At 40.1% G+C, this 72,089-nt stretch overlaps 1 protein-coding gene across 2 annotated transcripts; it reads left to right on the forward strand.

Moving 5' to 3' along the window:
• Window positions 1-13,507: 13,507 nt before the first annotated feature.
• Window positions 13,508-48,355, forward strand: YTHDC2 (YTH N6-methyladenosine RNA binding protein C2). 2 transcript variants are annotated; one of them, XM_036403030.2, is made up of 30 exons: window positions 13,508-13,718; window positions 13,986-14,076; window positions 15,543-15,739; window positions 17,497-17,693; window positions 18,338-18,504; window positions 21,258-21,360; window positions 22,533-22,689; window positions 24,520-24,627; window positions 25,746-25,894; window positions 26,267-26,402; window positions 26,782-26,908; window positions 27,169-27,234; window positions 28,174-28,352; window positions 28,526-28,622; window positions 28,702-28,789; window positions 28,875-28,955; window positions 29,921-30,003; window positions 31,045-31,150; window positions 31,285-31,404; window positions 31,758-32,030; window positions 32,469-32,595; window positions 33,529-33,734; window positions 34,154-34,349; window positions 35,414-35,523; window positions 36,847-37,136; window positions 37,546-37,723; window positions 38,638-38,841; window positions 40,989-41,171; window positions 42,356-42,459; window positions 42,610-48,355. In XM_036403030.2, the coding sequence occupies exons 1-29, from the start codon at window positions 13,538-13,540 to the stop codon at window positions 42,416-42,418; spliced, it is 4,263 nt and encodes a 1,420-aa protein (XP_036258923.1). In that variant the 5' UTR covers window positions 13,508-13,537; the 3' UTR covers window positions 42,419-42,459; window positions 42,610-48,355. The 2 variants fall into 2 exon arrangements, with proteins under 2 accessions (XP_036258923.1, XP_036258924.1); XM_036403031.2 differs by having other exon boundaries at window positions 35,417-35,523.
• The last annotated feature ends 23,734 nt before the right edge of the window (window positions 48,356-72,089 follow it).

The following is a 72,089-nucleotide window of genomic DNA, read 5'->3' on the forward strand; positions in this document are numbered from 1 at the left end:
GTTGTATGGATGACCCTCTCTGTGCTCAGTGAGATGCTCCTGAACAGAGATGTGCCAATTGCCAGTTCCCTTGCTCTGCAGCTGGTTGAGGCCCTCCGGCCACTCGTTGACAATGTAAAGCTCTATGCCCCCCACCACAGGTGCTGGGTGCTGCCTGGAAACTGTTCCCTTGTTGATTTTCAGTTCCATGCCCAGGTGGGCCTGGAGCAGTCAGTTCTGAGGTTCCTGATGTCTTTCTTTTCACTAGGATATGAGCCGTGTGCAGCTGCTCTCCATTCGCCTCTTTCAAGCAGTGATGAAGTTGGTAGAGGAAGAGGGAAAAAAGCCCCTAGAGAGAATTGTACGCCAGAGCCTGTTCCCACTATTCTGCCACTTGCATGACAAGAACCAATTTGTGGCAGAGGTTAGAACTTCTTAAATGCTGGTGTTCAATTTGGCTGTGACTTGGCTGCCTCCTGTGCTGATTGCTGATGCCTGGTGGAGCCAATGGCCACTGCATCCTCCTCCACTTAGCTACAGAGCAGCAGTTCTGGCATACTTCTTTTCTCCTGTCCTGGCACTACTAGGTGCCTGGGGTGGGGGCTGACCCATCACTCTGCCCAGACTCATGAATTTGGTTTCCCAGCTGCTGCATCCTCCCACTAAGGGAAAGACCCTGAGCCTTGCCCACGTGCAGGGATACAGGTTCTGTAGTCTCAGCAGTGGTTAAATCTCCAGGTATCTACTGCTCTATAGGCCTCCTGGGAAACTCTGCTTCAAGTTAACACATTCCTGCAAGAAAGGAAGTTTGAAGACCTATTGGAAATGAAATGGAGGGGTGAAAAGTGCCTGGTAAGGATTGACTCAAAGGCCCAGACAACTGTGTCAATGATTTTAAGTCCAGTGCGGTGTATTGCAAAGGAAAACACTTCTTGAGGTAAGCTGGGGAAATGGCTCTCTCTAGTGGCACTCCAGTTCCCTGTCATGTCTCCTCCAGGTGCCGACCATTGTGAGGGACATTTACCAAAGGCTCGCATTCATCACGGATGTGTCGGCTGAGCACAGACTAGATAAGACCCTGCAGGAGATGACCCTTGCACAGCCACATGATGTGGTGGTGACCCTCCTGCGGTGTGCCCCATCATGTGACAGGTATGAGGCCCACTGGCATGAAGGGATCAGGATTCATCAGCTTGAGAGCTCGTAAACATGTAGACACACCGCCCCACATATGGTGGCAGAAAGAGGAAGATTTTCAGGCCCCTCTCATGCCATTGTTTCCCAGTCATGGCATGTCGGCCCGAGACCCTGCTGCCGTGCTCCTTCCCTGTCCTTCAAGGCACCATCACTTGGCTGTGTGCTACTCACAGTAGCAGCGTGGCCTGGTGCTGCTGGAGAGGGGCATAGGGTAGAGGCAGAGCTGCTGACCAGCTGAGGACCCTGCAGCTGGCCAGGCCACAGTGTTGTGGCCAAAACCCCACTGACACAGAGTTCTGGGCTTGCAGAGTTGCTGTGGCCATGTGGAGGGCAATAATCTCCTCACGTAGAACTGCAGAGAAGGTGCTGCCAGAGCTCCTCTGTGTGCTGGAGGACTGGCCACTGCACAGCACATCCACCTCTGATAAGGACAACTCAGATGTCTTTCCTCTGGCTGTGAGTTTCTGGGCTAGGCCCAAGCACATCCTCAAGGGCTGCCTCTCTGGCATCTCTCCATTCTTTGTCCCCCATCCATCACTGCATCCCGTGTCTCATATGGTGTTCTAGAAGTCTGTTCATGGCAGGTGCAGAGGCAGCCAGAGCACATGCTGCTCCCCCTGGCACGGAGCAATACCTGACCTTCATCCTCCCGTGGCTGGACCCTGCCACACAGATGACTCCGTGCTGAGTGTGGTCTGTGACTGTTTTGGTTTTTGCAGGCAACCAGAGCACTGTGGGAGATCATTCACCTGCCCCAGGGCCCAGAGATGTTGATTCTGTATTTTCCCCACCTCTTTGTGGCCCTGCTCTTCCAAGTTTTCTCCAGCACAGAGCAGATGCCAGTGGAAGTCAATGCATTCTGGAAGCGATGTCAGCACAAGCACTTCCTGCCCAAGAACCCCAACAGGTGCTCCATTCTGGTCATCCCATCTCCACAGTGCCCTTGGAGCTGGGGCCAGGATTCCTGGCATGACCTGGGCTTTTCTCTGCACACAGATTTGCATTGATGACCATGAAAGCATTGCTCTGTCACCTTGAGTATGAGGATGTGGTGTCTGAAGTGGAACGTGAGTGTGGCTGGGACACACTCCTCAACACTGACACCCACCACCATACAGTGGGTCTTCTGGCCAGGTGAGAGCCTCATTCTCCTCACTCCAGCTGTTATTTCTCCACAGTGTCTGCATAATCCTGTGATCATGGGTGAGAGGGACTTGTCACTGAGGGATGGTACAGCAGAGGGACGGTACAGCAGAGGGACAATTTTTGAAGGGCTGGGTGCACTGGGGAAGCCACAACCCAAAGTGCCAGCATCTCTTCCCATGAGGAGTGCCAGAGTCTCTGTGGTGATGGCACAGAGCAGGAGCTCTGTCTGCAGGCAGCCTCACTGGGGACAGCCTACTGGGAACAGGGAGGTTGCTTTGAGGGCCACTGACAGCTTGGGGGACAGAACTGCCCTGTGGGCAGAAAGGGTGGTTTTCAGCCTCTTCCTTCCTGAAATGAGCCTGCTGGTGTTTGGCTCCACCCTCCTCCTTGCAAGAAGTAGTGGTGAAAGAAGAGGCCTCTGTGAGTCAGTCCCAGGTGAGGTTTGCCCGCCCTGCTCAGAGTCAACAATGTCTTTTTCCCCCTGCCAGAGCAATGCTCAGGATCTCACAGTCTTTGTGTTACCGGATTGCACGATACCTGTTCAGGCTGCTTCGCAGAGAGGAGGCACGCTGGGAGGTGGCTGCCATGGCCTTCCTTGTTGAGGTGAGCCTGATGGTGAGCACTGCCTTGTGGAGCTGTGTCCCAGCACCCTGCCCTCTTGGAGATGCAGCTGCAGGGGAGTCCAGTCAGTGAAGTAGGGGCTGAGGTGGGCTCTGCTCTGTGCCCTTTGTCCCTTGCTGCTGGGGTGATATGACACTCTCACTGCTGTGTTTCAGGTCCTTCCTTACCTCAAGTTAGACAACTGGGACGGACGCATCCTACAACTCGTCCAAATCTACCTATTCAAGGAGAGCAGAGTGATGCGTCTCTTGGTGCTGAGATGCCTGATAGTACTTTGCAAGAGACCATCTATGGTGAGAAGCAGGCTGCCAAACTGAAGCTGGGCAGGCAGCGTGGGGCTGAGTAACACAGTGGCTTGCACTTGGATGGACTTCAGAAGATAGGCTCCTTATTCCACCTCTCCTGACTCCCTATTTGTCTGACCAAAGCCTTTGGCTTCTGGGTTCTAGGGCATTAGCATGGAATTAAACTCCTGGAGTGCTTTGGGCAATGCAGCCTTTCATGGCATCACATTGCATTGTGTTCCACACAGGCTGAAAGTATGCAAAACCTGAGTGAAGGGCTCACAGAGGTGCTGAAGGATGAAGACAGGGAGGTTGTATGGATGACCCTCTCTGTGCTCAGTGAGCTGCTCCTGAACAGAGATGTGCCAATTGCCAGTTCCCTTGCTCTGCAGCTGGCTAAGGCACTCTGGCCACTCTTTGACAATGTAAGGCTCTGTGCCCACCTCTTTTCCTCTGCCCCCCTCACCTCCACCCCTCCCCCCTATATGCTGCCAGGAAACTGTTCCCTTGTGGATTTTCAGTTCCATGCCCAGGTCAGCTTGGAGCAGGCAGTGCTGAGTTTCTTGCTCTTTTCACTAGGATGACAGCCATGTGCAGCTGCTCTCCATTCACCTCTTTCAAGCAGTGATGGAGTTGGGGGGTGAAGGAGGAGAATGGGCCCTGCAGGACTGCGTGCGCCAGAGCCTGGTCCCACTCTTCTATCACATGTATGATGAAAACCAGTTTGTGGCAGAGGTGAGGACACTGAGCTACTTGTATCCCCTGTGAGTGGGCTCAGCTACCTTCTGCTCTAATGCCGCAAAGACTGAAGCACTCTGGCCTCCTTCTGGCCTTTGGCTGGGCCTATGCCCTGGGATGCTGTGCCATCTCCCAGTCTCTGCTGCTCTGCAGGCCTCCTGGGAAACCCTAATTCAAGCAATGATATTCCTGAAAAAATGGAATCTTATGCGGCTCCTGGAATCAGAAGAGCTGTGGAGGTTTGGCGAGTGCCTGGTAAGAGTGGCCTCAAAGCCCCAGACTGTCTGAACAAGCCCTCTGCCTCAATACCCACTGTGAGGGGCTGGCAGCTGTGGCCCCTGCCTACTGCTGCAGTCATCTCCAACAGCCTGCTCCCCACACACTACTCCCCTCTGGCATGTGGCCCAGCAGGTTCCTCTCCAGACTCCTGTGCTTCCCTGAGCCAGGCTGCCAAGAGAGCCCAAGCCCAGCTGTGCTTTGGCATCAGGACAGCATTGAGGGTCCCTGTGGACTAACCAACTCTATGCTCCCTCCAACCCAACTGTTGGCTGCCCATCAGGAGTGTCCATGCAGGGATGCCAGTCCTGGATGCAGAGGCTGCGCGTTCAAGGGGAAGAGACAATGCCAACCCTTCCCTCTGTCCCCTTGTGCTCTCTTCAGCTGGAAGAGGACAGAGACAGAGCAGATGGGTACCTGCGCCAGTCCGTGATGTACCTGCAGAGCCCACAGAAGTCCATACGAGAGGCAGCCATCAGGCTCACTGGTGAGCCAAAACCCTCAGGGTACCTCGCTGCCCTACTGTAGCTTGGCCCCAACCCCAGCAGCAGGACTCAGCCCAGTGGCTGTGGTACTCTGACTATGCCTTAGGACTCCCTGCCACCCTCTGCCACCCTTGCCCTTGACATTTATACATGGCTCAGCCCTGCCAAGGGGAGAAGGACATGTGGACAGGCTGGCAGCACTGGTGTTGTGGAGCTGTGCCACTAGGGTGATGACAAGCTTGGTGTCCCTAGTACTCAGCAGCTGCCACTTGAGTAGGCAGCAGGAATTGCTTCAGGTCACCTGTGAGGATCAATGGGAGCAGTGGTATATCAGAAGGGACAGGTGTGAATGCATGAAAGATCCTGGGCAGGGCTCTGCTCCGTCTACAAGGGAGTAGTGTGAGAAGAGTAGAGATTTAATGGACACATGAGGTATTCATGGCAACACCTTACTTGGGCTTATCCTCTTACTCCCAGTTGCCTTCTGGGCATGGGAAGATCTGGGATTGGGTGAGGTGGGACAGAATGGGGCTGCCATGACTAGAGAGATTCCTGGGATCCCCAAAGGTCTTGGCTCTGACTTTGTGACCTTGGTGAACGGTGCTGCATCCAGCTGGCAGCCAGTCACCAGTGATGTCCCTCAGGGGTCTGTGCTGGAGCCAGTTCTGTTCAGTATCTTTATCAATGACATGGATGAGGGTATTGAGTAAATTTGCGGATGACACTGAGCTGGGATTGTGTGTTGATATGTTGGAAGGTAGGAGGGCTCTGCAGAGAGACTTGGAATGGTTGAATGGATGGGCAAAGTTCAAATGGATGAAGTTTAATAAATCCAAGTGTTAAGTCCTGCATTTTGGCCACAAAAACCCCCTGTAGCACTACAGGCTGAGGATGGTGTGGCTGGACAATGCCCAGGCAGAAAGGGACCTGGGGGTGCTGGTGACAGCTGGCTGAACATGAGCCAGCAGTGTGCCCTGGGGGCCAAGAAGGCCAAGGGCATCCTGGCCTGTATCAGAAACAGTGCGGCCAGCAGGAACAGGGAGGTCATTCTCCTCTGTACTCAGCACTGGTGAGGCCACACCCTGAGTGCTGTGTCCAGTTCTGGGCCCCTCAGTTTGGGAAGGACATTGAGTCACTTGAGCGTGTCCAGAGGAGAGCAACAAGGCTGGTGAGGGGCTTGGAACACAAGCCCTGTGAGGAACGGCTGAGGGAGCTGGGGTTGTTTAGCCTGGAAAAAAGGAGACTCAGGGGTGACCTTATCACTCTCTACAACTTCTGAAAGGTGGCTGTAGTCAGGTAGAGGTTGGTCTCAGGCAGCAACTACAGAACCAGAGGACACAGTCTCAAGCTGTGTCAAGGGAAATATAGGTTGGATATTAGGAAAAAGTTTTTCACAGAAAGAGTGATAAAGTACTGGAATGGTCTGCCCAGGGAGGTGGTGGAGTCACCATCCCTGGATGTGTTTAAAAAAAGATTGGATATGGCACTCGATGCCATGGTTTAGTTGAGGTGTTAGGGCACAGATTGGACTTGATGATCTTGAAGGTCTCTTCCAACCTAGTCATTCTGTGAATTGTCTCTGTTCCTCTCTGTTCCAGCCCGTCAACGCATGACAAATAACTTTAGCCCCTCTATCTGTAACCTCATAACTCAAACTCGGCACTTTCTAAGAACGGGAGAGAGAAATCCTCACTCCAGTGTTAGGCTGCTGCAAAACCAGCTCCGAGAGGCATGGAGGAAGCGAGCTTCTGTCTTGGAAAATGGCTGGTCTTCTCTCTGGTACAATGTTGGGTCACAAAGCAGGAGGTTCCCCCACTACTGATCCCAAGAACTCTCAGGGCTGTCTGAATAGAAATATTCAGTGGCTTCTGGCCTCTTCCAACCCCCAGGACAGCTTTTCTCTTAGGGAAACTTTTAGGATCACTTTTCTTCACCCCTTTTAAGGAAACTATTAAAATGCAAAATAAAAAGGCACTAGTTCACAATCTCTTTCCTTGGGTTACTGCCAGTCAGAGCCCAGTCTGCAGCTGGCACTGCAGCTGCACACGGAGCTATCTGCATTGACTAGATATCTTAACACTTACCTTAACACACATGTATTCATTAAGCATACCTGCTAATATACTGAGAGGGAAACAAAACCATTTCAATGCATTTTACCATTGCTTTTACATACAGCATTATAACAAGTAACAAAGTTAACAGTATGAAGGCCAACAAGAATGTCATAGGACAAAAATGTTTATTGATATGAAACCACAAAGGATCCTCAAAAGTCAGTTACTGATCAAGAGACTGATCCTTCTCTACTTGTTAACATACTAAGTCAAGCATTCATCACCATCTAACAGGCCTTAACTGGGACATAAGTTCACACAGAAAATATTCTGAGGGACCTACAATGATCATTGAGGCCAACTCTTTAAATAAATGATTCATATGGGGATTGTGTGAGAATACATGAATGTGTATGTGACCTTGGTGTTGTTAGCAAGCTGATTGATTGTATTTGATAAGGACAGTAGAACAGAACAGTATAGCCTTGGAAAAATAAAAATAGGATGTAACTTAATCAAACAGAAGTCCTGGAAGACAAGTAGGATGCCAGCTAAGCTCTGCAAGGCTGACAAAACAGGAGTTATAAAGAATATTGTGCTTACTCAAAAGTGGGGGTCAAGGAGCAGCTACCTAAAAAGGACACCAGATGCTGAAGACCATGGAAAAAGACCCCCAAAGAACCATATAAGGACTTCTGATAAGGGGTGTGAGAATGTAAAATAAAGTAAAACATACACATCAAGTAAGTGGGGATAGCTAACGATTATGTAAATCAGTGGGTATGGTAAAACCTCTGTTTATGCAACACTCAGGGCAATTAATTAGAGAAAGGGTCCTCCAAGTGATCAGCATGCTTCAATAAAGAATGCCTGTTTTCTAATACTCAGAACTCTTTTAGAAAGTTTCTATCTGGAAAATTTTGGTATCATATTTGCTATAAAATGAGCACTGATTTCTTTAAGAAGGCTTCTATTATTCCTCCTGAATAAGTCTTTTTTGTTGGAAAAAAAGGCTTCTGCCCAGCCTTACAGCTGGTTGACTACCACCCAGCCACAGGTGGTATGTCTGCAGGGTCTCTTTGCATTCCCTGAGAATGGAAATCAGTCCATGGTCATTCTCCTAACTGTGAACTCAGTCTGCTGCCTGAAAACTCATGTCAAGTCGGGCAGCCATTTGTGATTCTCTTTTGTGGTGGCATAAATTCCTGGAGCTAAATTCCTGTGGTGGCTATTGCTGGCCATATTTTTTGTACTTGGATAAATATTGCCTGTGTCCCTCGATAGGATTTATCATGACACCATCTAGCCAGAGTGACTAAATATTCTTTGTCAGAATTGATATTCTGCTTTACTTGGAATGTGTATCATTTGTTCACACTGGTGATGTTTTTCTCCATCATTAGGTTCTGCTATTAGATTTTGAATTAAAGGTGTTAAGATGTGATATCTATGTGTCTGTTGTGGTGTTAGAATTCTGGGTTCCTCCTGCTGCTGCCACGGAGTTAATACAAGCTGGTGCTCCTGCTGCAACTGAATTAGTTGCAATTGATCTCTTGTGAGGTCCTAATTTCTGCATTACCTCTCCACTAGCTATTCTTGAAGTTGTCAGTTGTCTCAATCAAAGACTTAGTCAATTGCCCTAACCTAGGAATCTGCGGATGTCAGATGCCACAGCTCTGAGAAAACCTCAAGCCTACTTTTTGTGATCAGACGTGGGAGTTTAATTATGACCCCTCTTTGTTATCTTTTATTGCCCCTTCCCCAAAATACAGTCTAAATACTTAAATTTCCTTTTGACACAGCTGAAACATGGATGGAGATGCAGTCTGTTCCCTTTCTGCTAGGGCAACACAATCTAGTATTACAACCATTCGTTCTTATCACAATTTTCTTAGGAAAAGTTTTTTTCATGAACTGTACAACAAGAGCTGATTCCAGTAATTTTGTATCTTAATTGCAGCCAAGCCACAAGCATTACTCAAAGACCCAGGACCTTATCTACTATGCACAACACCCAACCTAGTGAACGAGGAATGTCCCAGTACACCTTTGAATTCCCCTAGTCTACAGGATTTGCCCACCTCCTAGGTAATATTCCTGACCAACAGCTTTCAAGCACTCCCAAGCCAGAGGACATGGTTATCTATTGATCGCGCTTCTCATGAGAACCGAGCTACGGTTACTCAACAAGATACTCAACGTCATATATACTTTAGGTTATTGCCCTGCAAGCGCATACCTCTCCTATACTTGCTCTTTCAGGACTATAACTTGCCCCATTCCCTCCTCCTTGCTCTTCACAGATACAAGTGGTCGGTTGAATACTCCTCCCTTAGTTCATTACCTTGGCATACCGACCTCCTACACTTGTTTTCTTTTAGCATCTCTTCAATAAGCCCTTCAAGTGCACAGCAGGTGTTATCTTCCTCTTGACATGTCCATCACGTGACCGTCGAGCATATGAATCCCCTAACACCCAGAATGTCATGGTCTGACGGATAAGGTCGTCCCAAACTTAGCACTGATGCACTTTGACCCCATTCATGGAGGGCGCGGTACCTACCTCTACACAACAGATAGTGTAATGCTTGCTGGACATATTAATTATTTTATCATTTACTAGGAATTAACATTTAAATTCCATTTTACGCATCCATTTTTTTTATCTTGACATTTTTATTTTTTTTGTCAAATAACTAAACCATTTATCCCTACATTGTCCAAACCACTTGCCATCAATATACTTTCAATTAATCTTCCTCTGTATTTCCTACTGTCAAAAATGACAACCAGCCACCATCATCACTCCCCAACCACCCCCAAACAAACATAGAATTAACCCCAAAACTGGCCCCTCTCCAAAAACCAAACAAAAATACAAACCATGATGACAAACCATCAACCAACTACCCACTAAATTTTACGTCCTTGTAGCTTATAGAAAGCATGACACGGAAGATGTCAAGATGGCTGCCACACACACCCAAGGACAAAATACTTAATCCTAACCTTACTGTTAGTTTTTGCTAGGTATATACATGCAAGTATCTGTGCTCCAGTGTAGATGCCCTGGACACCTTAATTAGGTAGACAGGAGCGGGTATCAGGCTCACCACAACCGTAGCCCAAAACGCCTTGCAGTTGCCACACCCCCATGGGTACTCAGCAGTAGTTAATATTAAGCAATGAGTGTAAACTTGATTAGCCATAGCAAATCTAGGGTTGGTAAATCCTGTGCCAGCCACCGCGGTCATACAGGAGACCCAAACTAACTTTATAACGACGTAAAGAGTGGTCACATGCTATCCAAGTAGCTAAGATTAAAAAGCAACTAAGCTGTCACAAGCCCAAGATGCCAATAAGGCCTCCCCATCAAAGAAGATCTTAGAACAACGATTAATTGAACTCCACGAAAGCCAGGGCCCAAACTGGGATTAGATAACCTGCCTGGCTCTAAATCTTGAAGCTTACACCCACTAAAGCATCCGCCTGAGAATGATGAGCACCAACGCTTAAAACTCTAAGGACTTGGTGGTGCCCCAAACCCACCTAGAGGAGCCTGTTCTGTAATCGATGATCCACGATATACCTGATCATTCCTTGCCAAAACAGCCTACATAACGCCGTCGCCAGCCCACCTCCCCTGAAAGCCCAACAATGAGTGCAATAGCCCCACCACGCTAAAAAGACAGGTCAAGGTATAGCCTATGGAATAGCAGCAATGGGCTACATTTTCTAAGTTAGAACATAATGGCAAAGGGGTATGAAATAACCCCTGAAAGGCGGATTTAGCAGTAAAGTGGGACAATCAAGAGGGACAGCCCTCTTTAAGCCAGCCCTGGGGCATGTACATACCGCCCAGCACCCTCCTCGCAGCCCCCCCCCCCAATAAACTAATAAGTTATCCAGCCAAAGATGAGGTAAGTCGTAACAAGATAAGGGTACCGGAGGGTGCACTTAGGCTACCAAGATGTAGCTTAAGCCATAGCATTCAGCTTACACCTGAAAAATGTCTGCTAATACCAGATTGTCTTGATGCCAAACTCTAGCCCAATCGACATGACCTGGAATAACAAAGCTATTGCCCCACACCCAACTAAAGCATTTACTAGTCCCAGTATAGGCGATAGAAAAGACACCATTGGCGCGATAGAGACCACGTACTGTAAGTGAAAGATGAAATAATAATGAAAACTAAGCTATAAGCAGCAAAGATCAACCTTGTACCTTTTGCATCAAGGTCTAGCAGTAAGTGCTGAAGTCTCTGCAGATTCAAGGGGCCTAACATACCTCCTAAAGGTAAAAACACTTTCTCATTCAACTTTTTTTTTTTTTAAACAGCAGCTTTTCCTTTTGTTTTTTATCAAAGCGGCAATGCAAAACACCAGGCAACAGAGACAGTTTCTTGCTCAGGCAGTACTCTTGGCATATTATCCTCCTGTAAGAAAATGAAACAGAGTTCTCCAAGTTAATAGATATAACATTATTTTGAATACTAAAAAGATTTCCTGCTCCTGTAACTGCACTGGTAAACCAGGAGACTGAGAATGCCCTTTGTTTATGAATAGCAAATCTTACCAGACAACTGCAACAGTTCTCCATATTCTAGAGGAAGTCTTGAAATATTATTTGCATGTTTACCATCCTCACACTTGAAATAAATGTACGTGTAGAAAAATTTGTGTTTGTAACTACTGTTTTGACATATACGCAGAATTACCACCATATTACAATTACTAGTTGTGCAAGTACAAAAAATAAAGCAGCACTTCAGCATAACTTCTGAAGAACCTCCTCTTGGCATAGTATTTCAAATTTACACCACAACAATCAAATAGTCACAAACATGGTTTGAAGATTAGTGTACCTCTACGTCAGATCTTTTTGGGTCCCCCTCTTTGAAGAGATGGTGTGCACATAGCAATCTAGAATGAGCAACTCCTTCAGTGTGAGTGCTTTCCAGAGATGTGGTCAATTGCCTATTTGTTAGTTGCAAAATAAACTCTTGAAATGTGTTCAAGGAATCACCATACACTAAAGCACTGCCGCTTTCACATGATATAGCACAGGTTTTTAAATAGTTTCCTACTTCATCTTTTAAAATGCTTAAACAACTCTCCTACCTATCTTCTCTTGCTATACCAAGTTTAGTTAATCCCTCAAATCATCCATCAATGTTCACAGAGCAATGCTAGGATATGGGCAGTTCACCTTGGAGACCTGCTGTGGATATGGGTACAGTGTGACATGGACTTCCCCTTCCCCTGGATGGCCACAGGCTGTTGAGAACTCACTGGGCACTGTCAGAACTCTCCCTAGAGCTCCTGATGGCTTCTCTGGGATGGGTTACATCAGCACACTGGGTGCCTTGTGACACCCATCTGTGCCACTCAGGATTTGGGCATCTGAGTTCATCTCCCCACTCCAGTTGGTGAAGAGCAGCAGAGATCACAAACCTGTTCTGAAGAGCTTTTGCCTGTTGTTTAGGACTGACTGATCCCAGTTCAACAGCTGACCTTCAACCTCAACCCCCCTGCAGGCCTTCCGAGGGACCCCTGCCCCTGCATGCCTTACTAGGGACTCCAAACCTCTGGCATGATTTACAGGGGACCACAGCTCCCACATGCCTTAGGAGAGATTTCAATCTCCCCTGCACACCTTACAGGTGACCTCAGTCCCCTGTGCAACTTGGGAGAGACCCTAAAAACCCCTTTAAGTGTACCTTTTCCTTATCAGACCCATGCTCTATGCACTAACCTAATTTCACCAACTATGTACATAATGCTGCAGGAAGGAAAAGTCTGAAATAATTAGAGAAATTTATTAAAAATAATTGGAGAGCCTTGTAGTTTATGTTGAATATACTTGGGGAATTTTAGTGTTTATCTTTTGTATCCTCCCTGCTTCAAAGATCTCAGGTGAACTCAGGTAGTTCCCCATGAACTCCACAGCAGCTGGATGTTTGAATAAGGGAGGCTGTGAAGGTGGTGACCTGGGACCCCATTTGGATTGTCAAACTGTTGAGAAAACTTCCCTGTCTGACGTATAATGACCCATTTGGTTGGGGATGTGATGTTCGCTGTAAATTCTTTGTTCCCTTGAACAAAGACACCAGTCCACATGTCAGGGACTTTGATCCTTTTACTATACAGTCACCTAAAATCCAGCAACTAGCCCTTCCAGTACTTCTATATAACTGCAGAAGTGTTGGCTAACAAGCTCTCAGCTTCTACCATTAACAACCTGCCAGTCCTCACCACTGACTTTGGCACAAACCAAGGAGTAGAATATGTTAGCCGTACTTTGCCAAGACATAACAAGAAAGAAGAGAAATAAAGACGGAAAAGAGAGAAAAGGAGAAGGAAAATCTTGATGACTCCGTAAAACATTCAAAACAAACACGGCTGAGGACTGCAATGTTACCACCTACTCTGAACGTCATTCAATGAAATCGCATGATACCTGACAGGTATCAGCGCCGCTTCTTCAGTCACGGCCACTGTGGCACTATTGCGCAACACCGGCCCCACGACACGCTCCGTAAGGCTCTGCCGGGCACAAACCCCGCCGGCGCTTCCTTCCGTCTGCAGGGCGGCTCCGCCTCCCGCCGCCGCCGCGCCGCTGCGCTCTCCGCCCGCCGCCGCCCGGCGCTGGGCACACGTCACGGCGCCGCGCCCGCCCGGCCCTGCTGCTGCGTCGGGGGCAGCGCCCGCGGTCCCGGAGTGCGGGGGAGCCCCCGCTCTGTGCCGGAGCCATGTCGCGGCCCAGGAATGTCCCGCCGCGGCAGCACGGCGCGGGCACAGCGGGCTCGGGCGCTCCCGCCGCGCCGGGCCGCGGCCGAGGCGGCAAAGGTCTGAAGGATATCCGTGTGGACGAGGAGGTGGAGATCGCGGTGAACCTCGCTCTGGAGCGGTTCCGCTATGGCGAGGACACGGGTGCGTGGGGGAGCCGGGCGGAGCGGGGCGGGCGGGCAGCCGGGCCCGCGGGCTCTCCCGGCAGGAGCATCTCGGGCGGCCGCGCTGCCCCGGGACGGCCGAGTCCTGCTTGGCTGCCCGGGGACAGCGCTGCCACCGGTCCCGCTGTGCACGGGAAGCCTGGTGGGTCTGGCGACTGATAAACTCGCGGCGCCGAGGTCTTACGTCAGAGATTTTGCCTGTTGAGTTTTTGTGCTCGGGTTTTTATTTTTTTAATTCTCTTTCCAGAAATGGAGTTTCCGTCTTCTTTCACTAGAACCGAAAGAGCATTTGTTCACCGACTCTGTCATTCTCTTGGACTGATATCGAAGAGTAAAGGGTAAGTTTCACTCTTATTTTTATGTCTTATTTTCTTTTTCTGGTGCAAATTTATGGGATTTCGTTATCAGTGTTAAAACGATCTTTGTTTTTAACTTGTCCTGCAGTGTCACGGGGAATGGTACTAGAGAAGAGACTTTAATAAGTAAATATAAAAATAATTGTCTCTGTGCTTTGCTTGATGTCTGAATAAAAAAACGCATGACGTACTAGGTTGTAATGCAGTTTTGAGGACTTCATGTGCATAAGAAAGACTTCTCATAAAGATCTTTCCTGTGGTTTTTCCCTGCACTAATGTATTTTCAAAGGTTTTGCATAGAATCTCCTGCGTTGACAGGTGCAACTTAAAATAGCATGTTCAAAAGAGTGCTTCTGTTGGGAAGCATAGTAGAGGGTTCAAGTGTTGCTAGCAGGCAGAGGGAGGTCATAGTTCACTTCTACTCAGCACTGATTAGGCTACACCAAGAGTGTTGTGTCTGTCCAGGGTTGGGATCACCAGGAGGACAGAGACCTAGACTGGTGAAAGTTCAGTGAAGGACCAAAAACCTGGTGAAGGGGATGGAGCATCTCCTTTGTGCAGAAAGGGCCAGGGTGCTAGGACTTTTTAGCCTGCAGAAGACATGGCTCAGGGGGCTCTCAACAGTGTATGTAAGTATTTGAAATGAGGATGTAAAGAGGACAGAGTAGTTTTTGCCAGGGGCTGCTGGAGGTGGCTGTGCCTCTCCTCACAGAGGCTGCCCTTGCCAGCACCTGCATACCTACAGCAGTCTTCCACCCTTGCCAGGGACAGGTCACTGGGCTCTTAGTGTGACCTTCTGTTCTTACTCTGAGAAGTTGTTTTAAAAGTGTTGATGTGTCAGTTGTAGCCCAGACACAAGTTAGTTCAGTTTCAAATACATTTATGACAATTCTTTGCATTTTAGTGTCAAGAGTTCAGTCTGAGAAGTAGATCACTGTTATGATTAAGTGTTTCGGCTCCATTTCTACATAATAAATCTTTGATAATGAACATCCTGAGATCTGATATATTTTTTGGATTTTGTTAAGGCTTGGAATGCCACTAGCAGGGAGCTTTTTTGTCTATTCTGCTTCTTTGTTGATTTTTATGTTGTAAATCATTCAAGTTAGTCTAAAAGTTGTTTGATGTCATAACTTTCAGTATTGATTGATAAAATGATTGGTAGAGCTGCTCTATTTTGAGAGACAAACGCAGTGATAACCGAGGCATAGTCATCCAATGTCTGCAGTGTCTGTTCTGCATTACCTCACATGAATAGAAGCTGCTTTTGATGATGATTATTGTGAATGTTGCATTATGCTACCTAGGACATTATTTTGAGGATTCTTGTTATGACATTGTATTTGAAAATAAGCTGAAAGTCACACTGAAGGAATTATTGTCAAAGATCATTACATGGAGGTAACTAGTTTGCTTATTCCTGAAATGCCTTTTTTTCTTTCTCCCAGAAAAGGAGCAAATCGATACCTAACCATAAGAAAAAAGGATGGATCACAATTCAAACGTGCAGTAATGAGTTGTGCCTTAACTCCTGGTACAAAACACAGTATTTGTACTTTAATTCGAAACTTTCCTGTCACAAATAAAGAACGAACAGAACTTCTGCCAAAGACAGAACAAGGAAATGCATATGCTGTTGAATCTGGTATGTTCAGTGTGTCTTGTCAATATGGACATGGACTTGTCAATCAATACTACTTGAAAAAACAACCCACAACCCAACCCCAAAACAAACCCCTCTATTTTCTGTCTCTTCTGTCCTAACTGACACTCTTCCTTCTAAGCAAACCTTATCATTTTCTTGTCTTGTAATTGTTAATATAGGATATTTTAGAACCCGTGTCATAGGATGCTCATGCAGTCATGTCACCCACGTTGCAATGTCTACCCTGTGTCAAGTTAATTTTGATTTCTTTGAGACAATTTCAGGCAGATTTTTTTTTTAAATACTGTTGTGAAATGTGGATTCTTGCAAGTTCCATGGGGTACGATTAAGGAGACATCACTCTGTGTAAGAATATCCTTAAGAGAAAATGAGACTGTCTGTTGTGCCTGTAGGAATTCATGTCCTTGATAAAATAAGGAGTTCATATTTTGTTTTGTCATCTAAAATAGATTCGGTCTGTAAGAGCTATTAAGTAAACTTGGGCTAATATGTAAACTTCTTGATTTCTTGAGTATATAAAGTCCTCTGGAAGACAAACTTCTGATAAAAGATAGGTTTTTTAAATAATGCTTTTAACGTGGTTGTTGCCTTAAAGTCACGTTTGTAAAAGTTATGTTGTGTTTCTGTGTAAAAAGCTGGATGTAGTGAACAGAGAACATAGCAGTATGCTTTGTTTAAAGTGATATTTCTCATTAATTGTGTTCGTGCTTTAAGTGCTTCCTTTGCTAGTTTTCTTTCTCAGTTCTTTCATTTGTTTAATAGGATTGTTTAGTGAACAGAGGGAAACTATAATAAAAGTACCAAAAAGCAATTTCTTAGGGATATAGGGTATAAATTAATGAATAGTGTAAAATTTATCTTTCTTTACGTCTCCAGAATGCTCTTCGGCTCTTTTAATCTGTTAGTCTGTGTCTGTCTTGGTAATACAGTGTTTAGAATTTAACACATGAATCTGTTAATAGCATTAAATAATTGCATTATGCCTATATAATTGCATTGACAGTGAGCTTCTAATTCTTGTGGAAAATAATTATTAAGGAATTGTAGAGTAGCATTTAAGATACTGATGTTGAAGTAGCCTCCTCAGAAGACTGCAGGTTTTTTACCTACTTACGCATTGCTTTCTGATACATCACACTGCTGTGTGGCTCCTGGGCTCTCATTACATCATGTTTCAATTAGTACCTGTTAAGACAAATCTTATGGACTAGACTATTAGGTTATATAAGACTGACTGAAAGGAGGTCTTAAAAGACAAGTAAGGATGTGAAAGAAGGCATGTTAATCACAGTAAAGTTGTCTTTTTGTTGGAAAACACACTTGTCCTTTGGAATAACTTAAATGTTTAACTCTCCGGTGGATTTCTGTAGGCAGAAATCCTTGAGATGGGAATGTGTAAACAGATACAAAGGCCAAGGCTTTTTTTCTCTGATTTAGTTTCTATTTCTCTTTAAGCTTTCCATGCCTTTTTTTAACTTGAGCAATGTACTGTGATGATTCAGTTTAATACTGTGATAATTCAATTTAAAATTTCTATGTAAGTAAAAAATTTGAACTATATTTATTTCAAGCACCATAACAGGACATGTTACTGTGAAAACCACTTTTAAATATCTCATGGGTTTCTCACTTTATCAACAGGGATGCTAATAAAATCAGAAATGTTCATTTTTAAGTACAATTTTAACCAGTGTTTTAGTGACCTTCCTTTATAATTTATTGACTTCTTTTCACAGAAAACAAAGAAGTGAAGACAAGTGGACGACTTAGTGATGGTATCCCCCAGGTTCCTGTGAAAAGAGGGGAATCAGAGTTTGATTCTTTCAGGCAATCACTACCAGTTTTTGAAAAGCAGGAAGAAATTGTTAAAATAATAAAGGACCATAAAGTTGTTTTGATTGTAGGAGAGACTGGATCAGGAAAAACCACTCAAGTACGTTTTAGTGAAATAAAAAACATAACAGTATTTATACCAAACTGATGCCAAATCTGTAATATTTTTGTAATAAGGAATTTTTTTATTCTAGTTCTAAGGATTTTGTTTTCCTGTATGGTTCAAAGTCTAGTGTTCCAGTTAACTTTTTTGCTTTTGCAGTACTAAACCAGTAGATACATATTTAAAGCATAAAATATTCTGCACAATTATCTGATGGATATCAGCTATTCTTTAAAATAATCATAGAATATTGAAGGGAAAGTAGCTACAGTTTTGTATGCCCTTTTCCTTCTAAAGCTAGTTCCTGGTATCTGGAGTATTATTGTGTTACAGTGAAAGATTGTCTACAAGGGTTTTTTACATAGATTTCCCTGAAGTGGAGGAGAGAACTTCAGCCTTTGTTTGGTTGGTTGGGTTTTCTTGTTTTTGTTGCTGTGTTTTGTTTGAAGGAGATGAAACTTAATAGATGAAATTGACTTTTCTGGCCTTTTTTACCACTTCAGGTATGTTTGCAATGATAGTCCTATTTTGAATAATTTTACAATGTGTGTGATACTGAGGTGTAGTTAAATTGTTTAATTGTCATAAAAAAGTTATGAGTCTATCAAACTAAAAAGTACATTTAAACCACTTCTTTACAGATCCCCCAGTTTATTCTTGATGACTGTCACAAAAATGGAACTCCCTGCCGTATATTTTGCAGTCAGCCAAGACGTTTGGCAGCACTCGCTGTGGCTGAAAGAGTGGCCGCAGAAAGAAGAGAAAAGATTGGCCATACAGTTGGTTATCAGATCCGATTAGAAAGCAGGTACTGATGACATTTTTTAAAGTCAGTTGATCTGGTATTAATGTTTTGTGTCTTGGTTATGTAAACAACAGAGTATTTGGTTTACAGCCCAGTAAAATATCACTTTGTAGGATCCGTAGGGTGTGTTATTTTGGGTAATGAATGTTTAAGAGTTGAAAAGGATGTTTTTTCTCCTGTATTACACAGTTTCATGCAGTGAGTTGTTCTATGGAACTGAACTGCACGTGCTTTCTCTTGATTTCTTCTAGGGAGTATGTGTGTGGATATCCTTGTCCTCTGTACTTTTAACATCGATAGATCCAAAAATTCTGCAAGATTTGAAAATAGCTAGGAAGACCAGCATGCTGTGACAAAAGCGATGTGGGGAGAGTTTACAGGGCAGAGAAGAGGGAAAACAACAAAATTGGAAAGTGAACAGTGATGTTGAGCTTTAACAATCTACTTTGGGTTAAATTTACTCTGTTTCATCTTTTATGTTTAAAACAAAAGCAGAAATTCTAGATGACCTGAGGAATTTGCTCCTAAAACAGAGTAGGGTTTCTAAAATCTTTGAATTGTGCAAATAGTGGGATTTTCAGGAATGGGCAGCAGCTGGGATACAAGTGAGAGGAAGATGGCAAAAGGTATGGCTGGTTATGTTGCTTTTATGGATGAAGATAATACATTTCTAATGAAAATGAATGCACTTCAACAGCAAAGCCAAGTTGAAGAATTTTGTTACGCATACTGAAGGCCACAAGGCTAGAAGAAGAGCATTAGAAGATTAGAAGAGCAAGTAAAGATTAATTGCAAGTAAGGGGGATATTATTGTGTGGAATAATTATGCTGTATGAAGAAAACAAAGTATAGGTCAGCTGGAAGAATTACTGGAAGCAGTGCAGAAGAACCAAAGACTTCACTTGAGAAAGAGCAAAAGGGAGAGATGGCACTATTTCCATCGTGGCAAAAAATGTTGGATGGAAGTGTTTGCAGTAACACAGAAATGTGGTTTTTTATGTTTTAGTGTCTATTAGACAGCAGGGCTGATTTCTAGAAGGCTGATGAAAAAGAGAGAAGAGATTAAAAAAGTAAAGCACTTCCATCTGGTATGTGTTCCCTGAATTCAACATGTAAGAGTATTTTTGAATTGAAAAAAGAATTACATACTTGAAATAGAGACATATGTATGTGTGTTCCTTTGTTTAGTACTCTACAGTTTTCAGTACTTACAGTGTCAGTGTTGGAGGAAGTAATTGCTGTTTTTACTTGCACAACTAGCACAGGTAGTTGGTACTTTTAAAGAACTTTAGATTCTTGAAAAATCAAAGCATATGAAAAGGTTCAGCTTATCTTTGAGATTCAGTCAAGTATAGTGTATTGTGTTTGTATAGCAAAGTTTTGGTAGTGAGGGGGGTGTTTTTTGTGAGAAGAAGCTTGCCATGTGTCTGATAAAGCCTCTGGCATGTGGCTATAAGAGACGCCCACCTCTAGCTGAGGCTGAGCCCATCGGCAACAGTGGGCTTGACTCTGGAGCAGCATATTTGAGAAGAAAATATGCACAGCAGTAGAAAGAGAGGATTGCGAATATTTGAGGGGAATAGTTCTGCAGACACCAAGGTCAGTGCCAAAGGAGTGGCACGAGGTGCTCCAGGTGCCAGAGCAGAGATTCCTGTGGTGAAGACTATAGTGTGGGAGGATGTTCCCCTGCAGCCCGTGGAAGTCCACAGTGGAGCAGTCCACCTGCAGCCTGTGGAGGACCCTAATACTAGAGCAGGTGGTTGTCCAAAGGAGGTTGTGACCCTGTGGGAAGCCTGTGCTGGAGCAGGCTCCTGACAGGACATGTGGCCCTACAGAGAGTGGAGTTTTCACTGGAGCAGTTTTGCTGATGGGACTTGTGAACCCATGGCAGTCCCATGCTGGAGCAGTCTGTTCCTGAAGGACTGCACCACATGGGAAGGAGCTACACTGGAGCAATCTGTGAAGAGTGTGAGAAATCCCCCCTGTGAGGAGGAAGGAGCAGCAGAGACAAGATACGAATTGACCACAGCTTCCGTTCCGTGTCCCCCTGTGTACTGAGGGGTAGGAATTAGAGAAAAATGGAAGTTAAACCTGGAAAGAAGGGCAGGGTGGCAGAAGGTCTTGTAACATTTGATTCTATTTCTCATTATCCTACTTGGATTTAATTGGTAATACACTAAACCAAGTTGTGCAAGTCAAGTCTGTTTTGCCCATGGTGGTAACTGGTGAGTGATCTCTCCCTGTCCTTACCTTGACCCTTGAACCTTTTGTTGAATTCCTTCTCCACTGTCCAGCTGAGAAGGAGAGGGATAGAGCAGTCTGAGTGAGTGCCTGGCATTCAGCCAAGGTCAACCTACCACATGTAGACAAAGACAATATCTGAGGGTATTTGGAAGAATTGTAACCTGTTTTTTCAAGGCAGTCCACACTGGATTTTCCAGTAAATTAATACAACAACATGGCGAGGTTCTCCAGATTTTGTTTCACTTGCTTATTAATTTAGAAAAAATTAATCTCTCCTTGTTTATTAATCACTTGTCTGAAACTTTTGAGCATTAGCACTAAGAATCCTTAAGAACTCTTAGGGAACAGGCATAGTTTATAAACAAAAAGTATGCGTGAACTCTTTGGTGACAGAACTGTGATTCCACTTCTGGTGAGGAGCCCTTCAATCTTTAATTTTCAGTAAATAGTGGAAAGCTAGCAGCATTTAAGTGGTGAAAAAAGCAGAAGCATCTTTGTTCACTGTTCACTAGGGTTTCTCCAAAGACACTGGTAACCTTTTGCACTAATGGCATACTGCTTCGCACGTTGATGGCAGGAGACAGCACCCTATCAACCGTGACACATGTCATTGTGGTAAGGACCTTGTATTTCGTGTGAGGTGGAGCAGGATGTATTGTTTCTTAATTGGAAGATGAGGCCCTAGTTTTCTGTATTAATTTGATGGACATTTAAGGTTTTTCTGTTAAGTTAGAATCTGAATTAACTTTAAAGAGTTACTGATTTTTTTATTGTAACATGCATATTTTTCTGGGGTTTTTTGTTTTTTTCTTGTAAAAGCATCTTATATTAGGTTTTTGTCAACAGTTAATTTTGGAATTTTGATGTGATTGTGGAGGTAGAGGTCAAAATTTTTCTGAATTTCCTCTGTCAGCAGAAAAGCCTTAGGAAGGTTCAATACAAGTGTGTCAGAATTTCTGCTATCATGTACTTGATTTTGCAGTACCAAGTTTGCAGTCCCTTTGTTTGCCCAATGTTTTCAACATAAAATGTAGTCTAATTTCTAGCAAATTATTTATGTTCATGTATGATTATGTGAACTTCCTGTTGTGGAGTTTGATAAGTCAGTGGAACCAGAATGTTTACTGCAAGTTCTCCACTGCTGAAAAAGAAAAAACCATGGTAAGTTTAGGTGGCTGCCCATTTACCAAGGAGGAAAAAAGCAGAAGAATGGTTTGTGCATTCTTGACTTCAGCCTGCGAATCTTGTTCTTGATTCATACATTCGGAATATAAAACTAAACAGAAGATAGGCAAAGATGATTAATCAGACATGTGCCTTAATGATTAGCTTTGTGCATAATTTATTTGATCTAAGAAAACTATATTTTTTATCATTATGTGGTATCATAATTTTTTAAAAATTCTTATCAGTTGTGAAGGATAATTTTATTGAAATAAGATTTTAGGATTTGCAGTTTGTGGCTTTATCTTGAAAATGAGATTCAAGTGCAAGAGTTAGGGAAGTTTCAGATGCTCCTTTTGATCTCTGAAATTAAGGTCTGTGATAGGTTGTTCATTACAGTGCATTCTATTCTGATACCATTATAAAAGTTTTTGAAGTTTTTTTTTTTACTTTTAAGTTTTTAAAAAAATCCTTCTTAAGTTAAACTTAAGCATTTTAATACCTCTGCATTGCACCACCAAATTACATGTTTTAATTAAAAAAAAAAATCATATTTGTGAAAAGTTATGATCTTGGATCTGTGATGTTGAGACATTCTTTTTTTTTGCTTTTCTTTCATACAGGATGAAGTACATGAGAGGGATAGGTTCAGTGACTTCTTGCTTATAAAACTGAGAGATGTGTTGCAAAGCCAAGCTAATTTAAAACTAATTATTTCTAGTGCTGCTCTAGATGCAGACCTCTTTATTAGGTATTTTGGATGTTGCCCAGTAATACACAGTAAGTATTTAAGTAAACTCTGAAATCTCAGTATACCTGCCTTGAGGCTCCTAGATCTTAACTGATCTGCACCAAACCGTTCTGAGTAAAGGCAGGTGATAAATACACTTACAGTTACCAGCAGTGGTTGTTCCTTGTTTACTTATGTTTGTTATTTCTTAACTATTTGCATCTACCTCAGAGGGAATTGTTTTAATCAATGGATATTCTGTAAATGCAGGGATGTCCTGGTCCCATCTATGTTCAGTTCAAGGAGAAGGTTCTAAAATGCTGGTCTGCATAGCGATACAGACCCTAGCATTTACAAGAGTGTGATATCTATTAGTATATTCCAGTAGATTGTAGTTCTGGTTTCAGAGATTGCTACTAGTTAGAGGATAAAACTCACATAACTATATCTATTCATTTCAGAAATGCAGTCCTAGGCAAATTGGGATATATGTTTTAATCATATGATTCTTTGCTTTGTTTAGAATTTTTTACACAAGTTGTTGGTTAATTTTATGGGATGTTAATGAGAAAGCACTATTTTTTCTTATTTACACATAAAAGTGTTCATTTCTGGTTTTCAGGTTTAAATTATTGCCTAGAAAAATAAGGCTTGCAGCTTTGCAGCTTGTTGGAGGCATGAATCTGGAAGTTACACTTGATTTTAATATTTGCTAATTTTTTTTGGAGGGAAAAAACCTCATTGTAATTTTTGTGTGGCTTTCCAGTTTACTTTTTTTGCAGCTTCTCATCCTTTTAGATTAATAGATTTATTTTAGAAATTCTGGCTACTGTCTCTTTCTTCAGTTTACTGCAGTGGTTATACTATTATCACATACTGGACTTCACAGGATAATCACAATTGAAAAGATGCTTTTTCCAATTTTCCTAATTTAAGAGTGAAGAAAAGAGGGTTTAGATACTTTATCCATTAATATAATGAAAAAGCTTTGATTCTTCAGCAGTATAGTTGACACAATCCTGACCACAGAAACCAATATTTTTTAGTTGTGAGTTTCTGTAGAACACAGAATTTGTGATTAGTGTTAGAAGACTTCCTTTATGACAGCTTCTGTAAATATGTGAACTGTAGCTGGTTCTTTCTGAAGGAGAGATAAGTCCTAGGTGATCTGAACTTAGTTGTAGTAAGTGTCTGCTAAGGAACCTAAAATAGGTATGAATTCTTCCTGTGTAGAAACATAATTTGATATCCATAAATAAGGTCTAGAAAACAGTGATGTTAAAAGAGAAATCAGAGTAAGTTCTTAGGAGAGAAAGAGCATGGGAAGTGGTCAGCAAAGAAAGCCAAAATTGGCTGCAGTAATTGAGGACACTGAGAGAAGTCCATCTTCTTGTATACTTCTCATGAAAGGAGGTAGTGTCTGAATACAGACATGGCAGTCTGCTCGTGGGATCTTACACTAAAACTGTCTTAATTGCTCTTACATTGAGTAATTCAGGTGGCTGACACAGTGAATTTTTCTTTGTACGCCTAAACAAAAGTGACTATTTTCTTCTCATTTGATAAAATTGCAGTAAATAACTGTCAATCTTACATCTCTTGCTATTCACACTTAATAGAATTGAAGAAGTTAATGAAAAACATGATATGCACCTGACATTTCCTTTTTGAATTTTTTTTTATGTCCCAATCACTTAAAGAAGATAATCTCAAGTGAAGATACTCTTACAAGACCTTCCAAGGAATATAAGAATTCATTAAATCTGGCCCTAATCATGTTTAATTCACTTTCCTGTCTGTAAAAACTATTTTTAAGAATTAATGTTCTTAATGCAAAGCTTGGGAATATCTAATCTTTCTTGAATTATTTCTACTTTTAGTCCAAGGAAGACCTTTTGAAGTTAAAGAGATGTTTTTGGAGGACATTTTACGAAGTACTGGGTATACAAACAAAGAGATGGTAAAGTACAAAAAAGAGAAGCAGCAAGGTTGGTGGACTTGTTATGTCTTGACAATGACTCTACTTGATTGATTGATTGAACAAGTAAAATGATTCTCTGTTAAAATTCTAAAGTCAGATTTTTAAATGAGACAATTAGATGGCGACACATATCTTTAAAACTTTGTATTTACATTGTTGATTTAAATTGTGATTGAAAAAAAGTATTTTTACTTTCAGTGGTTATATTCTTACTTTCTTTAGTTGATAAATTTTATATTTTTTCCTAATTATTATGAAGTAGAATTACATAATTCTATGTAATTATGGCTTTGCCCACATGAACACTATAGAAACATAAGATACAATATGCTGACATTTAGGCACAAATTTAAATGTGGCCATTAGAGAATGCAGGTTTTTGTATGTCTTGCACAGAGGTGCTTTCTACTATTAACATTTTAAGTACATTCTGCAGACATGGATGCATTTAACATATTTAGGTCAAGGAACAGTAACTCCTTGTTACTCCTCCAGTAACACTTGAACCAAATATAGGGGATTCTTTTCAATTGATTAGATATTTGGGTATATTGATCACAATATTTGAGAAATTTTTCTGACAGCTGAAAGTAATTATCTTCATGAGTATAAAAAAAAATTTGAAAAGGCCAATCCCAAAGCTGTAACATGCAGTCCTAACTACATATTTATGATGATGCTCAGCTCTGATCACTGTAGGTAGAAAAGCTCAGTTGGGGCACTGATGGCTTCTACTGTTTCTTTTACTGGTACGCAAAAATTAGTTGTTACATGCAAGAGTTATATCACTGCTCTTTGGCATTTCACTTGTGGAGGAACATCTGGATTGAGAATTGTGTAGAAGCTACTTAGGAATCTCGTTTGAATACAGCAAGTTGCAGGCTTAAGGGTTTAAGCAACCAAGTGGTATTTCTTAACTTGTTCTTATAGTAGATTTTTACCATGGTGCACTTTAGGTGCTCTTAATCATGGAATTTATATTGGACTGGTAACAATGTTCTAGATTAAATAAGAGATCAAACAGTTTAAACTTTGTAATTAGATACTGCAATTTTTTTAAACTGAAATTAATGGATAATTAGGATGGCTGTAAAACTTTCCATGGAAATCCTTTATGCGTTGCAGAAGAAAAACAGCAAAGCACTCTTACTGAGTGGTGTGCTGCTCGAGAAAATAATACTAAGCTGGAACCTGAGAGACCAAGGTTTGTCCCAAGAGCAGCTGAAGAGTGTAGTCTTTTGGGTGACAATGGTGACACAGTATTTAATCAACTGGTAAGTTTTTCCTTTTGTTGGAAAATGTGTTTAAATCTGCTTTAAAAGCTGTTTTCCAAAGATACTAGTCCTGTAGAATTTCTTGAAGGGTATTAACATATCTTATAGATGATTTTTTTGAAGTTACCAAGAACTACTCTAGCCAAAGTGCGCTTTTCACTTAAAATGGTTTGTGCACAACTTCTCTTCAGCTTAAACTGCTGAACTGACATTGCTTAAAGTACTTGCATGGTACAACAAATGCTTTAACTGGTACCTGAATGCTGATTGCTACTTGGAAAAGCAACTGTTCAATTTTTTCATGTGTAATATAGAAGAATAAAGATAAATCTTGGAAGACATGTATCTTTCAATACTGTTTTTCCTCTTCAGACTGAAAAAGATGCGAATTACCTTGAACTATGGTTAATAAAAGAAATGGATTCTTGTCTTTCTGACATCTGGTTGCATAAAGATATTGATGCCTTTGCTCAGGTGTTCCATCTCATTTTAAATGAAAATGTCAGTGGTAAGTCTGTCATAACATAAGAAAAAAGCAATAACAAATGACTTGAATTTCTGTGGCTGCTTTATCTCCAGTTTCAAGTGTTGCTAGGTTTGAATTGATGCCTATTGGAAAAGTGAATAGAATTAGCAGAATTAATGAATTGTTTAGTTATTTTTTGTTTGTACTTGGTTTGAAATATTAACAGATGTTACAGTGTGTCTCAGGTAGTGTTAAATTCATGCAAACTGAATGGTGGGATGAAGTCAGAAAACAAATTCTCTCTGGCCTAGATTTTAAAAGTCATGTAAGCCACATTCATACCACATTTAGGTGAAAAAGTAAGAATGTTTTTATCTGGTTTGCTGGTTTATTTGTTTATTTATTTATTTGTAATTCTCAGTTGATTATAGGCACAGTGAAACCAGTGCGACTGCATTAATGATTGCTTCAGGGAGAGGCTTTTTGAGTCAAGTAGAGCAGCTGATCAGTATGGGAGCAAATATCCACTGCAGATCTTCTAATGGCTGGTAAAAACAAACAGACAAACCAAAACACAGATTCATTTGTCAATATACAAATGAGAAAGAATTTTCTTCAACATTTAAACCAATTGCTAACTTAATAGACTACTATATGCAATAGTAAATTTTGACATTCAAAGCATTTTCTAATTTCTGTTTATCACATTTTATTCTGGAAATTATAAATTGCATTCTTAATTCAGAGTCTTAGGCTGTGTGTCTTTTGAAGTGAGAAGTTTAAAAAAGATTTCTGTGTATTTTTTCAGGATGGCTGTGGACTGGGCTAAGCACTTTGGACAGACCGAGGTTGTTGACCTGTTGGAATCCTACAGGTAAGCTATAACTACTTTGCAGAAACAGTTGAAGGGAAATGTTGAAGGGAAATTGGAATTTTGTCTTTTAATCAGAACAATTTTTAGCTTTTTATGCCTTTAAATCTGACCTAAATAGCAGGATTTATTTGAGACCAGGAATGTTTCAAAAAGATGCTCTTAAAAAAAAAAAATGGTGTTTTTATTCAGTGCATTTCATTGATTATGTTTGCAAATCCTAGGATAAATATAGTTAGAGTTGTGTAGACTTCTTTCATATTGTTATTTTTTATCATTTTGATGTGGGCATTGCTATCATGATTATATGTCTAGGCAGGATATGAATATACTGACTTAGATAAATAGAGATAATGATTCCACCATGTACCATTTTAATTTAGATGCTTATTTAGGAAACAAACCTGTTGTTTTTTATCTATACATTGTTGTCTATACATAGTAGCCATATTAAAGAAATTTAATACAAGTAACATTTACACTAGGTCATTTAAGAATTGGTTTCTGATTACCTTACAGTTACAGTTCAGTTATCATTTGGTAGAGACCACTGTTTTTAGAGCACTTTTTAGTGTAGTTTCCATTTGCATAGTACCTGTTCATGTGAGGAAAACATTTGGGCAAATGTTTCTTTTAAATACTTTTTATTTAACAGGTAAACATGTAGTGTCTTTATACTTTGAATTCTGGCACTTTGCTTATGGCTGTGTTTCAATAAAGAGTAAGAAAAGTAAAGTTATGCTAAAAATTGAAGTTTCATGCTTTGTTGGATTACACTTAAATCAGTGAACAGTAATAGTATTTTGAAGATGCTGTTCTGCTACTCTTTAAAATTTAAATTTGAAAGGAGTAGTCTTGTTGTTGATCTAAGTTTACTTGCTGTCTGAATGCAAACCTGAAACAAGCGGACTTGGCTCTGGTCTGTGCATTTTTCTATTTTAGTGCTTCAGCAGGATTTGGAAATCTGGATGAAAGTTCCCTGGTCCGAACAAGTGGTAGTGACCTTAGTGCAGAGGACAGAGAGCTGTTGACAGCTTATCATCACAGTTTTGATGATGAAAAAGTGGATCTTGACCTTATTATGCACTTACTTTATAACATCTGTCATAGTTCTGAGACCGGTAAGTATGAACACACACTCCCAATAGATGACTGTACTTTCAGCCTTTGATGAATTGTGCCCTTCTTTTGGAAACACTAAATAGGTAATGCTACCAAATGCTACTCTGCACAGTACTGATGTGTATTTTAAGTGAATTTGCTGCTTAACTCTGCCAACCCCCTTCTTTTTCAGGAGCGATTTTAATATTTCTTCCTGGATATGATGAGATAGTTAGCCTGAGGGACCGTATTCTATTTGACGACAGGAGATTTGCTGACAATGCGCACAGGTAAAGTCTCTGGTTCCTATGGTTGAGGTTTTCATTGTGTCTTTAAAAATACTTAAATGTACTCTTTGTCTCGCACTAGATACCAGGTTTTCATGCTTCATTCAAATATGCAGACTTCGGATCAGAAGAAAGTGCTTAAAAGTCCACCTCCTGGTGTGCGCAAAATAGTAAGTTTTAGAGCGCTTTATCAGATACCGTATTATTCTCTTTTGTCTTTGCTTTTAACTACAGTTTTGGTTGTTTTATTTGCAGATTCTTTCTACAAATATAGCAGAAACCAGCATAACAGTCAATGATGTTGTATTTGTTATTGACTCAGGCAAGGTGAAAGAGGTATGATTGGTTAAAACTTTCTCTGACAAGTAAACTTCCTAGTGTTATTCTACAATACATAATAGGTAAATTTTAGAGGACTGTTTTCTTATAGTAGGCTGACAGCTAGTGCATGTCAAGTAACAAAGATCACAGAGGTTTTGACATTTATTTTATTACAAATACTGTAAATAATTAGCTTTTGATAAACCTTGTAAAAACTGTTGTAGATTGATATGCTAATGTATTTTTTTTAATTTATAGTTTCTGTTGTTTTAAACAAGTCCATCTGTTTAGACCACCAACATCCTGAGACTTAAGAGAGCACTGGGAGTTCCCTTTGTCCTACTATTGTGTCAAGTTCAAATCAAAGCCATTAAGTGTTTAAGTATTGCTTATGATGTGTTGAATGCCCATTCACAAATTACGTGTGAAGGAAAGGAGATATAGTATGATGAGGTAGTTTAAGACCTATGTCTTTGAAAATGAAGTTGGATTTCATAGAGGAGATACATGCCAAATTTCTAAAGTTGCTGTGGTAATACAGTTTTTCTGTAACTTTGCATCAAATGTAAGAAAATAAGGATGTGATTTCCAAGTGAGACAAAGAAGACTTTAATCAATACAACAACATGTTTTTTTCCTGATTTGTGATAATTCAAAATACAGTCTGTATTTTGATTTTATTGATTTTGTAATAAATTTGATATATATGATATAATTTTATTCATTCAAAATTACCTCCTGAGACTAGAAAGAAAACTTCAATTTAGGAAAGTATGGCACAAAGATAATGCAAAACATACATTATCAATTCAATTGAAAGGAGGTACTTCAGAGCATACCTTTGTGCCAGAAGCTGCTGATGTTTGTTCAAATTATTTTTTCTATTTTTCAAAGAACTTCTGTTAAAAGCTTAATAATAACTTTTTATATCACGTATCATGGTTAATCATGGTTTTATGTTCCTTGCTGTGCTTTTATAGAAGTCTTTTGATGCACTGAGTTGTGTTACAATGCTGAAGATGGTGTGGATTTCAAAAGCCAGTGCTATCCAGAGAAAAGGCAGGTAATAAATGCTTCATACTGATTTTTATTTTGCAGATATCCATCATCCCATATATTAAGAGTAAATTGCAAACCTATAGCAGCCACACTGGGTAATTTTTCTAGGCTAGTCCAGTGTCATGTTGAACAATGGCTAATACTTCTTCTCTGCAGTAAACAAAGAGTCAGCATGTATTTTCTTGGACTGATTTCCCAAGATACAGAGAAGCAGCACTCAAGAATGTCCCAGAACTTATATTAGGTCTAGGTTGTTGTCCCCTGTGAACTTAATTCCTCTTTCTGCCATGTAGCACCAGCAGCCACAGTAACTTGTCTGTGGGCAAAGGACTGCCTACTGCTCGTTTTTAATTGATATCCTAGCATCCCTTTTTTAGAAGTGACACAGAGCAGTGATTCCTTATTGACCAGCTCCAGAGTATTCATGACTTTGTATATTCACCAGGATGCTCAAGATCATATTCTTCCCAGCGCAGTGAGTTAGGGCTGAGAAGTTATGTGTGTAGACAGCAACAAATGCCCGTTTGGAGATAAAATGTTGTCATTATCCTCCAGGTTTTTAAGCATGAATTATGAGCATTTGCTGTCTCTGTTCCTTCATTCACATGTTTTTGGGTCTTCATTTTACCATTTACATCTAGACTTCTAACTGGGGAATTTAAAGAGGAAGAAACAAAGTTTCCAACTTAGGTTCCCTATGGCAAAAGATGACTGAGGTGTGGATTGATCTTAAGTTAGCAAAATTACATCACTTTATTTAGATAGGTCTTGCTTTTTTTTTTTGGTCCAGATTTTTCTTATAATAAAATTATAAGTATTTTCTTATAATAAAATTATATAAATTTCCACACTGTCAAAAATAATTAATGTACTGGAAAACTCTTTTAATTCATGTGAGGGACTTCCTCTTGACAACAAAATTACCATTCTCTTAGACCTTCTTCTGCAATTGCATTCTAAGTTTTTGTGGGTTGTTTTTTGTTTGGTTGGGTTTTTATAAAAAAGAAACTCTAATTTTCACAGCTTCCCACGTTTTATTTTCCAGGGCTGGGCGCTGTCAGCCTGGAGTCTGTTTTCGTCTCTTCAGTAGGCTCCGATTTGAGAATATGTTGGAATTTCAGACTCCAGAACTTCTAAGAATGCCACTTCAGGTGTGTGTTCACTTAGAAGTTACAACTTCTAAAAAATGTATTATCACCAGACCATACTAATAACTCCAAAAAGGTGTGTAAGTATTTTCTCTTTCCCAAACCTTAATAGTATTTTTCTTCTTTTTAATTTGCAGGAGCTTTGTTTACACACAAAACTTCTGGCTCCAATTAATTGTTCAGTTGTTGACTTTCTTTTGAAAGCTCCTGATCCTCCACCAGCTTTCATTGTGAAAAATGCTCTGCAAATGCTCAAGGTCAGCAGAGGAATACAATTTAGATGGGAATTATGTTTAATTAGTATTTGTGGTGTGGTAACATATCTTACTGACTTTTAATTGTACTGAAAGTCTTGTTCACTTACTTAAGGATGCTTTGAATTTTTGTTTGTTTTCATTTTGTGTGTGTGTGTATGTATTTTTCCATGTTAAAGGAAGGGACTACTGTAAAATCTTAATTGAAACTAATTTGACTTGCGTCTTTAGTGTTTGGGAGCAAATCCAGGTGATGTAATTAATATCTTTTCTGCTTTCATTGTAAATTAATTTTGCCCCCTTACCCCTTCTTCCCCTTTTCCCTACATCCCCACCTTTTTTCTTCTTTCAAACAGACTATAGATGCCATGGACCCTTGGGAAGATCTCACTGAACTTGGTTATCATCTCACTGAATTGCCAGTGGAGCCACACCTCGGTAAAATGGTGTTGTGCGCCGTTGTTTTGAAGTGCCTGGATCCTGTCCTGACCATTGCCTGTGCTCTTGCCTACCGAGACCCTTTTGTGCTGCCCATGCTGGCCTCTCAAAAGCGTGCGGCCATGCTGTGCAGGAAGTGTTTCACTGCAGGAACCTTCAGCGACCACATGGTGCTTCTCAGGGCTTTTCAGGTATCCTTTCATAACAAGGACTGTTCACACATCAGAGTAAATGACCTACCAACCAAACTGGACATAGAGTGGTAGATTGTGGCCTTCCTGTATATTGGACTCACATTCTGGGGGACACATTTTGTGTGACCTTTTCAAACCTGATTAAATTCTGTAAGTTCCAGCAAGATGCCACTTTATATCCTGTTACATGGGTAACTTAAAATAGCGACCTTGACATAGTGATCTCTATAATAACATAATGAACTTAAAATAAATTAATTATCATTATATTTCAGTGAGGGAATGGGAAAAAAAAATCTAGTAGTTAAATAAATCAGGTTCGATACATTTACTTTGGTTAATTTTAGTGACATAAATGTAGCTTTTAGAACTCTGCATTTTTGAATTTTAGATATTTAAATTAGTAGGCAAATGTTAAAAAATTATTCTTTACAGGCATGGCAGAAGGCACGCAGTGATGGCTGGGAGAGAGCCTTCTGTGAAAAGAACTTCCTGTCTCAAGCCACAATGCAAATCATCGTAGGAATGAGAACACAGTTGCTTGGTCAGCTTAGAGCCTCAGGTAAATATGTTAGAAAAAGTTCTAACATAATTTTAGAGTTAAGTGTTTACAAATTGTAAGGAAAGTAGTGTTTACTTGTCATTTTCCTTCCTATTGTTGAAAAAGACCAGTACATATTCATGCTGGGCATGGGGGAGATGGTAGGGTAAGAAAATGTGGCTGGGGAACAGCAGGCATAACTGAAAGCACCCCGATTGTTCAACATCTTGCTGTCTTGCAGTGTGAGACATGTTTCCTTGGGTTTTTACATTCTAGTAAATTTTTTCCTGAGGCAGTTGTTAAAATGAGTTCAGACCCTAGGTTCTGAGGCAGAGTCAGTTAATTTCAGCTCAAGCTGGATGTCCCTGGAGAGTGTCCTGAATAATGAAATCCCTTTATCCTTTACTGTCAGTGTGCCTGATCTTCACGTGCCCTGCTTGTTCCTTGCATGCTTCTCTTGATCCAATGGCAGTTTATGGTCTGGGGTCTTCCACTAACTCAGTGTGGGCAGCCCATCACCTGCTCTTATATTACAGCTTCAGCCAGCCTTGGGCCACTTCCAAGGTCTCATCCTTTATCCAGAGATATCTTATACTTGCCCTGCTTAGCTGTTCATGCTAACAAACAGTTCACCTGCACTATATTTAAAGTTCACCTACTCTAGGTTTTAGGCAGGGTCCACTCATGCTAAGTTGTAATCAAGTTGCAATTAAATTACACAATTTCTAATATTCTGTTAAGAAGTATTGTAAAAAGTAGTTATATTTTGCATTAGTATGAAACCCCTTATCAGGAAGGAGTTCAGTGTAAGGGTGCTGTTAATGTTGGCAGTTGTGAAAAATGCAACTAATTTGTAGTTTATTTAATTTTTGTTTTTCAAATTCCTTTTGAGAAGCAAAAAAGATCTTAAATACAAGCAAATATAACACAGTTTTGATCTCCTTCTTTCTTCAGGTTTTGTTAGAGCCAGAGCAGGAGCTGATATTAGAGATGTTAATGCTAACTCTGAAAACTGGGCTGTAGTTAAAGCTGCCTTAGTGGCTGGGATGTATCCCAATCTCGTGCATGTAGACCGAGAGAGCCTGGTTTTAACTGCACCAAAGGAGAAGAAAGTGCGATTTCATCCAACCTCTGTTCTTAGTCAACCTCAGTATAAAAAGGTAAAGACACTTTGAACGTTTTAGGAAATATTTTTTCTGGCGGGTGGTAGAATGAAAAATTGGAGTTGATGTATTTTTCCAGTATTTCAGTTAGTCGTGCTAAGTGGAACAAGACAAAATATTAAAAGAAAAAGCTAGTTGTATAAGTATTTGGATGGGGTAACAATCTCTGCTTATTGTTATGAAGAAAAGGTTCTGCTCTGAAACTGATACTTCTTTAGATCCTCTTTTAAAGCAAAATATTTTTCTTCAAGATGATAGGATAACTTTTAAGTCTAGTTGAATATACTTGTGCTTTTCTTGTGTATGTAAATATTTATGTATTTATTTCTACATACATAAAGTAGGAACTAAGTTTAAAATTTATTTTAATGACACATAGATGATAAAATAACCTAGTCTTATTTGCTCTTGCACAGATTCCCCCAGTGAATGGCCAAACTGCAGCTGTTCAGGCACTCCCTACAGACTGGCTGATATACGATGAAATGACGAGAGCTCACAGGATAGCAAACATCAGGTGCTGTTCTGTTGTAACACCCATCACTGTGGCTCTCTTCTGTGGACCAGCTAGGTTACCAAGTAATGCTTTACAGGCATGTTCATCCTGTCAAGGTATACCAGAGTCTGGATTTGGAATGTTTGTGTTGGTATTATACTAGTATGTGATTTGGAAAACTTATTTTGCAAGTCTATTTTCTACATAATTTGGCTATTTCTTGAAATACAGAGCTATATATAGTTCCTGTAGCTGTTCAGGAATAATTTATAGGCTGTGTAACAAATGTCTTGAGTTTTGTGAATCCTTGTACGATTCTGGAGTCTCAGAAATTACTGGATAGTTTTCAAAAAAATAAAAAATGTAACCAAAATGTTTAAAGACAGTACTAATGCTGAGAAATGTAGTATGTATATTTTCTCTACAGCCTGGTTTATTTGATACTTTGAACCGGATGATTCAAACTGAATAATATAGTTACAGTTAATGTGGCAAATAATCATATTGCTTTCAGTTGACACATGCATTTTAAAGATTATTTTCTACTGATAACTTTTAATGTCAGTTAGCCAAATTATTAGCTAGAAGTAGTAGACAATTTATTAAAATTTCTTTTTTTCATATTTAAATGGCGTGCTGTAAGAATAGAAGCAAAAATAATCTTATCTGTTGTCAGTTCTGTAGAAATACTAGCTTGAAGTAAGAGTCCAGGCTGACTTTCCTGATTGCTCTGAAACTGTTACCCTTAAAATAATGTTAATGCTGATTGAATTGCACTTTGAAAAAGGAATCCTAAATAGCCATGTGCATTTATATTTTTTTTTCTTATCGTTATACTAAGATAGAAAGCATAGAGCAATATGTGGTTTTACAAACAACTTCAGGCAAAACTTTGATAATGGCTTGTTATTGATGAAATGAAAGAGTCAGATCACATCAGTATGGGTGTTTATGTAGTAGGGCTCTTAGGAGGTGTGGGAACCTGGTATTCTAACTGATGCAAAGACCTTCCCTGGGATGTATATGCAGAAATGAAAAAGTGTGTTTACAAATGTTTACATTTTAAGTGAAAATTTAGAAGGAAAATTAGCTTATTGCTGGTAATATAGTGATGTTCGAGTTTTTGTATGTGAATGTAAATAATACAGAAATGTTAATGCATTTTTTATACTTAATTCAGTAGACAGGGTATCCAGTGGTAGCAGTGACAGTGAGATGGAGGACAGAACAACTTCTAATGTATCATTACTGAAGCTAGATGAATGGCTCCACCTCAAACTGGACTCTGAGGTACGTAATCTATCACTTCCATGCTTGTTTTGTGTAGAAGAATATTTATGCCATACCATCCTAAAAAGATTCTTAAAACAGTTGGATAGCCAAAGATTTGCGGTAAGAATGGCTATTGTGATCCCTTCAAGTCTCTCAAATTTACAGGAAAACACACTATCTTTTAGTTAACTTTTATTTCATGAGTTCAGTAAGAAATATGAAAAACACACAAACACGGATTCAATCTTCTTTTGCCCAGGCTAGTCATTTGCGTGAATTCACATATTCAACATCCAAGTTGTAGGGCTTCCTATGGATTGATACAACCCATAATTCTTAAATCTTGCACCTGTGAGCAAAAAGGAAGAAAGAATTAGTTACCTAGCCAACTGCAAGTGTTCATCCTTCTTCCTCTGTCATGGTGCGGCTGTCCTACATATCACACTGGGAAGCAGGAAAGCCTCAGCAGTCAGCTGCTGTTGGATTTGCTTCAGAAGCAATTTGGGTATCTGATGTTTTATGATTTCCAGCCTGGCAGTTTGATCCATTTCCATAAGTTAGAAGATTCTAAAGAAACTGCCAGACAAAAGAAAATGGCTGCAGGGAGCAGCAAGGTGCAGGAGTAGTGGCTGTATAATGGCTCTTCTGCTGTTTGTGGTCACCTGTATTGCCTGTGTGGTTCTCCCAGCACACAAGACCTTAGCTTGAGCTGGGTTAGACAAAATTTGAGCAGGAGCTGAGAGAACAGTAAAAATGGCATATTGTGTATGTCCTCTTCTGAGAGGATGACTTAAGTTGATTGACTAAAATGGAGCACCTGAAACTGGAGCTGCTGAAAGAAAATTGCTGTCAGGTTTTATGAAAAGAAGAAAAGAGCCCTAGCCTTTGAGGATACAAGTCTTCTGGTCATTGCGAAGCTCTGATTGTGTTAGAAGGTAGAGTAACCAGAGGTCTTTTCCATCAAGTATGTCTGAAGAGCCCATAAATACAAACTGAACTGGCAGAAGGGCATTAGACATGAAAAGACTGCTTTTAAAGAAAAGATAAATTTTTAAAGTGAAAAATGAAAAATCCTGTGTGTTTACAATAGAATTTAAAGTTTTGTGTGGTGCAGCATGAAATGGTTTAGAAATTATCTTGGACCTGAGGAGAGAAAAGATAACAGCATGATTTAAATGTGAGGTTTTCTCCCCCCCCCACCCCCACCCCGAGCCCTTAGACTTGCCTTTCAGTTTGCCAGAATGCCACCTGCTGCCTGATAGGAAAGACGCAGGGACATAGGATACCCTTTGCCTAACTGATACATTTATTAGTCTTTAACAGAACTGAAATTCATTACAGGCTGCTGGCTTGGTGTTGCAACTCAGACGGAAGTGGCATAGCTTATTTCTGCGTCGCATGCGAGCTCCCTCTAAATCGTGGTCTCAAGCTGATGAAGCAATTGTAAGAGCAGTTGTAGCTGTTTTAACTGCTGAAGAACAGTCTGCAGGTTTGCAGCAGCCTTCAGGAATTGGTCAGAGACCAAGACCTGTGGCTTCTGAAGATCGTCTTGTACCATCTACATGGAGGTCAACTAACACCAGGAGAAGTACAGCAGAAACTGAATTCTCTGACTCCTCTCATGCTGAAAAGTAAGATGTTGAGATCTTCCAGAGACTGTAGCTTGTAAATTTATTTATCTGTAAAAACATCACTTGAATTTTTGCTACTTTTAAGAAGAAAGAAACTATATAAATACAGCTGAAAGCTTTGATACTTGCCTGTGCTGTGTTGTTAGTTGTGATTTCATTGAGAATTATTTAATATCTATGCTGGCTGTTTGGGAGAGCAGTCAGAAATAGTGTCCATGAGTTGTACTCCTTGGGAAGTAGCAGAAGAGGTTTAACCATTACAGAGTGAATGCATCCTTTTTTATTTAGTGTTTAATATGTTTTGGAATGACTAATATATATGGTCATCTAGTAGGCTGATATGTAGATATAAATGATTCTGTGACCTCTTCCAAAAAGGATCTGTTGTGTATCTACCTTTACATTTTAGAGTTCTGATGAGGTCTACACGTCCCATACTTCATCAGCCAAAGAAGTACAAACGAAAAAATACTTTACACTCCAAACAAACTTCAGATGACCGGTCAGATCGATCATCAGTGAAATCTGCAGACAGCAGTAGCTTCCCTAGCCCCTGTGCTAGTCCATCTTCTCCAATGTCTGGAAAGGTACAGTTCTTAAAAGCATATTACCATGCTCTTCAAAATTAATAGAATCTCTTGCTGATATCTTTCAGAAATTACCAGGTATTGTATTGATAAATTAAGAACTTAACTTAGATTTTCATTGTTAACAACCACATAATATTTCTTTTGGAATCAAAAATCAAGAATAAATATCTTTTTATAAAAGCTATTCAAAGTAGAAAAAAAAATCCAATTTTGAGGTGGTTTTTTTTTGAAACTTGGTATAAAAGACAGTGACAGTGTGTACAGTACATGCATTTCTGAATTCTGTGGATTCTGTCTTCCTCTGTTTCTGTTATAGCATACATTGGTACTGATTCTCTTTAAGTTTTGTGTTATCTGCAACGTTATGACTGCTTGGCAGTTTTTTTGATGATTATTTATTAAAGCATACATTTTTAGTGAGGTTATTTTCATAAATCTCCCTGTATTTTTTAAATTCAGCCAATGTTACAGGGAGAAAATTTGTTTCCTGGAAATGGAAATGCAAGTGTGCTGCAGGCTACAGTCTAGAGTGTTTAATTTTGTGTCATCTGAAGTTGTCTCAGACTTCAAAAAATTGTAATTAATCACTAGACTCTGTAGGCTTGTTCTGCCATAATTGTTTGCTGCCCCTCATGAATTAATTATAATTTTGAAAAATGCTTAAAAATGTAAAATAGATGTAAATATACTTTCAAGTCAATTCTGACAGGAACAGCTGATAGATAGTGTATTTCTTGTATAACCTTGGAGAAGAGAAGAAAAACTCCTTGAAAGGTCTGTCTGCATGCATGTAGAACTTCAGAGCCAAGGCTTGGTTTATTTTATTTATTATTTTATTGTATTTTTTGTTATTGTATTATTATTTTTATTGTATTTTTATTGTATTTACTAATTTAATTTAATTCTTTCAGGCTTCCAAATCACCTTCACCAAGACAAAATATGCCAGTTCGGTACTTTATAATGAAAAGTAGCAACTTGCAGAACATTGAGATTTCTCAGCAGAAGGGTATATGGTCCACTATGCCAAGTAATGAACGAAAACTGAATGGAGCCTTTTGGGAAAGCAGCATGGTTTACTTAGTATTTTCTGTTCAAGGGTCTGGACACTTCCAGGTGAGTCCTTAGCTAATACCAACTATTGGTAGTGGTTTATGGTTTAGGAAAGTGCAGCAAATGGCTGTGTACAGTATGGAGGACTTTGCTTATGACTTCTCACTTCATAGTAAGTACTGTGCCAATGTGTCTTGATTGCTGAGGAAGAGTAGTTCATTCTTCTCCAAAGTAGTCTCTTTAAATGAACTCGATTTTTCCCTCAAAGGATAAAACTAGATTGTCTCCAAACATAATGAGTCAGAATAATGTTTCTACCCTACATAAATGCTTTAAAACAGCAGCAGTGGAACAAACAAAGAAACCCATACAAAGCAGGGAATTGCTGACATTTTCTCTGCGTGCCAAAATAAATGTTGTAAGTGAACAAGAAGATACAATCAAGTCACAGCTTTCTAAAGCCAGGAAACTCATATGTCTTTAATACAAGTTTTAATAAAAACTGTTCTGCTGGAACTGTAGTTTCTCAAAGTTAGGAAGCTGGAAAGACATGGCCATGTTTCTTTCAGAGCTGTCTTGAGTTCACATTTAGTGAGGTATTTGTCAGCAGTTTGTTGACGTATTTGTGGCCAGTTTAACGGTAAAGACTTGGCCTGCTAGTACAAAGTTGCAGTTAAACTGTTTTGTAGAGCCTGCTAAACTCTATTGCTCCAAGTAAAGAAAGTTCAATTTACCTCTTTATATATTATAAACTATTAATAGAAGTCAACTAAACTTAAAATTTAATGAACCAGTCCAAACATAGAGATCTTGATGATACCACTGAAGGATTGTGGTGAAATGTACGTATGTGTACAGTGATTTGGCAAATGCCATATTGGAAAGTAATTTTCAGCATTCCATTTGAATCTGAAAATGGGCTGTTGTATTGGTGGTCTTAGACAAGAAAGCTGGGAGGAGAGGACACATGGAACTCGGGATGTAGATGGATTATGTTGCCTTGCCCTTCCGGTTTTGACAATGCAGTTATCTTCATGGGAACATGAGATTAACATTTCTAATAATATTTTCTTGCCTCAGGTGTCTCTACTTTCCACCTGTATTTTTCCTCTGTTCCTTTTATTAATTTTAATTTATTTTAATTTAAGGCTTGAGCTGTCTAGGACTACATGACTTACAGCAACAGTGTGTGCTGGTAACCTTAGGCAGTGCACTGCATCTCTTGGACTCCTCTTGGAGTAAATTTGCGTGAACAGTTGATACATTGTGCATGGTCTGGGTTTATTTTTGTTTTGTTTGTGGTCTGTGTTTAAAGGGTATCCCTAAATAAATTAAATGCAATCTTGGATTTGTGGTTTCTTTCATTTCATTTCTCAGTACTTGTCTTGTTGGAATTTCTTTCAGCTTCATTAAAGAAGAAACTTTTGGCAGCTTTAACTTATTTCTTTGGAGAGCAGCTCCTCATTTTTAATTGTATATGAATGTTTGTTAACAAAGAGGGCATAAGGGAAAGAAGGACGGAAGGAAGGAAGGACGGAAGGAAGGACGGAAGGACGGAAGGAAGGAAGGAAGGAAGGAAGGAAGGAAGGAAGGAAGGAAGGAAGGAAGGAAGGAAGGAAGGAAGGAAGGAAGGAAGGAAGGAAGGAAGGAAGGAAGGAAGGAAGGAAGGAAGGAAGGAAGGAAGGAAGGAAGGAAGGAAGGAAGGAAGGAAGGAAGGAAGGAAGGAAGGAAGGAAGGAAGGAAGGAAGGAAGGAAGGAAGGAAGGAAGGAAGGAAGGAAGGAAGGAAGGAAGGAAGGAAGGAAGGAAGGAAGAGGAAGGGATGTTTGAAAGAATTTTGTACAAGTAGCGAGGAATAGCTAATGGGCATAGAACATTCATCTTGATACCTTGCACTTTTTACAGCAGCTTTTCAACCTCTGTTATGAAGCTTTAAAAAGCTGCTTGAATGATAATTGTGAAAGATTAATTGAAAGATATCCTTTATGCTCATATTCTAGAAGGTATATTTGATGTGGAAAAAACAAATTATACTTCCAACTTTCTAGGTGTAAACATTTTGGGAGATCCAGCTTCATGTGTGTGAATGTTTGAATCAATCACTGAAACTAATTTGAAAGTTTCATATGAAGTCCACTCATTTATTTAATTCCAGCATAAATAGATGTGCTCTCATTATGTCTGTTCTTTCATATTTAAATTTTTTTTCCAGGGTTTTGCTAGAATGTGTTCATCAATAGGGCGTGAGAAAAGTCAGGACTGGGGATCTGCTGGATTTGGAGGTGTATTTAAGGTGGAGTGGATCCGAAAAGAAAGCATTCCTTTCCAGTTTGCACATCATTTGCTCAACCCTTGGAATGACAATAAGAAAGTACAAATAAGCAGAGATGGTCAGGTAGTTACTCTTTTCTAAAGTCTTCTTTACTTGGTGGAACTGTGTTTTCTTCATTAGCTTGTTCAGCCTTTAACTCAACTGTGTTCATGTATGTATTAATCTGAATCACAGTTCCTTGGAGCGCATTGTAGCTTCAGCTAATGCATAATTACTGTTGCAGTAGTGAATTTGTTAAAATCAAACCAGTTTCTTGCTTAATGTTATTTAAAAAAAAAAAAAAAAATCTGGATTTCTTCAAAATAAATGAAGTGTTGGTGGTGGTTTTCTTTTAATTTCTGGAGGTTTGTTTCCTGTTTGATTCAGATGTGTCCTCTGAGATAAAATAGTCTGTCATACCCAAATAACCGTTCATAATTAGAGGTTTGCATTTTCTGTAAAGCCTCAAGAGAATCTTGATATTTGAGGCAGAATAAAGCTTAGTACTATTCTCCAATCTATTAAAGCTAAATGCAAGTACAAAAAGCCAGAAAAGAATTTGCACAAGAATTCTCTGCAGCAGTTTTTGCATTCTCCTCAGTCCCCTCCCAAAACATCTCCTTGATACAAGATTCTGGAGCTAAACTTTTTGTATTGTCTTCTCACTGCTTCCCCAAAAACTCTTCAGTTGAAAAATAAGGGAAGGAAAGTATTGTAAGAATAAGGAAAGGAATGTAGCACATGTTGAAGTTGACAGTGCTTCTCCTCTAAGTGGCTCTTAAGACCTAAAGAATCTGAACAATATCAAAAATAAGTGATTTATATTATTGTCTGTGATTCCACCAAGAACCACTGCATTATCTGTGACCTGCCTTTCCACATTCTCCACTGCATTTAATGGAATTAAACCTAAAAATATGGAGAATAATGATCTTTAGTTAATAAGGAAGTGGCCTGTGGAACGCACAAATTGTATGGCACATCTGTTCTAGTGATGGTATCTTCATTAAGAATTCTTTTTTGAGAGACATCTTGCCTGAAACAAAAAACCCCAAACAACTGGTAGATGAGGATTGCTTATGAATGTTTCTAATCTGCTGTTGACCCCTTGTTGTAGGGATAGTTCTAATATAAGTCACAATAGCAAAAGTAACAATTCTTTCAGAAAGACCACCAGCAGCCTCTTCTAAGGATTTTGTAAAAAATAGTTTTTATATGCACAATCGCAGCAGTGCTAATAAATTTTTTAATTTCCTGATTGCTTCTAGGAGCTCGAACCAAAAGTTGGAGAGCAGTTGCTGCAGCTTTGGGACCATATTCCTTTGGAATGAAAAAACTCAACTCATTAAGCATGTCAGATAATGAAGTCGAGGTAGTTATTATTTAATGTATTGCACTCTGGTTTTATCATAGAGGAGAAGGTCTCAACATGCACTATATCATTTCAGTACTGTCATTTGTAGCTTGTGGAAGAACAGGTACACAGAGAACTAAATGTTTTCTTCCTTTTGATTTTTTTTAGCTGACATTGAAACATCAGCTCTAACCACTAGAACCAGCAGCATGCCTACAATACCAAGATAAGGAAGAAGGTGGCACAACAAACGAATTCCTGAAGCTCTTAGTCATGCTAGCTCTTAGCTAGCAGTGAAAAAAAGAGGGAATTATGTTTGTTTCAGTGTTTCCTTGATTTAAAAAATGTCAATAAGGTTATCCACGAGTCTTTTTTTGACTGATTTTTTTTTCTACAGTAGTGGGCAGATACTTGATAATGTGGTAAAGTTCAAAACTAAGTTTAAAGCAGCGCACCACATGTAAGTTGTTTGTGGGTTTAAAATAGCACAGCAGACAGTTTACATTTAAAGCATTCTCAATCCAATAAATGTATCAAAGAAGCCAGTTTAATGTTAATTAATCATTCTTGCAGTTTGATTAAAATAAATAAATTGAGAATAGAAGTCTCCAAATATGTTGGGAGATTCTGTAATTGTTTGATGAACTTCTGTATCCATAGTACAAGAGAGAAGGATATAGTAAATTACAAACAACTAGACAGCTGGAGAACACTAGTTTTTGAATTCTAGTTTAAATACAGAAGGGAAAGAAGTGTGAGACTTTTTTGAGTGTGGATTGATCCAGTGGTATTTCCAGTTTCAATTTTTTTTCCCGGAAAAATACTCACACTTTGACAAGCTGAAACAATCTTTCAGAGGCCTGTGGCCAAATGGTATTCTAGTAGTTCGCTAACTTGAACATTGTTATAAGATTTCTACTTCTTTTATAAAAAATAAAAAATAATTGCCAGTACATTGGCACCAGTTGCTTCATCTTTCAATGAAGTCTTCAATTTTTCTTTCTATACCTTGTCTTTCAAGTTCATTTCTTTCTTCTATACTACTGCTGTTTTCATTTATTGGGCTTTTCCTAAGTCATTAACATACTGTAATGTAAGGCTGTTGCAAATTTAGTCTGCTCACTGTCAGCAATGTTGCTCATTCTTGAGTTAAACTGAGAGCTTTTTCTGCTTCTGAGCTTCTACTTAGTTTCTGATGTCTTCTTAGGATGTTCTCATTGTTCAGACTATCCCATGTATTCATTAACTCTGGCACAGCATCATTAGAAATTTAAGTTAGACCTGAAACAGGCTACTGCAGGGCCTTGTGCAGTCAATAAAAAAGCTGCCAAGGATATGAATGGCTGTGAAAGATAAGGAAATGAAAAAGGTATCCAGAGATTTAAAAGAAAAGGGATCTTTAGGCATTAAAAAAACAAACAAACATCTTAAAAAATATATGTATAATATGTTTTCATCTTGAATCCAGAACTGAAGACTCATTTGCACCAAGTAGTGTTCTTTAAAATCCATCTCCTCTCTCTTTTTTTTTTTTTTTTCTAGGGAGACATTTATTACTTGTTTAGCATCCTCTTTAATTTATATAAAAATAGTAAATATAACCTACAGGAACCCTGCTCTTAGAAAACAGTCAGATTTTTGCATGTTGCTACTTATCTCTGCCAGTCAAGATGCAATAATTTCATAAACAGGCCTAGGACATGCTTGTCATGTCCTATCTGACTGCTACCTTTTCTCTCCACATGATCAAAGTAGTCATTGCTGTTCATTAACATGGCATTTGGAGGAATCCTTATTAAAAGGACCCTAAGAGGTAAACTTATTTCTTTGTAAGAGTAGAAGCTGGAATGTGTTGTTTTTTCCCTAGATCTGAAACTGATGGAAGGGAGGCAGAAAATCTGTACTAAAATGTTCAGCTTCTCAGTGTTCTCATTGAACAAGGTACTTGGCATAAACTGGATTTTTTAGACTTGGTGCCTTTCTCTGTCCTTCAGTTTTTGGGGTTTTTTTTTGGTTGTCTTCGTGCTGTCAAATAACCTGTATGAAAAATTTTATAATGAAACTATAGATAAAGGATTTTGTATTGATCTTGCTTGAAGTGGCTCTGCAGTTGTTCTTCAGTCTCTTGGAGCATTCCCAGTTGCCTGTGGGCCAGGTGGGATGTATCTATTTACTGTTTAAGGGAACCGTTGAAGTTTGGGTTTGGTTCGCATCTACTGGTGGAGGGAGGGAAGGTGCTGAGTAACAGAGGTAAGACAAAATACTATCTCTGGATTTGGAATATCTTAAGGACCTCCTTCTTTAATTTCAAGTGAGGATAAGTACAGCATGGAACTGAGATCCAGATCCAAACTGGAGAGAAGCTGGGTTACACAATGGTTCCTACTTCTTGTGTTCATTAAGATACGTTTCTCTGTCTTGCCTGTAGTCTGTGAATCCTGCTGCAGCTGGGCTTTTATACTTTGTTTGGCTGGATTACAGGTAATTAGTACCAAATACAGAAGGGATAGATCTGGCTGATACACTGCTTCTGGAGGTCTTAAATTAGAGAAAAAAATCAGCTGTCTACCATTTGGTGGTGATCCAGGGTAAATGAAGTGTAATGTGAGAAGTGGCCTACTGTGTTAGGCAAAACAAACAGACCTTAAAGAGGTCTGGTGAAAGCTTAATACCTGATAAAAGTTCCTCAGGATTGTATCAGGTGTAGGAAAGGGTGCCAGATCCAACTGGGTGGTAATATCTGGGAGGTAGTCCAAATATTTAGATCCTGGCAGTTTCTTGTGAAGGATATTTTCTGTGATATAGCTCCAGTATTTGATGCAGGTCTCCTGGGATGTACAACGGCTACCTGGCTGCTGGTCTTCAGCATGTGAGACGGTTCTGTCCGGGAGATGATTCTCTGATCCTTCTCATGCTTCTCAGGGCCTGGCAGAGGTGTCCTCCTGATGTTCTCCTCCATGTTGGGCAAACGCATTTCTGGGTCCTGCTTCCCATGGGGAGCTGCCACAGGCATGCTGTGTGCCTGGTCCTGTGTGGCAGCTGACTGCTGGCTGGGCCTCTGGATCCCACTAGAGACCACACAGGAGACTTGTACGGGAATACGGCTCCTGTGCACTATGTATGTGCCATGGGATGAGGTACAGCGCAGTGCAGCCCCCAAGCCCTAAGAGCTTGTGGCTGTGCCCTGCTCGCTGTGGTTGCCTCAACAGCTGGGGATCGTGTTCTCCTCCATTGGCATCTCTGTGGTCCTCTCCTGCAGGACTGGTCCAGGAGATTCCCAGAAATGGGAGGAAGAAAACTTCTTCAGACAGAACTTACGTTGGTGTGTCCATGGTGAAACCACCCCCTTGTAAATCCCCCCTTACGGGTAAGGAAGCATCCAATACTCATAAATGCTCGTGATCAAAAGGAACAGCAAAAGTGACAGGGTCTGCAAAATCTCACCAAGTTTTATTAGTAACTTACACACTTGGCATGGAAATTGCTAAGTTTATGTTAGTCCATACCCTGTCTTATACACAAGGCAGAGGATTTGGGAGAAAGGGCAGGGTGAAAGGGAAAACGGAGAATAAATCATGAATTAAACAGAGGGAGGGCAAGAAAAAAAATGTGCATGAGAGACCACTAGTCCCAGTTCTAGATTACACACTTGGCATGGAAATTTCTATGTCAGTCCTAGCCTACCCTATATACACATGGCAGAGGGTTTGGGAGAAAGGGGCATGGTGAAAGAGAAGGGAGAAAAGGAGAGGTGGATTAAAGAAGAGGAAGAGAGAAAGAAAAAGGGAGAGAAAAAGAGACCAGCAATCCTAGTTCCATTATCAACCCAGATGATGGGATGTCATTCCTGGTTTTGTGATTGATGCAGATGATAAAATAGATGTCCATGGTCCTGTAAGCACTGCCCAGGATTTAGGGGCTTCCTTTCTATGAGTAGGTTTCCCTGCTCAGAAACCAGGTTTCTTGCTTTGTATGCCAATTAATTGTCATGCACAGTCCATTTTTTCAGACCTTTCTGGAAATAGGTCAGAGGCTTTGTGGTGGTTCTTGCATGATCTTGACTCTGCTCTACAGCCTATGGTCACTTCTTAGCTTTATTCTTACTGTTTTGCTGTACTGTGTTGTGTTTACCTCCAGGCACTAGAACACAGATGTTTGTCCCAGAGAAGTGGTGTCCTACCTCTGCATGGCCCCCTTCTCCAGTCACAAGTTGGTCTTTCTGATGTGCAGTTATTACCAGTAGTGCTGGGTTCCTCCCAACAGCTCTCCTATGTTTTTACCAGGAGTCCTTGGCTGACTCCACAGCCATGCAGTTATCGGTGTTTGAGACACACACACACAGTGTGGGCCTCTTGTCTGCTGGCATTCTCCACCTGTGTTGCTCCCGTGGGATGCTGAGCAGGCTCAGGGCCAGCCAGCGTCTCTGGAGCCCGATCTGATGCTGGCAGTGGGCCGCTAATGCTCAGGGCATCCCCCCCATGCAGGCAGAGTGGCACTCAGAGCCTGGAATGCCCACCTGAAGTGGGAGGGATGCTGGCTGTGGACAGCCTGAGCCCTGCTGAGGCTGTGGGCTCCCCTCTGGCAGCCCGGCGCTGGCCCCGTGCCAAAGGCCTGTGCTCGCAAGGGGTGAGCCCCTTGTATGCAGGAGTAGTGAAGCTTTGGCCTCTGTCCCTTTGTGCCTGGGCTTGGTGTGGCTTGCCTTCCTTTTGGGTAGTTTTTTGTCACCTCCTGCTTAGGACAGATCATGGACTCTGTAATCTTCCCTTTGCTGCGGCTCTTGCTTGAGATTCCCACTTTTAGCCGTAGAAAATATAACTGACAAAACTGCAGAATGGGGCCTGGAATTGAACTTTATTGGCAGAAAAGTCATAAATATGATCCTTCCAGTGCACATCTAAGCAGAAGAATTTGGGAGAATAAGCTTTAGCAAGCATTTAAAGCATTTATGAATATTCTGAAGGAACTTCCTGAAAATAAACCATTTTGTTGAGGTGATTCTTCCCTGGTTAAACTCACTGCAATGTAGTTTCATTGTCTGAAATACTTTCTTGCTTTTTGCACAGATTTATGTGGCTCCTCTGTGTTAATTATAGCTATGTTCGTTGTTTGAACAAGCTGAAAACTCCAGGTATGTCCACTTTTGAGAAACGTTCTAGGGAACAGTTCAATGTTGCTGGCTTTTAAATGTGTGTTCTTTTGTTATCTTTTACTTTATTTAGCTCAACATAGCAATGACATTTAATTTTATAAGTCTGAACACATCTGCAAAAATTTGGTATGTTTCTTTTTTTTTTTTTTTAATATTTAGAAAATATATACTGAGTTAGTCTTTATTTTGTATTTCTGCCTTTTAAAATTGCTCCAAAGGTGAACAGAGTGTAACTGGAGTGGTGGTATGGTCTCACAGAAACACTTCAACAGTGATTGCAATACTAAGTGATTTGCTTGGGAGAAGCTTATCTACAAATGAGACCTCCATCTTGATTCTTGGGTATCTCAGAGCCAAAAAAAAAATTCCAAAGAAGCTTACCAATTGGACTATATGAGATGCTGGTAAATATGGGTTTTAATTCTATGATGTGTACTAGCCTTGTTTTAGGGTATAACATGTAGTCAAGATGCTATTTCCACTTAATAGCTGTCACTACTGGGAGGGTTTTCCTAAAAATGTCTGACTTTCTTCTTTCTTAGTATTTTACATGTAAATTTAATTGTAATTTTATCTGATATTAATGAAATAAATTGATCTGAGATAGTGTCAGCAAAAAGGATACATTTAATAATATTGTTACTTAACTGTTATTCAATTAATCAGTCTCTAAAAATCTTCTTATATTACTTTAGAGTGTCCTATTCAATCTTCCTTAGGAACTGTTTCCAACGTAAATAATAAAAGGATTTTTCTTCACTTAAACTTTCTTTTTCTCTTCCCATCAGCCTTCTGGTTTTGGGTTCTAATCAGCTTTCTGGAAGCTCCTGTAAGCACACATGATCACTAGGTGGTGATGTTCTGCCAAAGAAAAGCTTAAAATGTGGGAGCTACAGATTCATGAATAAAGAATGAAAAAGGCCAGAGAATGTAGAGTTTACAATTATTTAGTTATTGCAGTTTTTTTTTTCTTTATAGTTTTGCAAAATGTGTACGTTCAGGGAGAAAAAATCCTCTTTTCTCGTTGACTTATTTCAAATTTATGAATTGTTTATTATGAACGTTAACTTGAGTAATGGCTTTGTACATGAATAATTACATCTTCCTTCACCAGGCAGTTGACAGTACTGCTGTAAAGATCTTGGGAAGGGTGGTGGCATCTGATACTGCATTTTCAAATCTGAAGTTTAAAAATATGCCTGGAGTTGATACAGAAGGGAGTAAATAAGGTGCTGAGATTGACATGTAGTTATGAGACGTTTCTGCTTTCATAAATGTATTTGCTTTGTTATATGTTTTCCTAATCTATAAGGAAGTGCAGAAGTGTTTCTTAAAACGAGGATGGTCCTCCCTTAAATAAGAGGATAATTGTTCCTTACGTTACAGGCAATAGTATAAAGGGTACTTGAACTTTCAGAAAAATCATCTTTTCATAATTTTGAAACAGATGTTAAAACCTCTTTGATTTTTTCCCAAATACCAATTTCTTGTTATCTCCTAAAATTTTGACCAGATGGGTAGAATTTGCCTTTCCAATGTATAACAGAAGTCTTAGTCTTTACTTCTGTATTAAAAAGAAGCAGAAAAGACATATTTAGTTCTTTTCTCTCTGGCAGTTGCTGCTTGCAGCTTATGTTATGAAACTTGCAACAATACAGAGCACCTGTATGCTAAAATAAGTGAATTCAGTCATATCTGCCTTTTAATGTGTGCTTCTCTGCTGCACGACTCTCTTTTCCAGCAAATACAAATACTTTCTTTAGTGTGACTACCATTCCTACTTCTGCAAAGTTGTTTATCTTTGCAATCTCCTTAATGTAGATTAAGAGGGAGCAGAAAAACACTGGAAGCTATGAAATAATATAAGAATCTTTTGGATTACCAAGAATTTTAATCTATGAACACAGTATTTTGCACTGGATAGGCACAAGGGGAAAGAAATAGTCTCCTAAGTCCGCAGCAACCTGTTTTAGGAGTTATTACATGTCTTTGAGAATTGTGCATGTGTGAAATGGTAAACCAAAATTTTCCACCCAGATCCTATTCCTGCCAATTACATTCCAAAACAAGTTTCTGAGGTTTGATTAAATAAAAATAAGAATTTAATTTTCCTCCCTTGCCTCTTCCCCCAAGCATTTTTAGGGACAGTGAAAAACAAATGCCCAAATAACTTATGGCTACCCACCAACTCATAAACAACACAGTCAGTTATGAAATGACCTCTCCAACATAGGAGGGAGGGGGAAAGGCATTGGGACAGGTAGGTGCAAAAAGCTCTTCCAAGTCCAGTGATGTCTTGGAGGCTTGTGGGGTAAAAAATAAAATAATGGGCATTTTTATACCAGCAGAGTAAATGTCTGGTGCAAATGCAACTCATTCTCACAAACAAGTCAATACAGATAATTCGTTTGTGGCAGTAGTAACAAGCTGTGTCAGCATAAGCAATCTTGCTGTGTAAGCTGTATCTGTCCTGTGGGGGTTCATTAACTTTGCTGTAGACCAAGCCTTTTAGAGGAGCTTCTTGCTTACTTACTGGCAACACACAAAAAATGAAAGAGACATTAGTGACTTCAAATTTTCATCTGATTAATAAGTTCTATATTCATCCCTTAGAAATGTCGTGACTGTTCCAGCATTGCTGTAGATACTGATGAAACCCCCTGATATGGAGGTGGCTTTTAGGCAAAAATCAAACCACACTATGATAGCTTGCTTTTTTCACAGCAGAAAACATGCACTCTGTAAGAAGTTCCACAGCTCTTACTGCCCCACCTGAAAGCTGTTGTCTGTTTTATGCCATGTCTAATCATGCTGCAAAAGGAAAATCTTTCCAGGGCAGAAAATACCAAGATTCTATTATAGATCATATCTTGAAGACACAAGTGCTGTTAGAGACAAAACCATCCCAACTCTATAATATCGAAATCTCAAGAAACTGCTGGACAACCAACAGGATGCTGTGCAATTAAATTGGGAGACTACTATAAAGATGCCTCTGTTTATTACACATATTTTTAATTTCATGATCTCATTTTAGAGTCAAGTAAAAAGTTGTATCCAACAGGATAGGGGGAAGCTTGTCCATGAGCTTACCTGGATTTATAAGGTCCAGAGGATGAGTCCTTAGCACTGCTGGTGAGTGGAGCATTTAGCAGGAGTCTGTGGTTATCCAGCACATTTTTTCTTTTAACCGGAAATAGTTAATAAGAAAGTGAAGTAGCACATTCTAGCACATTCCTCTTGCAATAAAACATTTTTCAATCCACAGGCTGCTGGCATTTAGTCCTTTGAAAAGCTAATAACCTTTGAAATGTTGTCATTCATAAGGAAATTATATTTTCTGAAAAAAAACAGGTATTCAGCTATGCTTTCCATATTAAATATTAGGATTTGATTGAGAAAACAGGATTCATATTTATATTTGAAAACTGTGATTCCTCTGTAAAGGTCTCAATTCTGTAATAACATTTGAGTTTTATAGATTTTTAATGCTGCCACTTAGGAACTTTGCAAACTCCACATGTGGAAAAAAATGCACATAATCTGTTATCATGGTAATCTTTTAGGTTAGTTTTGTTTACCCTTGACAAAAAGCCAAATTTTAATATATTTAATTATGCTGCACTTCTTTTATTGTGAACATTAGGAAAAAAGCCACAATTTAAACTTTGAGGCTCCTGCTTGTACTCTCAGTAAAATAGCTGTGCTTCTCTTATAAACAATCATGGTATATCTCAGTAACAGCAATATTCTTTGGGTTATATTGCAAAGTAATAAAATGCTGAAGCCTGTTAACTCTGTTGGTGATGAATTCAGAATGGCATCCATTCTTTCAACATTTAACTGATCCTACTTTTGAGTGAAAGGAGATTTTGGGCATTCATTTAACTTCTGGAACTGGAAACAGCTATCAACAGCACTCTAATGCCAGAGTTGTGCACAGGTAACTGCTTTTGCTTCAGTATTTTTGGGCAATACTGAGTAAAATTACTGCCAAAAATCAGTCATAAAGTGCTTTTTCTCCTGCTGGGTGAGTAGTGGAATTAGCATAACAGTTATTTTACTTAGTTTTTCTAGTTTGGAACATTTTCATTCATGAAGACCCCTAGAGATGTCTGTGCCGTTAAGCCATTCCAGTAATGCCAGTCCCAACACCAACAGAGCCATTGTGAGGAGCCTGTGTGTGCAGAGGCATTCTGGAATACCTGGTTGCATAAAGCAGAACTGGCTGGAGCAGCAGGAGAGTGAAATCAGCATCAAGTTCTTCAACTTGTCAAAACCCACAAGTACAATGAGGGGGTAGCATAGACTCTTTGCTGACTGAGAAGAGAAACCTTGTACTACAGTTTACAGAGGCCAGATTTTGCATTTGAGAGGGGCACTCCCTTTGGGTTCAGGATGGATACACCTCTTAATTTCACGTCTTTTTGTGTGATTGTGATCAGGTGGTGGTACCTCTGTCCTTTGATACTTCAGAACTTGGAACTGGTGATAAAAAGGTAAAGAGTTCTGCACACCAAAAACTTACAGTGTTTTGCCTAGGTAATCAAGGTAATTAATAGAGGGGTTTTAAGAATTATGGCCATCTGGACATACAGCAAAAATACATGGAGAAGAGTTAAGGTCAGTCAGCTGTAATAAGAGAGTGTTTTTTAGGTATTATTTTTAATAAGCTGTGCTGGCTTGAAGTTAACCCCACACAAATACCTTGCAAGAGACTTTAGGTCAAAGTTAAAATTTAATAGAAAGGTTACAATACTTACAATGAATACAGAAAACTGGCTTAAAGCCACAGGATACAACATGGCCCCCGTTAATCGGGGTGGTGGTCTCAGTCCAATTAAGCAGTGGTTGTGGTGCTGTTGAGAGATGATTGCAGTCTTGTCAAAAGATGTGGTCCTGTGGAAAGTCTGGTCCCCCTCCAGATGTCCAGTGGTGGTGGTGTCCTGAGCCACAGATTATATACAGGCAGGGAATGTTTGGTACCTCCCCCAGGGTGGGCATTTTCACAATGGAATTATGTATTCCTATGAGCCATAGAATAATATGGGGCGTCCTTGATGGCTCATTGGCAGAGATGATCCCCCTTAAGGATCATCATGTGAAGACAAAGAAAACCTTACACCCAGCTCATTTGTGGGATGTGCATGGGACAGCTTCTGCAAATGGCCCGCTATTAACAGTTCATCAGGAATAATGCAGATGGGTGTAGAATGCATACTTTGGCTACACCCATATTGGTACTCTTTCTTCTGTAACCACAACATAAGATGATAAAACATTTTACACAGAGGAAGTGGTGTGGTTAGATCACAGAGTGCATCACACATTTTCACCCCCATTTCATTGAGGAAAAAGACTTCTAATTTTGATTTCTTTAGCTCTGAGTGTAAGCTCTGTATCACCCTCTGGCCAGTAGCTAAATGTTAAGGTAGGTGACAGTGAAGGGCTTTTCATCAGTAGACCTATGTCCTGCCTACATAGCAACAGGTGTTGCGGAGAAAAATATTAATAAATCTGAAGCAATGATGGTTTTTGTCCCTAAAATATCCAAAATCTCTACTTACTGTAGAATAAGTTTTGTTGGAGATCTGGAATGGAGAGAAGCACTCAAGTATTTTGTATATATTACTATAAAATTGAAAAAATGCTGTTGCCCTGTCTTCCATAGCTATGCCATGTAAGACGGCAGCGCTTTTGCTTTCTGACACTAGCAAGATATTGATGTTAGTGAGGCTTCTTTCTACACTGAATTGCTTCTCTGGAGGTGATCTTTTGCAGTTAGAAGTGGTACCTCTGTACTGTAGTGATCAATCCCGTACTGACCTTACACCCTATCTTTTCCATCCAATGTGCTTTACCTCCAATGAGGCTCACCAGTCTGTTCCACAGTAAGAAATAGTGAAGCAGTTCTTGCAGGATGCTGTCTTGTGTAGAGGTGCTGCTGTGGCAAAAATAATTGATCAGGGACTGGATTACTTTACTGTCTTGCAAAGTAGATTAAATAATCCAGAAAAATTTTTATGAATTAGTGAAGTTCAAGTAGTAATATTGCTTAATCTCTCCTTCTTGACTCTTGCACATGAGACTAGCAGATTTTGTTTGTCTTCTGCTTCAATTAATTTTCAAAACATTATTTCTGTGTTCTACTATTTACATATAGCCAACAAAATAAACAATTGCAGTAAATTGTGCCATAGTGTTTGGTATGGGTACCAAATAAAATCAATCTCCTTTTGTAATATTTAGTAATTATTACTGAGTTTTACTCTGGGAGTCTCAAAAACTCCAACTCAATGAGATGTTAGCTATCAGTGGTGTGTGTTCTTGCTTCACTTGCTCTTTACTGGTTGTTGCTGTTACCAAAGCTAGGTCACATTTCCTTTCTGTCGAATGTTTTACCCTTATGATTTAAAAGTAAAATTTAGAATCAAGCTGCAGTAAAAATATGGAAGTGATTGAACATATCCAGGCAGTGCTAGTCTGTTTAGTATTCAAAGTATAGTGCCAGCTTTTGACCTCATTTTATTGGCATAAATTTCTTCCCTTACTTCCCTGCTAACTATTTGTGATCTGAAGGTTCCCAGCTGAGTGTTTCCCCATATCTCCAATCTAAATTGCATGAGGGAGGAATCCACAAAGCTGTGTGCCCACAACAGACTTTAGTGGTTTTGCCATTTGAGGAGAAAATAAAAGAAAATGAAGGATTTGTTTCCCTCTGTGTGTATGCACCAAGATACGGGACACATTTTCACCATCTTCTCAAGGGAACATGAAAGGAGAAAAAGACAGCAGAGTTTGCCTTGTTGTTGTACTTGTGGAGCTACAATTGGTGCAGCAGGATAGGAGTTGAAAGGTGGCCCCTGAAATACTCTTGTGATTTCTTAGGGGCTCCATAGGTTACCAGCGCATACTCTTTACCCACCTTGGCAGGACTGACCCAAATGTCAGTTTTTCATGAAAGCAAATAGACAAAAAAGGTAGGAAAAGGCAAAAGCCAGGACAGGGAAAGGTGCTGGAGAGAAAGAGAAGGTGAAGATCTGACAGTTGCAGGAACTTGCAGGAGAATTTTTATGCAAGATGTTTGTCAGTGAGGATAGTAGGCTTATGGCTAAAGGCATTCTTATAACCTGAAAAGCTTTTGTGTTTAGTAATTGGAGACTTTTAAATTTTTTCAATGCAGGTGGGTACCTTTGTAACACATAAATACCATCCAAAACATGAGCTTTCATGAGCTTTCAGCTACACTGGGACTTCCAGCCCTTTGTGATACCACCAGGCAAATTTGCAAGGTGAGAGCACAGCACCCAGCAACTCTCTGTTCCCCACCTCGAGGAGAATTTATAAACAAGGCAACTGACATGGTGAGGAGAGAATATCAGGACATTAGATTGCTTTTCCTGATGCCTGGCTCTTTGAGGCTGACTCCAACAAAGTGATTATTTATGTATGTCTGCAGCATGATTGGCATTTCTTCTTGTGAAACCTCAGGAGGTGCAAGTCATAATAAATGTGAGCGACAGATCTGAATTATGAAAGAAGCCAGAACTATTTCACAAGGGTGCCAGGAAATATTTTTTAAAATACAGCATATATTTTCTGTAAGAGACTGAAAATACTTTAGTGTTTAGGATAATAATTTCTCTTAATATATTAATGCATTGCTTGACAACCAGTCTTTGCACTCGGATAGCTTGGAAATTATTCAGAGGAATCAAAATAATCTTATTTTGTAGTACTCATTTATACATGAGTATAAATAAGTACTCATTTATAAGTATACTCATAAGTACTCATTTATACATGAGCCTCTTGTTTGGGTGATTCCCTCTGCCACCCCCCTTCTTTCAGTCTGCGGCAGATGAAACTGTTCAAGGTTTTATATTGCAGTGAACAGTATCACCAAGAAACAGACAATTGATAAGAGGTTGCCTGGGAAACCCTGTGCCCATTGATTTTCATTTTGCTGCATTATGTACTTGTAGGTGTAGCTATTTTCAGCCAAAAAATTCCCCCAAAATTCTCCCCTTGGAATCAGTGGAGTGATGGGGAAATTACTTTTTATTTTCTTGAGAGTTTAATCTTAATTTCTCATTTGATTTTTGATCATCTCTAACAACAGGGGTGTTTTGTATGTGTGTGGGTGGTGAAGTGGTGGAGGTTTCTTTGGAAACTACTTGCAGCAATAGAAATTCTGCTTGAGAAAGCAATATGGAAATAAACTGCTTTAAATGCAGCTCATGTACAAAACATAGTCTCCCTGCCAATGGAAAAACCCCACCAGCTCTCAAGAGAGCCCTGCTCTGATCAGTCTGAGTCGATTATTCCTTCAGCTTTAATAATTCAAACTCCCTGTCTGCCTTACAGGGAGTTTTCCTCTCGCCTGAAAGACACATGATGCTGACTTGGGAGATCCCCAGTCTGCTGCTCGTATTTTTAATGATAGGTTTATTCTTGACACTATCTTCTTAAGAAAAAAAAAATATCATTTTCCTTTTAGTAGGAAAATCTGTATGGAATCTGAAAGATTTACATGGACTTTCACTCTCCAGTTATTTGGGATTTTTTTCCCCCCAGTGAGAGGAAAAATTCAAGGTTAAATATTTAAGTTATGCTAACAGTAGAAGACTAATCAAAATCACTATTAACCTGTTTCACCTGACGTGGTATTCTGAGCATCTTAATACCCATTGTGTATTAAGTTAGTGCCCCAAATGGCTTGTGCCCAAACTATTTTCTTGATACAAGATTTGATGCTAGGGTACTAATAAAGAAATACAGGAAAACCTGATTCCATGTTCTGCATATCCACTCTGGAATATGCTGAGTTCTGTGTGTGTGCATTCCTCTGGTGGCATTGGCAATACTTTGCTGACTTTATTGCTGCAAGGTTTTAGCTCTGAAAACCAACGTACTAATGGTGAAATCCTAGGAAGCCCTGCAGTCTATCTGTGGCCTCTGCCCTTCTGTCAGGATGGGTCTCCTCAGCCTCTCCTCAGAGATAAGTAACAGCACTCAATGTGTCTGGGAGAAGTAGCCATTACTCATGGCCACAGCATCCTTCCCTCTAGATGGGAATTAAGTCTGACAGACAGATATGATCAAAGTAGGAAAAAAGGTGATGGTAGTGGTGGTAGAGGAGCTCTTCTTCCATCAAACTGATTTTGGTTGGTCAGTGTCCTGCTGGAACTGCCACAGTGGGGAGGTTTCCCAAGGCTTAAGCACGGCATTGGTGCACTGCCTCCTGGTGCTATCCATGTATGCTTTGTGTGGGCTGCTTCCGCCTGGCCACAGGAGAAGTGGCTGAATCTGCACAGCACCTGTATGTTAACAGAGGTGCTTGAATATGTGGGGCAGGAGGGAACAACTGCATTCTGTGCTCACACAGAATTTCTTCACCCGCCTCGCTCACAGAGCAGCAACAGAGCAGTTCAGCTTGCAAAGCAGCCTCGGATGGAGGGGCAGGGAAATGGGGTCAGCCGAGGTCTGAGCAGGGACTTGTTTCTGCAGCTTCTCATGCTGCTATGTGCAGTTCTGCATCTGCAATGCTCTCTCGTGCTAGTCAGGGCTCTGGTACAGCGTCATCCTCACTGCACGCCCTTGAAAATTTTCCACCTGGGGTGAGAACAGCAGTCAAGCGAATTCTGAGCAATGAATTGCTTTTCTTAGTTGCTTTTCATATACACAGTGGGAGTGATACTTATACTTTCAGGTGACCAAAGACCAGTGAGGTGGCTGAAAGCTGCTGAAACACAATGTGACAGAGGGCCATTCCAGAAATGAGCACATCTATCTTCACCCTCTTTGTGGAGCCAATCTGCCAGTGGGGTCACACAGTATCAAAAGGAGAGCTGGATTCTTTCTCATTCTTTTCCTCTCTCTTTTCTTTTTCTTCCTGTAAAACCTAATTTCTTCTCCTAAGACTGCATTTCTGCCAAGCACTCACTTTCCTTTCCGTCAAAGGGTGAAAAGAATCAAACCTCAACTTTTATACCAGTTACTTTTGTACCAGAAGAGTGGTAAAAGCAAGATATTTATATTTCAAAAAGCTAATAGCACAGAATGTAAATACAGCTGACTGCCAAATTCACTTCTGTTGCTATGCACAGATTTTGATTCAAGGTTATGCAGCTCCAAATACTTCACTGAAAGAAATGATACTTTTAGTTGTTTCAAGTCCTTGTTTTCACACAGCTGTTACTTCCATTTATCCAATTTTTTTAGTATACATTTTCTGCAATAGATATATATTTGATTTCTTCTTGGCAATGAAGCAATGCACAGATTTGGTTTCCATACAAATATATTACATCTTCCTGGAGAATTTCAAATTGCTAGCAACATTGCTTAAGCACAGAAATTCGTTTAGTAAGACAGATTTATTGGAGCAGTACTGAATTAGTTGACATAATGTATAACCCACAGTTTGATATTGCCTTCTGCCCTCTCAGCTTTACCAATATTAAATAGATTAGCTTGACCATGCAATAAGCTATGCCTGCAATTTCCTCTTTTATGGGGAGGTTAAATGAAACACAACAGAACACTTGTGCTGACTGTGCTCATAGACCATATTTGTCTGGACAAAATAGAAGTGTTTTATTTTCCATGCCTGTACCCTTCTCCAATGATGACACTTCTTTTTGACATCTGTTATTTTATATGCTATATAAAGCATATAAATGTTTTAATTTCATATGTTTCAATTTCAACATTTCCAGTTAAGTATATTACTGCCTAGTATATTACTAGTAAAAAAGTAACTAGGTTATGGCAAACTGTTTTTACTTGAAGTGTTCTGCTTTCTCTTAATAAAATATATGTGATTAGGTTTTGTGTTATTTAGTACTCTTTTGCTCTTGTTTCTCCAAAGCAGAATGCCCCCTTAATTTTTATATTTCCAGAAGTGACAATACTCTGCTATGGGTAAAAAATGTTAGCTAAGAATCCAAATGGTAAAGAAAAGTAGAAGACTTTAAAATATTGAGTTTTGAAAAACACAGAAAAGACAGCAGGAGATGAGATATAAGGGGATACAAAATTCAAGATAAGAGTATAAGGGCAGCTAATTCTTCAGTGCTTAGTAGTTTTTCCTTGATATAATAAGAACTGAACCACTTCTGCTGTTCCTGAGATAAATAGTGGCTTAGACATTGTATCAGGTCATACTATTTTACCCTATACTAGTAGTCTGCCTTGGGTTTGGGACCCAGCAAGCCTAATTTTTCTTGAATGTGGAAGACTACATTGCCAATATATTCATAACCTGAATCTGGCTATCATAGTGTAAGTTGGATAAACTTTTGTACATCTGAAATGGAGATGAGGGTCTTTGCTGCTACTGCTGAAGTTGGACCAGAAATTCAAGGGAAGTCTTTTGCTCTGCAAATTACTTATCAAGATACCAGGAAATGAGGCCCACCTAAAAAGAATTTGTATTTAGTGAAACTCTTTAACTGTAAACTGCCTATAAATATATTTTGTGCCAAGATTTGAGGCTCGTACACTGGGAATACTGGATGTCTAATGGAAACAGACAGCAAACATTTGTAAAAATTGACTACCACCATTTTCTATCCCTTATGTTCCTCCACCACACCCCCTAATCTTGTCTCCACTGCATTACTTTGAACCATTGTTCAACCATAGAAAAGTGGTCAAGAAGACATGCAAAGTCAATTAGAGGTGTCTTTCTCTTAGCATGGGTCCCATTGTCCTGAGCACCCTCCAACTCTGAGCAGCTTGTGTCAGAACTTCCTCAAGCGCAAATTGTCAAAGTTGCTCCTGCCAGTGCATCTCACTTATGTTTCTGCTTTTGCGTGCCTCTACCGTAGGTCTTCCCACTAGGGTTTTTACACTGCTGCTGAGAATAATACTGTTCATTTTGAGTCCAGTTTCACCCAGCTGAGACAGGTTTCCATCTCTTTCTCTGGCCTCCACTATTACCTCTAAATATCTTCATGTACTTGCAGTCCTGTCTGTCAACCCTTAGTGATGAGATCCGAGATTCATCTTTTCTCCCAAGAAGTGGATGTTCTCACTTTCCAATGGCTCCTAGAAGGCTGTTGGGCCTGAGGCCTTAGGCAACAAATCAGACTGCAACAGCAGGCATTGGGAAACCCAAAGAGTTAATGATCCATGAGCCTTTACTCTTAGCTGATTGTCAAGCTGCTGAAGCCTCTCAGTACTCTCTAGCTGCTCTTTATTTTTAGAAGAATTATAGTAATGTGCTTGCTCAACTATGGCTAAGATGTTGTTGGTTTAAAAGTCAAAAAATTAGGATCTTGAACATCCACACAGTGGTTCAGATTGTCTCAAAATTTGCTGTTTCTCTGGGGACAAGGTAATTACCAATATTTGGATACTCTGAAGCTTTCAGCCTGCCCAGAACATGGTCACAGACACCCTCCAGTTCCTCTTAATTTATGTGCACAGTGGAGGCTAAAACTGCTGTTTCACTTCTCTCTGAGGGGATCTGTTTTACTGGGGATTTACCTAGTGTCTGGTAAAATAGCAGAAGCTTCTGCTTTTGGCAGTAATTGTAAAGAAGGATGAAATCTGTACACCAATGAGGATGAGAAAAACAGTGGAACTGGGAGACTGCAATGGATATATGCAGCAAAATTACATCAGCACAAGACAGCATCTCACTGCAGACCCGAGTATCTCTAGACAACTTATTTGTAATTTCAGAATCTCAGCTACATTTGTGCTTTATGAATTTATAACTTACATCAACAACTTTCTGTATATGTGTGTGGGGAACTGCCCTAAATGAGACCAGGGCTTCTAGGCTGAAAATTCCAACATACTCTACAGACCACAGGCTCACCCTGATTACATGTTAGGAGTAAAATGGCACTGTCAGTGACTCCACACCTCAGCGGTGAGGGTGTTTGTTGTGGCCCATGGTTTTGTATTGCATGTGATACAGACATCCCAGGAACAGTAGTTCAGTATTACACAGTTCTTTCTGACTCAGCGCAGAAAGAAGTTACTCCAAGCATGATAATTTGCAGTTTGTGGAACTAGTTCCAAGCTATTTTCCAACCCTGCTTCTATGAGTTTTTCTTTTAGTGTGACAAATGAGTAGAAGGCAACAGGTTAAGGTGGTTTAAATTCTGTTTCATATGTTTTTTCTAAGTAGGTCAACTGACATCATGATTATTTCTTTTATCAGATGAGGATCTTCCCATCCCATAGTAGAGCTAAATAAAAAAGGACATCTTTTCTCCATCACTATCTTTCTTATAAGAGTAGATAAAAATGAAGAGTATTCATTTAAATGCATTCTTCTTTAATCTTAGCAGAGACTTCAAAGAGACTGCATCTATTACTGATATAAAATACAGAAAAAGTACAAATCAGATGCATCTCACTTTGCAACTGCTGCTAAATCACACTGAAGTTGGGAGAGCACTACAAAGTAGTAAACGTTCACCCGAAATGCAAAGCACAAGTCAGTCTGGTTGCCAGGCTCCTTCTCATCTGACCATGATCATAATTCTTTTTCTTTATCCCCTCATGTCAACTGCAATAGTAACAAAGAATTAAGGAACACCTAAACGGTAGAAAGAAAGCCACCTATTCCAGATATTCAGAGCAAAAATCAACTTGATTGATGATGTCCTTGTGCTGAAGGCAATGCAAACCCATTTGCAATGAAGAACAGAAAACTGAATGAGTGTGGTGCATCCTCTGTGTTGTCTGAACAGCTTGTTGCAAGACAAATTACAGAAGAACAACTGACTAGGTGAAGGGAAAACAATCTGGGCCTTGGGGACAGCCATTATTGTCAATTTAGCTGGTAATGCAAGTATTTTCTTGTTAAAGAGGCTTTTCCTGAAGTCCTACACAAACAGGAGTTTTCCCTTTGGAACATAAACTAAGTTATGACATGGATAAAAAAAATATGACTTATTTTTCTTTACTTTCAAACAGTGCTGTACTTCAGGGTTTGAGTTATGTTGATGCTTGGGCAATGATCAGCTTTCATATGAATAGTTTATATTGACACATGATCAGATGTTTCAATGTGTGGAAAAAACATGGTGCTTTTTTCTTTTTTTTGCTTTGGAATTTCCCTGCTTTTACAGTCGTGACAGTCAATGACCTTAATAGCCTGCACTTTAATTATGCTCTGGAGAACAAGGACTTGCTTTTCAATAGAAAAAATTTCTATCCTACTTTTAAATTTCACAAGGTATCTCCCAAAATTTTATCCTCATCAAACCTGTTGATTACCTGTTAATCTTTTTTGTTCACATTCATGTACCATTTTTATTCAGCAGCTGTTTGCTTTCAAGGCTCAAGGAATCCTCATCTATTTATCTTTTCTTACTTGAGGAGCTGTTCTGCAACACTGATCAGCTACACCACCTTTTGCTGTATCTCTTCAATTTCTGCAATATTACTCTGAAGAGAAGATACATTTTTCTATTTTTTGAGCTATTATATTATATTATTTTATATTAATTAGATGAAGTTGCAAAAAATATCTATATAGTAGCAGTGTGGTATTTCCTGCTCTTTGCTTGATTTTTCCCCTTACAATTTTTAACATTCTATTTGCCTTTTTGAGTAATGTTATATATTGATGTTATGTTTACATGGAACTGTCCCAAATGCTCTAAGCTTCTTCCTGAGAGATAATGGCTAAATTAAAACCTGTAATTGTACATGTATATCATAAAGAGCTTCCTCTTTTTCAATTCATGGTACTTCACAGTAATGGATGCAGAATTTCACCCATTGTTTTATGCCTAGTAAATGCACTGGAGACAGTGATATGCATCTTTAACTCATCTCAGTTACTTTCTGCTCTGATTCATGAGAAAAAATTCTATTACCAATAGACCCCACAGTACAGCCTTGCTTTTTTTTTCCTAGTAGCTGGTACAATGCTGTGGTCTGGATTCAGTATGAGAATAATGTTGATAACACACTGATGTTTTGGCTCTTGCTAGGTAGTGCTTACCCTAAATCAAGAACCACTCAGTTTGCCCATGCTCTGCCAGTGAGTAGGTGCATGAGAAACTGTGAGGGAGAACAGCCAGGACAGCTGACCTGAACTTACCAAGCATAGAGTGCCATGTTCAGTATTATAAACCAGAGGGAGGTGGCTCTAAGGAAGTGATTGCTGCTTAGGGAAAGGCTGGCTATCAGTCAGTGAATGGTGAAGATTTGTATTGTGCATTGCTTTTTTTTCTAGGATTTTATCCCTCTCTCCCTTTTTCCTTTTCATTGATATTTGTATTAATATTAATATTAGTATTAATAGCAGTATTACTATATTTTACTTCTTTTCAATTACTAAACTTTTCTTATTTCAAACCACATATTTTACCTGTTACCAATTCTCCCTAACCCACCAGAGGGAGGCACAGGGAGTGAGTGAGTGAGGGAGTGAGTGAGTGAGTGAGTGAGTGAGTGAGTGAGTGAGTGAGTGAGTGAATGGAAGGTACTTAGTTGCTGGTGGGGTTAAACCAACACAGTCTTTTTTTGTGCCCAGTGAGGGGCACAAAGCATTGAGATAATGGCAGATCTGACCAGAACATATTAGAACAAATTTATTATAAGCATTAATTGTATTAGTTTAATAGCTGGTTACAATATTAACCTCTTTCACTCTCAGAGTTGTTGCATTTGTTCTCAGGGTTCTTTTATGTAACAGCTTACTTGCAGTATGTGCTCTTGTCATAACCTCTTGTTTATAACTTCCAAGGGCTGGACTAAAGTTAGCATGTTGTACTCTAACACTGGCTTATGATATTACAGAATCAGTGGTCTTGAAATTAATCTGGTATGGTAATGAGTTTAGCTGTCATGTTTGTACTACAGGAACCATCATTTGGAAACCTAATGCTGCACATCTTACCTTTTCTTCAAGAACCAGCCTCTGGAGAAAGCACCTTCACACATTTTCTCCTTCTTCTCTAAGTCAAATGCTATAGCATTTGAGAATTTTGAAATTCAAACCAGCACAGTGCTACTGCTAGGAGCCATGAATGTGGCTCAGATCTTGTGTAGGGTAAGCAACTGTTTGTGTCTACTCCAAACCATGGGACAAGCAATGCTGCTGCTCAAATTCTAGCAAAAGGCACTGCTTGTACTCAGACCCCTGTGACAAGCACGATCTCCTCAAACCCCAGCAACAGGTACCCCAGCTACTGATACCCCAGAGATGAGTGATGCAGCTGAACCAGAGAACAAACCCATGCCTGTATCAGTTGCCCCTATACATACAAAGAAATGGACAGGAAAGGCAGGTTGTTTACTACAGGAGCACAAAGCAGGGAACCACAAGGGCAGAAAGAAGAAGCAGAACAAGAAGTAACCACTCGATCCTGCTCCCCAAGTGAGCTGTGTTGTGTATGAAAAGGTTTCAGCTATTGTCCAGTATGAGCACATTGTTTCCTGGCTGTTTGGATGCTGGCATTGTGGGGCCAGTAGCCTGGAATTTTAAAAGGTTAGGGAAGTCAAGTAGCTGGATCACCTTCTAGGAAAATGGGCATTGACAATGTGATTGGAAAAGGGACATAAATCCTCAGACTCTCTGAAGGTAACTCCTGTTAAATGTGAAGTATCCCAACAAAGAAGATGTTATGTGACACCCTGGCAAGTGGACCACAGTTGGAAGAGGTATCCCACGCCTCAGGGAATTAGCTGTGCTAGAGATTACACATCTGCTTGCAAGAAATGTGCAATTACCCACAGAAACAGACCAAGTCCAGTGCACATGAAGCATGTGTGGACCAGTATCTCAGCTATTAATAGGAAGACTTCTTTTGATCAAGAGGGAGTTTATAGAAAATACACACCACAACCCTAGAGGCATGGGTACCTGGAAGGGAAAACAATCACAAATGAGGGCTCTTCCAGAAAACTTGCTGTCCAGTCTTCAGTTACTAGCTCCCTTGGCAAAGTGGAAGGATTGATCTTCCTCAATATCACATGGAAAGGAATTCTAATCTGTTTTTACAACTAAGTGAGGAATCCTATGATCAGGACTAGAGGGGTCTGACCCCTGTCAGGTGGAGGAGTGGGACATGGTTTACTAGACTCTGTAGATCTGATGACCTGGCCCATCAGCTCCATGGGGATCTCTAGTAGACACCAGTGCACAATGTACACTTAATACCATCAAACTATGCAGGGAGAGAATCCATTTGTGTTTCTGGAATGGCAGGGGAATCCCAGCAGCTACTGTAATGGAGGCTGATGTCAGCCTGACTGGGACTGACTTATTATGATTGCCTGAGAGGCATCTTTGGAGTAAACTACCTCAGGAGAGAGTATTTCAAGGACCCAAAAGGATAATAACTGGTCTTTGGTATAGCTGCCCTGGAGATGAAGGAAGTTAGGAAGCTGTCTACCTTGACTAGTCTCTTGAAGGACCTTTCTGTTGTGGGGTTGCTGAAAAACAGCTGGTGCCAATTGCTACCTCAAAGGTGCGCCAGTCAGAGGATTTCTGCAATGGAGACTCCATGGTTCCTCCCCATAGGCTGGTTTGCTGACTGGAGAGCCAAGGGGTGATCAGCAGGACCTGCTTACCTCATAAAAGCCCTATATGGGGCTTTTAAGGGGTAAAAAGGCCCTATATGGGGCTTTAAGTATAAAAGTTTAACAGAGAATGGAGACTAAAAGAAGATTATTGTGGCCTTGGGGGGAAAGAAGGTCAAAGACAGTTTGTTATACAAGGATGGCTTCCTCAGGCTCAAGAATGATACATTGTGATGAGCAAGAAATTAGGCAAAGAAGTGGGACATCTGCATGGATTAATAAAGAACTCGTGTCATTACTCAAGTATAAGCACAAAGCATACAGAAGGTAGAAGTAGGGTCATGCCACTTAGAAATAATGTTGAGAGGCTGTCAGACTAGTAGAAATGAGACAAGGAAGGCCAAGGCCCACACAGAATTAAATCTGACCAAGAATGTCAAGAATAACAAGAAAGGCTTTTTCAAATACATCAATAACAGAAAGAAAACAAAGGATAATGTGGGCCTAGGGGACCATGGTAACAGGATGTGGAGAAGGCAGAGTTACTGAGTGACACCTTTGTTTTGGTCTTCACTGGCTGTGGTATTCACATTCTTTGAACAGAGAGAGACATAATTCTCTCTTCCAGGATTTTTCCTAGGGAAGGCAGTGAGAACCTCAGAGAAGAAGAGGAAACAATTCTTACCCCTATTCACTACTCCTCTTGTTTTGCACATGTGGAATGTGTTATGGAGATTTTTTACCAAAAGTGATTTGGTTATTGGACACTGGTGAAGGTTGTTTTGTTTCCTTGGCCAATTGGGTCAAAGCTGTGTCCTGGCTGTCTTAGACAGTCACGATCGGCTGTTGCTATAGGACACGAAAGAGCACAAGCTCACCACCGTTCTCAAGGTGAAGAGAAAATGGGAAGTTTATTTTCTGACTCCAACATTTATAGTTTTCTAAAAGTGACAGTGGATTGGAGGGTGACAGTGACACCTCTCCAATGACACCGGTCAAACCAACAGTCCCTCAACTCTCTCCTCCTCCATAAAGGAATGCAAAACAATAAGTTATTTACAGAAAGTGTGTGAGAAAGTTCACTACAAGAATGTCAACATCAGGCTTAGAAAATCTTAAAAAACCAGCGTGACAATTGGCAAGACCAGCCTGCAGGGATCTCAGGAGACCAGGGTAAAAAAATGCTGGAAGAATTTTCCTTGGTCAAGAAGGGTTGGGTTGGAGAACACTTAAGGAAACTTGCCATCTACAAGTCCTATGTGCATGATGCACACAGGAGTGCTGAGACAGCTGATGGACATCATAGCTATGTTTCCTTAACTTTGAAAGGTCACGGAGATCAGGACTAGTGCCTGAGGACTGAAGAAAGTAAACGTCACCCCAGTTTTCAAGTAAAGTAAGAAGGAGGATGCAGGGCACTATCAGCCAGTCAGCCTCACCTCAGTCCCTGGAAAAGTGATGGAGCACCTCATTCTGGAGGCCACTTCTATCACAGAGGGGACAAGAAGATGATCAGGAGTAGTCAGCATAGATTCACTAAAGGTAAGTCTTGCTTGACCAACCTGATTGCCTTCCACGATGAAACAACTACATGGATGGATGAGAGGAGAGCAGCAACTCCGAGGCTTTTGACACTGTCTCTAACAATGTCCTCACAGACAAATTCAGGAAGAGTGGATGAATGGACAGGGAGGTGGATTGAGAACTGGCTGAACAGCAGATCCCAGAGTCACAATCAGTGGCACAGGCTCTAGTTGGAGGCCTGTCTGTGGTGGCATCTCCTGAGATTCAATACTGGACCCAGTCTTGTTTAATTTATCCATCAATGACTTGGATGAAGGGCAGAGGCCTCCTCAGCAATTTCACTGACAACACAAAGCTGGGAGCCCAGAGGGCTGTGCAGCCCTTCAGAAGGACCTCAGCAGCCTGGAGACATGGGCTGAAATTCAGCCAAGGCAAAGGCAGGGTCCTGCAGCTGGGGAGGAACAACCCCACGCACCAGCACAGCCTGGGGGTGACCTGCTGGGAAACAGCTCTGTGGAGAAGGACCTGGGAGTCCTGGTGGACAACAAGCTCTCCATGAGCCAGCAGTGATAACCTGGAGTGTAATTAGGAAGAGCAGTGCCAGCTGGTCAAGGGAGGTGATCCTGCCTCTCATCTTGGCCTTAGTGAGGCCACATCTGGAGTGCTCTGTCCCATTCTGAGTACTTCAGTACAAGAGAAACATGGAGTTCCTGGAGTGTGTCCAGCAGAGAACTCTGAAGATGATTAAGGACTGGAGCATTTTTCTTATGAGGAAAGGCTGAGGAAGCTGGGCCTTGGGCCTGTTCAATGTTGAGAAGAGATGACTGAGAGGGACCACATCATTGTCTGTCAGTATCTGAAGGAAGGGTGTCAAGAAGATGGACCTAGCCTCTTCTTGGTGTTGCCAAGCAATAGGACGAGAGGCAACAGGCAGAAAAGGATGTACAGGAAGTTCCACCTGAATATGAGGAAGAGCTTCTTTACAGTGTGGGTGATCCGTAATGCAACTGGTTACCCAAAGAAGTTGTGGAGTCTCCCTCACTGGAGATACTCAAGAACTGTCTGGACACAATCCTGTGCCATGTGCTCTAGAAATGTCCTGCTTGCACAGGGCCCTTGGACCAGATGACCCACTGTGGTACCTTCCATCACTACCCACTCTGTGATTCTGTGATTCCATGATTCTGTGATTCTGTGATTCATGCCATCACTGACTATGGCCATACCAGACATGCTGGAACTGAAACATAAGAACTGCTAAAGGTAAAGGTAATAAAGGTAACCCAGTCGTACCAAAATTTAAATCAATGATGCATCTTTCTCAATCCCTTTAATGGCAGAGTGAAGATCACAGCCTTCACTTAGAGGGGTGTCTAGTACAACTGAAATCACCTGCCCCAGGGTGGAAATACAGCCAAAACTACTTCTATATACTGACCTAGGCAGCTTTGATAGATTGAGTCCAAGGTCATGGTCTAAATTAACTAATTGCACTTTTACAGGGATGGTTCATAGACTAAGGAAATTATATCTGTGTGTATAAATACCAAGAGACAAAAAGGTGATGTGTTATTAGGAAGTGTTGGACCTGGTGTGAAGTAAATTGTATGTAATCAGGGGTGGATACTATCCTTGTTTTGGCTGTGACGGACTTCATTTTCATCTGAGTAACTGGTACATGCTGTGTTTTGAAATCAGTGTGAGGATAATGATAACACAGCAATGCTTTTGACTATTGCTGAGCAGTGTTTACTCTGAGACTACAACTTTTCAGTGTCCTATTCTCTGCCGGTGAGCAGGTGCCCAAGAAGCTGGAAGGGACCATGGACAGGACAGCTGACCTGAACTGGCCAAAAAGATATTCCATACCATAGAACACCATGTCCAGTATATAAATGAGGGAGAGTTATGTGGAAAGGGGCCAAGTGCTTTCTGGGTTAGGCATCACTACTGTTCACTGCTGTTCGATATTGTTCACTATTGTTCACTATTGCGGGTAGTGAACAATTGTATTGTGCATCACTTCTTTCTCTTGAGTTTTACTCTCTCCTTTTCGTTAAAATTATTATTGTTGCTATTGTTATCATTACTATTATTGTAATTATTGCTATTTTTGTCATTAGTATTATTATTTTGTTATTATCATTATTATTTGTTATTAGAAGTATTAGTATTATTGCTATTTTTGTCATTAGTATTATTTTTGTCATTAGGAGTATTATTAAATTTTATTTTGTTTCAATAATTAAATGTACTTATATCAAGCCATGAAGTTTAATTTTTTTCCTTTGGCTGCCCTTCCCGCTGGAGGAGAGATCAAATTGATGTGTGATTCTTAGTTGCTGGCTGGGGTTAAACTATGATACCTGGCCAAACAGAAAAGATGCCAGCTTTCTACCACTAATATCGCAGTTTCTCTGCTCACTGCATGAGAATAATAGACTGGAAGCTGCTTAACTTTGCAATTATGTCTTATCCAGATGTTCCTCATTTCCCTGTTCCTGTGGTCTGCTGCTCTTTGTCCAAGTGCTGCTTTTGGAGCCCTTTCCCTGCAGCTCACAGGGAAAGGATGTACATGTTTTGAGAGTGAGCAATATGTTTTGCTAGTTTTAAATACAGCTGGCAAGCTGAAGCACATTAGTCCTACTAACATAAATAGAATTATGAACAGCCACATTTGATATGTGTGTCCTAAATCAAATCCTTCTCTTCTCCTCTTTGAGTTCACTTGTCTTCAGAAATCGCTGAGTCTCTTGACACTTTTCAAGCTATGACATCTGCCTGTAGGCACTTGTTCTTCAAAGCAGTAACACCACCAGCATTAAAGGATTACTAACTAATAAGCAGAAATATGTAGTTGAAAGGGAATTCCTCTCTTTTGAGTGTTCGTACACATCAATGCATTCTCCTATGGAAAATATTAAATTGTTTTTCTGCAAGGCAGATAAAGTAATAATCACTGTAATAAAGTAATGTTATAAAGTAAAGTGTTATAAAGTAAAACTTTTATCCAGAGGACTTCCCTCCTCTAACTTCTATGTCACTCTTCCATCGCATCTTACATTCAAGGACCTTAAAGAAGTTTGCAGATAACAATAATTTCCTAGCACTGCTGAGAGCTGTGGGAGATTGAACCTTACACCACAGGTGATGAATGTAAGGTGCAGGAGAAACAATTTAGTAGGCATTTATCAGAAAATGGAAGAAGAAGAAACAGCCGTTATATGGCCGAACTTAGTACATACTAGGAAGGTCAAGAATCTCTCACTGGCTTCCATCTGTCCAAATGGCCAGGACACACCTTCTATGCCTGCACAATCAATTTGACAACACAAGAAAAAAATTGAAACCCATTGACTGTGCAGCGTACTTAGATTCTGCAGGATGAAGAGCCTTCACAGATGCATTATGACTTGGAGACTTGAAATAGGTAGTGCTGCTAAGCTTCAAGTAAAGTGTAGGGCTGGACTCTACAGCAGGAGAAATGTTTAGCTATGAAAGGACACCAGCAATGCACAGTCTAAATAAAATGATTGGCTACTGTTGAGCAGCAGCATAAATAAATGCTTTGGTCATCTGCTCTGTGGACAGATCACAGGCTTATATATCAAAGACTTATGTCTGACCACTTCATGAAAACCAAGCTTGGAGCCTTGACAATTTCCAGTGCTTTCCACCTTCTTTGTGAGGAAGATACTCATCTATATCCAATCTGAACTTTCCCTGATGCTTAAGCCATTCCTTCAAGTCTTTTTAGCACACACAAGACAGAAGAATTCAGCATCTCAGTCTCTGCTTTCCTTCATGTCAAAGGTGTAGACAACAATGAGATTATGCCTACACTTCAATAAGATGGACAAACCTAACATCCTCAGCTGCTCTCTAGTCCTTTCAACATGTTTGTTGCCCTCTTTAGGACACATTGTAATTTTGGGGAACCCAAAGCTGCATACAGTACTCAAGATGAGGCTGCACCAGTGCTAAGTACATTGGGACAATCACTTATTTAGGCCAGTTAGCTATACTGCACTTGACATACCCCAGGATACTGTTGGCCTTTTGGCTGCTAGAGCACATTGTTGACTCCCGTCAGAACAACCATTGACCAAAACTCCTCTATCTCTTTCTACAGGGCTGCACCTCAGAATCTGGTTGCCCAGTCTATATATGCATTTTCCATTACATTCTCCCAGGTACAAAGTGAGACATGCTGTTAAATTTTATATGCTAGTGATCTTACAGCACTCTAATCTTTTAAATATCTCTCTTTGTAAGGCATCTCTACCCTCAAGGCAACCAGTTTCTCCTCCTAGCTTAGTGTTGCCTGCAAACTTTCTTAAAGTGCATTTCACTTTTGTGTCCAGGTATCTGACATAAAAAAAAAAAAACATAAAAGCATTATGCTGAGAGCCCTGAAAACACCACCAGTATCTGGCCATGGCCAAAAGTTACCTCCTTTACTACAGCTCTTTGAACACAATCCTTCATCCAATTTTTCAACCATTATATTGTGTATGTGTCCACCTGTATGCTCAACATTTTGTCCAGAAGGAAAATGTCCGAGACTGTACCCAAAAACTTCGCTAAAAATAAAATACCCCACATCCACTGCCTGCCCTTTGTCCACTAGACAGTAACCTTAAGAAGGCATGACCTTCAGGAACACATCCTGGCTTTGATTGATGACTGCATTGTCTTTCAAATGTTTGACAAGAGCTCCCAGATAACCTACACAATATTATCATGAACTAAAGTGAGAATGATTGAAATTAAGTTTTGGCCACATGAATTTTCTCCCTACTGTGTCAAACAACACTTCTGTAATCATCCTATGTAGCCTGATTTTGCTTCCAAAGTCCATACACTTTTCTTTTCCTTTCTGAAAGCCATAGGAATTTCCTACCCTTGGTAAATATCAGTTTGGATTATGTGATCTGTTTCATTCAGTTCCTATTCAAAGTTCATAGTTTGACTGGAAATTGCACTTTTAATCTGATAACATAGTTTCTAGTCTTGTCAAAGGCTGAGAATTTCCTAGAGGTAGTCTAAGCCTCAGATGCAGAAAAAACATTTTAGTTCTAGTAGTATAGTACAGCATAGATTTCTGTATTGCTTACACTTTATGGGCCTTTAAGTAAAAACATCCTTATTTTTAAACTCCCATCCACCTCTTATAAGCAGGTTGTTGACTTTTGAGAAGAAAATTTAGGAGAATAAGGATTTCTATTCTGTATGAAATTACCACCATACAATTTCAATCTAACTCTATAAAATTATGCTTTTGTAAATGAGTCTAATTCAGAACCATAAATGATTTAAAAACATTTGTTATTGATATTTTTTAAAGCTCTGAAGCCATGTAAGAATTCAGGAGTTATAGTAAAGCAACAAAATGGAAAACTGGCAAATATTGGAATCCTATAAAAATTAAAATACTGCATTAAAATCTTCCTGGCTTCTTTCCAGCTTTGCA

This window comes from Molothrus ater, chromosome Z (genome assembly GCF_012460135.2).
Source record: "Molothrus ater isolate BHLD 08-10-18 breed brown headed cowbird chromosome Z, BPBGC_Mater_1.1, whole genome shotgun sequence".
Taxonomy (NCBI): domain Eukaryota; kingdom Metazoa; phylum Chordata; class Aves; order Passeriformes; family Icteridae; genus Molothrus; species Molothrus ater.

Excerpts from the sequence above, each read along its gene's own strand:
- YTHDC2 (XM_036403030.2), top strand. The coding sequence starts at position 13,538 with ATGTCGCGGCCCAGGAATGTCCCGCCGCGGCAGCACGGCGCGGGCACA. Across the intron at positions 33,735-34,153 it reads GTCAACCTCAGTATAAAAAG|ATTCCCCCAGTGAATGGCCA; the intron begins GTAAAGACACTT and ends GCTCTTGCACAG. Across the intron at positions 35,524-36,846 it reads ACCTCAAACTGGACTCTGAG|GCTGCTGGCTTGGTGTTGCA; the intron begins GTACGTAATCTA and ends AATTCATTACAG.